The sequence below is a fragment of the Mirounga leonina genome, unplaced genomic scaffold (genome assembly GCF_011800145.1).
Source record: "Mirounga leonina isolate KUSES-001 unplaced genomic scaffold, KU_Mleo_1.0 Mir_126, whole genome shotgun sequence".
Classification (NCBI taxonomy): Eukaryota; Metazoa; Chordata; class Mammalia; order Carnivora; family Phocidae; genus Mirounga; species Mirounga leonina.
In genome coordinates this window covers 2,753,882-2,825,970 of record NW_023270314.1, presented here as the reverse complement: position 1 = coordinate 2,825,970, position 72,089 = coordinate 2,753,882, and the positions used below count along the sequence as shown (strand labels likewise).

The window sequence follows — 72,089 nt, the reverse complement described above, 5'->3', positions numbered from 1 at the left end:
CAGTTTCCTTATAGCTTTGTAATGAGGGTGGTATCACCTCTCCTCAACTTCAACATCTTGAATCATGGCCTCATTTTTTTTTTTCAGCTTTCTTTTCACTTCCAAACTTCCCTAAAATAGTTTATATTTGACACCTCTATTTCCCGCCTATTCATTCTTTATTTTCTTGTGATCTGAATTCAGTCCCATCACTTTCCTGAAGTTTTTTTTTTCATAGTCACCAGTGACCTTTTAGGAAACATATCTAAAGACTTTTTAAAACTGACTCATTTTTTTGGACTTTCCTATAACGTTTGCCTTGTTGATTGCCCTCACTGCCTTGAAATCCTTCCTCTCGTCTTTTAACATCTGTGAAAGTATATAAAGCAGTTTCTCAAAACTGGCAGATGCTCTCTATTTCTCTATTTTGTTCATGGATTCAAACCAGAAAGTTACATTGGATTCATCTCCATCCCTTTTCTACTCAGTCTTGTCTATTTCTCCTTTGTAATATTCTATCTCCTTTTTTCTTTCCAAGTCCCACTGTTACCACCCTTGTCCAAGTCCTATGTCATGGTTCTTCTCAACTGATCTCTTTGTGTTCAGTTTTTTCCTCATTCTAACTGTTACTAAGCTACTGCCAGATTTTTTCATCCAAACAATTTTTTTTTTTTAAACAAGTCACTCCATCATGCTCTCTGCTTGGAAGTGGCTGGATTTAAGCCAGGTGGGAATGTATCTGTTCTGAGGATATATTTCCCTTAAAACTAGACCAATACATCCAGTAAAGAGGTAGAGAAAACACATCAGTGGTTGTCTTGGATGTAGATGCTGAAGTAGAGCAATTTAGTTTGAAGCTTAGACTGGATCGCATGAGCTAGAGTTCAGGGCTGTGAAATCAAAGGCAATTTGAAGGGTAGGTAGTTGAAATGAAGCCAATGCAGAAATGGGTTAAAAACTATTAGGGACTCTAAACAAGAGAAAGACAGTCTGAGGACAGATGAAGGTAGACATTCTGACAGGTGATTGAAGGAAATAGCCAATCAATAGACTAGGGTAAGCAAATTTTGGTTGTTATACTACTAGAGATGTGGAGGTGGTGGAGGTTGGGGGAGTGGGGAGGTAGCCAAGCTGAGTTCTATGGTTTCTGCTGTGATTTTTGCCTAAGGAGTAAAGTTATCCTGAATGGGCTTAGGAATTGTCTAAAGAGAGAGGCTAAGGATTTCCTAGGCTGATTTGCTGAAGAGTGGTTTTTCTATGATTCCTTTGTCTCAAACTCTTGTTTTAACCAAATGAATCTAGTAATTGTTCCCAAGCCCATTCCAGCATCTCTGGCATATTCCCTATCAAACTGAGATATTTCTTCTCTGTTTTCATGAATTTTACTTTTCTTTGAAAACTCATGCATGTTTGATCCACTATCAATTAGTTCTTGGTTCAGAGCAATGAAAAGAAACACTGGCTAACTTAAGCCCTACCTAGCCCTCTGCCACAAAAAGCCTGAGGAGTCAGAATTTACTAGAAGGACTCACAGAATTCATAGGAGGCTAGAAGATAAGTTTGGGGTAGCTGGAACCAAGAAAACTCTAGAAGGTCAAGAAGCAGGAGACATATATAGCAAGCATCTCACAGAAAGAAGGACTCAGTTACTGCCATTGCAGCTGCCATGACTTTGACCGCCAAGTATCTCTTATCACTCACATCCCTCTCAGAATTCCAAGGCCTGGCATAGAGCATCCAGTTGGCCCAGACTAAGTTATATGTCCATTTGTTCGGTCCAGTTTGTGGAAGGGATCTCCATAGTGTGCAGAGAACAGTAACTCCAACCAAGAGTAGGTACACCATGGGCTTTCTCAAAAGGGAGAGTTCATTTTGTTAGGAAAAGGAGAGTCAGATGCCAGAGAGCCTCCAAATGACAAATTCCACTGTCCACCTCCTCCATGAATCATTCCTTTGTACCCCAGCTCAAAGTAACTGCTGTTGCTCCTTAAAACTTTTTTTCCTCAGCCATTACTTGGGGTGTAGTTCCCAATAGTTAATACTGTTTCTCTATGTCCTTTTTCCTTAAGAAGATGGAAGGACCTTGAGGGTCGAAAAAGAATTTTGCACATACCATGTACTAAATAATTTTTTTTAAGGATGACATTGACCAACTATTTCATTTCCAGTGAATGGTGTCCTATGAGAATCAGTTTCATGTTTTATTTCATTTAATATGGGATGAACCAGGAGAGGGTAACTGGCATTTTCCGCACACGTACTATGTGTTAGGTACCATGCAGAAGTTTCTCTTGTGATAATAATGATAACAATAACAAGTGGCATTTATTTAGCTTTATTATGTGCCGTGCATGAAATGAAGTGATTTACATAATTTCATTTCATCCTCGTAACAACCACGTGAGATAAGGCTCATTATTTTGGTCATTTTACAGATGATGGTATTGTTGGCTAGAGATGTTTAGTAAGTTTCCCAAAGTTTCACAGCAGATCTGTGTAAGCTGGACCTCGAAACTATTTCAGTTTGATTCCACAGACTTTTTAATATTTTGCATTGCTGAAATAGCAAAAATAAAGTTTGAACAAACATATAATTTTAATTAAGATTTCATCTCCTTCACCATTAACTTTACTCTGCTTTCTCGGTCTCACCTGGGAACTTGTTTGAAATGCCAATTCTTAGGCCTCACCACATACCTGCTGAGTCAGAAACTCCAGAGGTAGGGTCCCAAAATCTCTTAGCAAAAGACTATTTCCAATGTACGTTAAGGTTTGAGAACTGCTCACCTATATTCTTTCTCACTGTCTGTGTCTTTATGTGGATCTACACCTATACAAGTCATGCTGACCCCTTATAATCTACTTATTGTAATCTATTATATGTCATCATTTAAATGTTACTTACATTATCTCTTATATTTTCCAATTTCCAGTTTTAGTTGATTTATCTGGTGCGTTCTTATAGGCTGCTTTTGTTGAAAATTTAAAAATACAAAACTGTAGAGAGAGCATGCCTACGTGAATGCCAGTTACCATATTCCAGAATAGGCCTCAGTGTCCTGCGCATTTTTATCTATCAGGAGGAAAACAGAATGAGAAACAAAACTTAATCCATGCAGGCAAGATTCATCTCTGCTACTTGATACCCTTTGTCAGAGGAGCCAAAGTTTTAGCCAGTAATTTTACACTGCCTTCTCTTCCAACTTCTGTTGGAGTATCAATAAGGATGTCAAAAATCAATTACGACTCTACATCTCTCCAATTTGCCTTGGATTCATTGAAAATCTGCCCAGATGCTCCAGATTTACTATATACCAATTAAAGGTGATCCTCTCTTCTGTAGGACATAAAACTGTCTGTTGATCATTTCAGCCACAACACTCTTCAGGACCAGGTATGTATTCCAAGTGAACGAAGGTTTCCTGCCCTGCTCCTCTCACCTGCATATCAAGCAAATTGAATATTATGGAAGTGGTTTTGAAGATAATATTAGGATTTGTGAATGTTTTCTCCCACTTTTTTTTTTTTTAAAGATTTTATTTATTATTTGACAGAGAGAGAGAGAGCGAGAGCAGGAACACAAGCAGGGGGAGTGGGAGAGGGAGAAGCAGGCTTCCCGCTGAGCAGGGAGCCCGATGTGGGACTCGATCCCAGGACCCCAGGATCATGACCTGAGCTGAAGGCAGACGCTTAACGACTGAGCCACCCAGGCGCCCCATCCCACTTTCAACAGGGAAATGAGTCAGAAAGGAGGAGACGAATGGTTAATTTCCCCTCTCTTTATGCATCTCTCCTGTTGCATTTATATCAAAAATGTATTTCACTTGACTCTTAAAGTCAGTTCATTTATTTTGATCTTTGAGTTTAAAATACAAGTGAGGTAACTAAACCCATCTAAATTACCAAGATTAGGTTTTAGTTACTTCTTTTTCTTGTATCTAAGGAAACAATCCTAATGTTTATTACTAAGATCGTGCTTCTGTATTTAAAATTTGATAAAAAAGTTTTCCTTTCTTTATTTCTTCCTTCTTTCATATCAACCTCTTCTTCCTTTTTTTCTCCTCACCTTTCCCCCTCCATGCCCCTGGCTCCACTTTGATTACAAAGAAGAGAAAATAAAAGAAAAGAGAAGAGAAAAAAGAAAGAAAGAAAGAAGAAAGAAAGAAAGAAAGAAAGAAAGAAAGAAAGAAAGAAAGAAAAAGAAAGAAAGAGGAGAGAAGGGGAGGGGAAGGAAGGAAAGGAAAGGAAGAAAGAAAGGCCAACAAACATTGGTTGAGCACTTACTCTGTCTCAGAAACTGTACTGACTTCTTCCGATTTTTTTTTCAATCTATTCTCTTCTTGGTAATCCTTCCTGCATTCAACCATCTCTTTCCACTGAAACTTTCATCCTTTCCCTCTTCACAATTTCTCACTGAGTTCCATTGATTCGACTTCATAAACATCTTTTAAATCTATCCTTACCACTTTATCGTCCATGACTTACCCATCTTTCAGCTTAAGTATCTAAATGACCTCTGAACTGGTATCCCTGACCTTATTTTCTTCAGCCTCTAGTGCACATATATTTTTAAACTGTTAAAACAATCTTTCCACCATGCAAATCTAGTCAATGATTCATTCAACAAATATTCATTGAGTGTCTATTATTTTTTAGACATTTTGTGCTGTGAATACTTGTATGAATATGACAAGGTTTAAAACTTCAGGATGTCCCCTATTTAGCAGAGGAGACAGGTGTATAATTGGACAATAATTCTAGAATGTGATTTGTAAGAGGATAAAAATATACACACAGTATCAAGGAAGAATTAAGGAAAATTATAGGATTCTGGAGCAGAAGTTGGAGGAGGGACTCAGGAAGGACTTGCTGGGCAAAATATCTCCTGAAATGAACCTTGAAAGATGAATAGAAGGTAATTTAGGGAGAAAGATGAAAGTTTGGCTGGGCATCGGTGCTAGAGGAAAAGGACATTATGAACCCAGAGGTCATTTTAAGCAACAGCAACAGCAACAACCACCAAAAGAAATAGCTTGACGTTTCCTGAACTAAAGAAATTGTTTATTATTGTTTTAAGTGTCTAAGTTTTGGAATAATTTAATATGCAGTAATAGGTAACTAATGCAGCAACCGAAGGGCTATTTATAAAAATAGTACAAAGAGAATCTGAACTGGCTTAGTAACTATAGAGATGGAGAGGATGATACAAACTTAAAAAACTCATGGGAATTAAAATCTTTAAGATATGATGATTTTGATTGAATGGTAGTGAGGGTGAGTGGGGAAAGAAAATCAAGTTCCAAGTTGGGCATAGCATAGATATTACTCCCCCCTCCTTAAAACCCATTAATGGCTCTTCATTATCCTCCAGGATAATGATCAAATATCATCATAAACTGCTCTGACCCCTATAAGCTGGCTCTTTGCTACTTTGCTTACTGACTTTATTACCAGTTATCCTCCACCCCCACCCTCCTCCACCATGTTATTGATTTTGGAACATAATCTCGCTTGCTTTTTAAAAAAATTTTGCTTATGATGATTCCTCTTCTAGGAATGTCTTTGCTGTCCTTGCTGTCTTTGCTCTCCAGCCTCAATTACTCCTCACATATGCCTCAATCACACAAAGCCCTCTTTCAAGAATTCCATGTTCCTCCCACCGACCTACCCCAACTCAAAGTTAACTATTCTCTCTTCTGTGTTACAGCAGCATTTTCTACTTATCTATATTGTTACATTACATCATAATTATTTCTTTACATGTCTGCCTTTTCTTCTGGACTATGGACTCCTCAAAAAAAGGCTTGTTATCTTACTTATTTTGGTAAGTGCCTGTGCTAGCACCTGGTATATAGGAAGTATTTAATTACTGAATATATGAATGAAAGAGTGTCCTCTAAATCAATGAAGTACCATTACATCTTTCCTGAATTGTTAAATTCCTCATTTTGAGATTCATATTGGAGATGCTTACACATGGGATTTACTTGAAATTAATCTAGCTTCAAAGAATCTGTGACCACCTGTCATTGATCTCTCCACAGCCTAATCATTCCAATCAACTTTTCAGCAGGTTTATTATTTTTTCTTAATTTTTTTCCCCCAGGGTAAACTATTTTGCCTTTCTCTCATTTCTTCTATTTCCACTAGTCCAAGGAAGATAAGAGATACATGGTGCCGATGTGGACCCAACTTACAACTTGGACCTAAGCCTGATCAAGCCCAGATTAGATCAGCTAAACCCTAGACCAAGTACAGATGTCTAATCAAGAAAAAATACTGATTTTAGAGCCCCTGAATTTCAGCATTGCTTGTTAAATGGCATCGCTGAAGCAATAGCTGACTAATACAATCAGGATTTCATTTTTTTCTTTCCTTTCCATTCTCATTGCTACCATCCTCTTTCTTTCACTCTTCACCCGGACTGGTGCCATAGACCACCTAGAGAAGTCATCCAACCTTTAGTTTCTTTTCTTCTCAACTCATTTTATGTACCACATCAGATTACTCTTCCTGTTCTAGAACATTCAATGATTTCATATTATTCTCCAAATACAGTTAAGTAGTTTATCTCCATTTATTGAAATTCTATCTATCCTTTGATGTCCATCACAAATGCTACCTTCTTTAGAGACCTGCTATCTTCCTCCCAACAGATGAGCTCTCATTTTCCTATGGACTTTAATATCTCCCAGGCCCCCCCATGCCTCGGCCCCTGGTAACCACCATTCTACTTTCCATTTCTAGGAGTTTAGTTTTTTAATATTCTGCTTATATGCAAATATACAATATCTGTGTTTCTCTGTCTGGCTTATCTCACTAAGTGTAATGCCTGAAGGTCCATCCATATTGTCGAAACAGTGGCATTTCCTTCTTTCTCATGGCTGAACAATATTTCATTGTATATATAAACCACATCTTTATCCATTCATCTGTCAACATCTCCAACTTCTAAATATTGAAATTCTACAGGGTTTAGTCACTGAAAATATTCTCTTTATTTTTTGTATATTCTGCTTAAAAATTGTAGTCTTCTTGAATCTATGGATTGATACATTAGTTTTAGAAAATTATTAGTTATCGTCTCTTCAAATAATGTTCTGTCCCCTTGTTTTTGACAGTCCATTATATGTTGAACTTCACAGTGTACTCTAGCTCTCTTAACCATATGCTTTGATTTTTCTCTTCTGGATTATTTTTTTTCTGAGCTTTTCCAGTTCCCTATTTCTCTCTCCAGCCAGATATAATTTGTTTGTAAATCCTTCCATGACTTCTTAATTTTGGTAATTATATTTTTAGCTCTTTTCAAGTGTGTTATGATTTCTTTTTAGAGTTTTCAGTTGTCTGCTTTCCATGTATAAAGTAAGCATCCTTATCTTAAAATCTAATATTGGAAATTCCAAATATCTGGAGCCCCTGTGGATCTCTTTCTATTGTCTGCTGTTTTTGCCATATCTTCTTGTGTACCTTCTTGTGAGTGAAATCATTTGTCTTTCTCTGACTTATTTCGCTTAGCATAATACTCTCTAGTTCCATCCATGTCATTGCAAATGGCAAGATTTTATTCTTTTTGATGGCTGAGTAATATTCCATTGTATATATAGATACCACATCTTCTTTTTATCCATTCATCTGTCAATGGACATCTGGGCTCTTTCCCTAGTTTGGCTATTATCGACATTGCTACTATAAACATTGCGGTGCATGTGTCCCTTTGAATCACTATAGTTAAACATTTAGTTTTTAACAAAAGAATTGTTCTGAATTATTTTGTCTACTTTTTTGCTATTCTCACTCTCATGCAATCTTATAGAGCCTCATGGCTTTAAACATTCTCTCTCTATAGGCTGATGAAGCCTGAATTGTTTCTTTAGCCTGGACTTCTCTCTTGAATTCCGATCTTGTATGTCCCATGTCTATTCTATGTCTCATTTAGGATGTTTAATAACATTTTCCAATTAAATCTGCCTGAAAATAAACTTCTGCTTTTCCCCATCTTTTTCCCCCCCATCTTTGTTAATGGCAATTCTATCCTGGATACTTAGTCTAAAAATCCTAACATCTTCCTTCTTTTTTCTTTCTTTCACATTCTAAAACAGATCATTTGGTAAATCCTCTTAGCTTTAAATTTAAAATATATTGAGAGTCCAGTCACCTTTGTCACCATTATTCTGGTCCCAGACAGCATATTCTTTATCTGCATTAGTATAATAACCTCTTTTTTTTTTTTTTTTTTTTTAGTATATGTGCTGCCGAAGCAAGCACTAGTATAATAACCTCTTACCAGGTCTCCCAGCCACCGTCTTGTCCTCATACAATTTTTTCTCCACATAGAGGATAATATAATACCTTTTTGACCTCAGAGGTATACCTCATGATATATTGTTGACCTTCAGTGCTTAGTTTCCTCTGCTCCTTCCATCCTGGTTTCTCTGCTGGTTTCCAAATATTCAAGGAATGCCTCAAGTTTTTGGACTTGCTCTTCCATCTACCTGGAATGTATTTTCTCCAGACAGACAAATAAAGCTATTGGTCTTTGTTCAAAAGTTTTCTACGAGGGACGCCTTTTCTGACCACCCTGTTCACAATTGCTATCCTTGCCCTATTCCAACCCTTCCAGATATTTCATCATGCCTTGTGATTTTTCTCCTGTTTTATTTTTTAGATAACATTTATCCGCACCTGACATAGTATGTATTTTATTCATGTTTATTTCTCCTGTTTCTGTCTTTCCTCACATTCCACTAGAATGTAAGCTTTACATGGATAGGGATTTGATCTGTTTTGCTTACTATTTTACTCCCAATACCAGGAATATTGCTTGGCACATGAAAATGTTAAATCTATATTTGTTGACTGGATCACTGTTCTTACTCACAGGAATAAAGCACAAATTTTGGACAATTTCATATATGAAATCTTATTAATGCAAAAAGCTCTTTTTTTAGGACAATAAGCAGGATTGTTTAAAGTATAATCAGCAAGGCATATTTAATCTTTCAAATTTTATTCTGTTAAGTCAATTGTAGCTGTCCATTTTATAATGAAATGCCAGTGATTACAATAATTTCATGTTACAAAGAATTTCTAGGCAAAAAAGAAAAAAATATCACTCAATTGATATTTTATTAAAAATTCAATTACCATCTAGTTCTATACTCTTCTTGAAAAATCAATTATGAATACTTACTTTCATGTTTACACAATGAAAGACATTGGTATAGTGTTTCAAATAGATCACTGTCTGGACAGTACTTTGATGAACTTGTGAGAAATGGGATTGACCAAAATCTATTGCCAAATTAGATATTTGACCCTGGACACATCAGGATACTGATTTGGACATTTTAGCATTATCCTACTCAGTGCTCAGATCTTAATATGCTTTCAAAACACTAATTAATGCTGACCAAATTCTGAGAACTTATTTTTAATCCTGATTTTACAGATGAGGAAGCAAATAGAGAAGAAGTTAAATGGCTTATTTAAAGCGATATCACAAATTAACAGCAAGCTGGGACTCTATGTCAGGCACTCTTGTCTCATGTTTCTAAGTTTATTAATGTCATGATCTGATGCCAGGATAGTCATAGGAACCCAGGCCTGGGGAACTTGATTTATTTTCTGAGGCTGCTGCCATGATGACTGAAGACTTTTCCATTAAAATCTTGGGCAAGACCTGCTTCATGGTGATTAAAAAATGGAGCTCTAATCTGTATTTCTGTTCTTTGGGAAGAACTATCTTCTTGATGACTTTCAACCTTGCAGATCGAGGTGCTAATATAATAGGTTCAATGAAAAAAACAGGGTTCCACATGTTTTGATGTTAGTACAATGGAGTATTACAGTTTATAATTAAAATTAAAGTTGGAGTTTACTTCTTAAAGAGGATAGAATTAAGTTAGATACCACTTTTCTAGACAACCACATACTCACTTATACAGATGTGGAGTAACTTGTTATGAATAAAAATGTATGTGTTCCTTAAGGTATAGGGGATTCTTATTCAATCTTGCCCTTGGACAAGCACTTTCTTCCTCCCCCAACCCCTGTCTGTGTTCTTTTCCTTTCTTTTCTTTCCTTTCCTTCCTTTTCCTTTCCTTTCCTTCCCTTTCCTTTCCTTTCCTTTTCTTTTCTTTTCTTTTCTTTCTTTCTTTCTTTCTTTCTTTCTTTCTTTCTTTCTTTCTTTCATCTTTCTTTCTATTTTTCTTTCTTTCTTCTTTCTCTGTCTTCCTTTTTCAAAAGTATTGAAGTATAGTTAACATGCAACATTATATTAGTTTCAGGGAGGTCTCCTTTCTTTATGTTAGAAAGAAGGTCTTAGAAGTATAATTATACTCAGTTAAAACTGCCAAATGGTTGATAGGATTATTTTATTCTTTCATATTCTTAGTTTCCTCATCTGTAACATAGTGATAATCGTAGAACCTCTCTAATAAAGTTGTTGAAGAATTAAAAGGAAAAAGCTAAGTTGAATGTTTAGCACAAGGTAAGCACTACAAAATTGTTAGTGCTATTCTTTTCATCTTCCTCCTCCTTCTCTTTATTTCCATTATGCATGATGATGATTAAATGAAGATGAGAACATATGTTCTTTAGATGAATGGGAATGGGTGAGGAAATTTTTTTATCTTCTTTATTTCAAAGATAATGAGAGCTTTTGCTACCAGATGCAGGATAAGAATATCAACTACTTTAATAGTCATGATTCCAACACAGAAGGCCAACAGCTAAATTAGCATTTTCAGGCAATAAAAGCAAATGTCAAGAAAATATATAAAGTCATATTTTAGATTATAAAGTTGCAAGAAATGTAAAATTAATATTGAGTATTGACATATCGTTAACACCAAAATGTTTTCTGGGTGAATGAGCAAATGAATTGGTGGGTCAATTGTTGCTTCCTCGCCTAATCACAAGTCTCCAAAAATGTCCAGGTGGCAGATATGTAGATTGTCTTACCTATCATCTTTTCCACCTTCCTTTTAGTGTGTCCTTCAGTACTGTGGAGACTAGAAAGTTAAAAAAACCACATCTCCTAGCAAGAGTGCTAGATATGATTTAGGTCCAGTCAGTAAGATGAGCTCACCTGAGATTTAAATTATGCCCTGAAGGGAGGAAGGGCAAAAAGTACCCATTTTGCTGGTGCAGATTGCTGTAGAGGCAGATGGCCCTGGGACTGACCTTGGAAGTGGTCAGCTCCTTGAAGGTGGTAGGTGAGGCAGGGTCTAGGAAGCCCATTCCCACAGTGGGAACTTGGGAGTTATTCTTGGACACTCTGCCCAGAGTTTATTTAGTTCTTCCATTTATTCTGTACACCTTTGATTACCTGAGAATTAGAGCAATCCCTTTCAATTTAAAGAGGTTGGTATGGATTCTGTCCTCTGCAACTAAGACTTGACTAGCACTAGAAGTGGTTCCTTCTACCTCCATCTCATCCTTCATCTGTCCTATCCTTTTTTTTTTACCTTATCTTGGTCAAATGCGTCTTCCCTCATTAAATAGTCCATGATCTCTCCAACTAATGTGGTTTATTTGATTCCCTGAAAGGTTTTGTGTTTCTTTGATGATTTTTGTCAGATTCTGTCTTATGAGTTAGTCTTCTTACTCTGTTCAAATGCAAGTTCTTTGAGGGAGTGTAAAATTAAAATATATTTATAGGCCTTTTTGAATTTCCACAGTGTTTATCACAGTGCCATCGGTATAGTTGGTACTTCAAGAATATGAGAAGAATTTTAATAAAATCACATTAGGAAGGCTGCCTTTAGAAACACTATGCCTAGGGGTGGTGTGCTGATGGTGGAAACGATAATGTACTTGGTAAAGGCAACTCTATATTCAACGTAGACCTCTCTCTTGCACTTCAGATTTATTCTATCAGCCACTTCCCAGACATTATCATCTGATATTCCATTCACACCTTATTTATGTATTTTTTTGTTTCAAGTTTTTATTTAAATTCCAGTTAGTTAACATACAGCATAATATCAATTTCAGTAGAATTTAGTGATTCATCATTTACATATAATACCCAGTTCTCATCACAACAGGTGTCCTCCTTATTACCCTTCACCCATTTAACCCAACTTTAAACCGAACACTTCACAAACTGAATTCACTCTCTATACCCTCAAACCTGCCTTTCCTTCCCTGCCCCCTACATTAATGTATGTCAGGCATCTTCATTCTCTTAGCCTCATTCAAGCCAGGTCCCTGAGCAATAATCTCAAATATTTATCTTTTTTTTTTGTTACATCCATTCAGTAGCCAAGTCACCTCCACCTAAGTTCCATCACCTGTCCCCCTTTCTTCATTCCCTCTGCTACTGCCATTTCTGTGTTTTATCATTTCCCACGGGGACTGCAGCCCTGATCCCCTTCATACTACCGCATGCTGGTCTTGGTGTAGTAACTCTCACATTTTTTCAGTTGTTTTTCACTTTACCAACAATTTTCTGTATTTCAACTTCAGGGTCAGTTCAGCTGTATATGAGGTTCAGAGGTAAATTGCTGGTGTATATGGATCATTTTGAGTGACTGGACCTGGAGTTTAGTTTTAAGGTAGATTGATTTTGATGCCTGCTTTGTTTACTAGTTGTGCTCAGTTTTGTCAGAAGATGTGTTTTTGGACAGTTTTAGCATTATTAATTAAATAACCACATCAAATGTCATTTACTTTTATTAGTTATTATTTTGTTAAGAAGTAGAGCACAGGGATGAAAAGTGAGGACTCTGGAGTCAGACTCACTGGGTTGGGATCACCCAAGTTCTGCCACTAATGGCCTGGTGACCTTGGGCAAGTTCCTTAATCTCTCTGTGCTTCAGTTTCCTTATTTGTAAAATGTGGAAAATAATAGTATTTACCTCTGAATCTTGTAGGGATTGAATAAGTCAATATATGCAAAGTGCTTAGAATGGTGCCTAGCACTTAGTTAATATATGGTGCCAGCTGTTAACTTTACTATTTATTAAACATGAATTTGAGCTTTTAAAGTATCTAAATGGGGGCACCTGGGTGGCTCAGATGGTTAAGTGTCTGCCTTCGGCTCAGGTCATGATCCCAGGGTCCTGGGATTGAGTCCTGCATCGGGCTCCCTGCTCAGCGGGGGGCCTGCTTCTCCCTCTCTCTCTCTCTCTCTCTCTCTCTCTGTCTCTTATGAATAAATAAATAAAATCTTTTTTTTAAAAAAAATAAACTATCTAAATGATGTGAAATTCCAACTAATTAAGAGAGAAGAACTGGTATCTCTGGTAATATTTGTGGACTTCAGTGATTTTAATAATTGAGGGACTTCTCTTTACATTTATGAAATAAACATACCTAGAATAATTTTTTTAAAGTACACCTAACCTACCAAATTTATCTTCAGAAAAATAGTGTATGTACGAAGTTTGAATTGTCCTGATAATTGTTAATAAAAAGTAGCATGCTCCACAAGAATCATAAATAACCAGTGATTTTTCTGTAGCTCTTGCAGATGTTTATTAGAACTTGATGACCTTTTTATTCTGGTACCTTTTTTTTTTTTTTAAAAGGCAGGAGCAGGTAATTATACTCTGTCACATTTCCTGAGTTCTTAAATCGCATAAAGTAGGCTGGTGATTTCAAAAAAAAAAAAGGCAAGATATTTTTATTAGCTATATTAATAAAAGTAGGCTGTGGAATGATCTTTCTCTTTTCTTGTCTTTTAGATTAATTTGTGGAACTTAACATCAGTGGTATCTTATCTTTATTTTTCTCCTCTAATGGGAGGGTCATACTAATGACTCATTTTCTAAACCATCAAGTTATACCATCAGGAAGTAACAATGCTCAGGTATGGAGCTGTAGGATATCAGGCACTTATTTATTGGCACTCAGTGTTCAGGGGAGAAGAATATTGCCTCCAGGGAACTCGGGTGTGCTGAGCACCTACTGCCCAGCCCTTACAGTGCTCCTTTCTAGTAGGGCCTCAGTACCTATGCACTGATTAAGTGAAGAGGTGTTTTCTAATAACAGGCAGACTTGTTTCATCAGACCTTGCCATGCTCTTGATGAAATCCCCTTAAAGGATGTCAACCTCCTCTTGCTTTGCTTCCCAGTCTTTGGTTTTCTGAGACTCAGAGAATCAGCCGCCATTCAAGATTTCTCACATCAGTTCAAAAGAGATATAAAGTCAAGCATTTCAGGTGGCTCAAGTTCTACAGAGCCTCCAGAGTTAATTACTGGTAAATATATTTTTTCTGTATATGTTTGTAGTATAAAGAAGATTTTTATATTTTAAGGTCAGCAACACAATTCATCTTTGAATAAAAATAAACTTTTTAAGAAAGTACCCTAAAAGCCACTCTGAGAATGAAATGGGAAACTATCCCCCACACTCCCTCACTCTGTCCTCCCTCATTTTCAAGTGGGCTTGGTCAAGATAAGATAGATTGGGAGGGAGCTGTATTGTTTGCTTCCTATACTGAATGGGAGAACTTTTGAAAGAAGTTTTGAAAGAAGACTGAGAGAGAGGAGGCAATATTTATTCAAATATTAAAATGAAATCTGGAGAACTTGGGGCCACTCAAACAACTAGTGATTTCTATGGGATGGCGTGGGTGTGAGAGCTGGGAAAGACTACGCGGGATGAATTAACATAGTAGTATTCCATCTTGAAAGAATAATTTGGTAACAAAGGCCTATCTGACCTAATTGGGTCTAAACCTGGCATGAATTGACATAAGGCTATTTATAGTCTTTGTTTCCACATTTAGGGTGGATATTCATATATTTTGCAACAGAAATAGTAATGTATTCAATGATGGTACCCCACTATAGGGTGTTACATAATATAAAGCATGTGTACTCTTCTTAAAAATATATTTATTTATTTTTGAGAGAGAGAGAGAGAGTGCGCACAAGTGAGGGGAGGGGCAGAGGGAGAGGCAGACTCCCTGCTGAGCAGGGAGCCTGATGTGGGACTTGATGCCAGACTCCATCCTAGGACCCTGGGATCATGACCTGAGCCAAAGGCAGATGCTTAACCAGTTGAGCCACTCAGGCACCCCTAAAGTATATGTATTCTTATTAACTTTCTGAAGTCCAAAAAATTCAGAATTCCAAATTCTGCTGCCCTCTTGGGTTTCTAGGAAGGGGCCATGGACTTCAATTTGGATGGGAGGTGGGGTGGGGATGGGGAACACATGAATGGGAAAAACTTTTCTAGAATACCTCAAATGAAGGCCTAGAGGTCACTGCTTGAGTTGCCTCTGTTTAAAGTGATCTCTGGGGCGCCTGGGTGGCTCAGGTAGTTAAGTGACTGCCTTCGGCTCAGGTCATGATCCTGGAGTCCTGGGATCGAGTCCCGCATTGGGCTCCCTGCTCGGCAGGGAGTCTGCTTCTCCCTCTGACCTTCCCCCCTCTCATGTGCTCTCTCTCTCTCACTCTCTCAAATAAATGAATAAATAAAATCTTTAAAAAAATAAAAATAAAGTGATCTCTGCTGATAGATACACCCCTTTCCTCTCATTAATTGAACAAAGGCTCTTTCTTTCCTTCCCTTACCTGTGTTTCTTCCAATTCTTCTTTGTTTGTCCTCTACCTTCTGGAGTCCTGTAGGGTTGTGTAAAGTTCCCAATGTAAAATTCTAGCATTGTTGGATAGTAGGGAGAAACTCTTGAATACTAATTAAGGGATGTTGTTGATCAGACGTTCATCTCAGAGGTGGGTTTTTTTTGAACAGAAGAGATTTGATTCAGGTTGATCATATTTGATTATGTGTGTTGCTTGCTCTTGAAGGATAAAGAAGGCAGAACATAGGCAGTAAATACGTGCTCCAAGTAACACATCTCTCCTATTTTATTTAAAGCATAATGATTCTGATCTTATCGGAAAAGTAAGCTGCTTATGTAGTATGCTCTTAAGTTGTACTATCTACATTCTCTATCTAGAGATTCTTTCATGCTAAAAGAGTTAATGGCACTGTAAATAGGGTCAATTTACCCTCAGAGAATAATTTACCTGGCTGGAGAGAGGTATATATTTCTTCTGTATATTCAGTGGCATCCCAAATACTCTGACACTTTGTAAGTCTCTTAATATAATGTCTAATGAAAACAACGACAACAAAAATGAATATCAATAACTATAGAAGGGAGCTTGTTCTCCCTCAAATAGAAAGTCCAACATGACCAAAGTTCATTGTTTCTCATAAATCTCTCCAGAATATTTTTTTCTGTTTATCTTACTGAGCCAAACTTCTTTCAAGAATTATATCTCTCCTCTATGTGATATTCATTTTGAAAATGCTTCTCTTTCTCTGCAGCTTTGACAGAATAATGTGTTCCCTGCTGAACAGAATGTAGAGTAATTTCTTATCCAATAAAAATGAAAAAAGAAAGCTGTTCAAAAGAAACTTCCAAATTGCCCTACAAAGAAAACTCCGGAGAGATACCCAGCAAGCTGGGAGATCAAAGGGTAACATTGAAGACTCATCTCTTTGCATTTATCATTCATCTGAGCAGCTAGTGATGTGCCAGTCACTGGCTTTTTGCTGTTTCTAAGGCAGCAAACAAATACAATAATTACTGGAGAAAAGACCTGCAGCTTTGTGATAGATGGAAGAAAACTCAAAGTGGGTCTTAAGTTCACAGACATCCATTGGCATTGGTTTTCACTTAAGGGCCATGGAGAGCAGTTGTTATTCACCTTGGTTGAGTCGTGGATCGTCACTTAAGAGTAAGGACCCTTTCCTCAGAAAGATGAATGCACATACAACAATTGTGTATAATTTAGGAAAGTGTATGGGTTCTCTGAAGCTCATATCTGTAACCTGGATAAGTCTAAAAAGAGAAAGATACAAACATAGATGCCCTTTATTTTTTTTTTAACTTTTAAAATCTGTTTCTGAAAATCGTGTTTTGTTTTATATTTGCATTTTAAAGAAATTACAGAGAAAAAGAAGACAAAAAATGTTCAGTTATTTAATTCTGGAATTGTGTGTGGCTGAAATAATAGATTATAGGACTCAGGATAAGATAAATTTCAAAATCCTAGCAAGACAGAGTAGGCCAAAACAAACTATCTTGAGATGTCTTTAAGGTCCAAAATATCAGTTTATCTGAAGACATTAAAAGAAAAATTTGATCTAAAAAAAAAAATCTGTGGAAATAGAGCCAATTTATTTGTACCTAAAGTAGTAATGCTGTTGCAGAGCATGGACTTGGACCTTTAAACATTTGCTGTTCCCTTTAGGTGGACTTCCTGTGGAAGGTAGATGCTCCAGAATGGAGGGAAGGATGGGGATGAGACGTGGAGGAAACGGTTAACCAATTACTAATATCACTGTGAATGGATCTCCAACTTATATGACATTTAAAAATTAATACTAACCTAAAGAGCATCATGAATTATGTGCCTTATAGAATATAAAAGTATCTAAACATTAACTTTCTATTACCTTGAAATTCACTTTGTAGGCACTTTTCACAGATATTTTTACGACCATGCATGGTAATTGTCATTACCGTTCTTATTTTTTTGATGGAGGAAATTAAAGTCAGAGAGGTCAAATAACTTGCCCTTCCAATCCCAGTTGTGGTAGATCTGGGACTTCAATCCAAGTTTCCGATTTCCCTTCTTTTTGCTCAGTCAAGAACAAGACATTCCATGTCAGAGTCACCTGGCCCTGCAGCCTCTTGGCCTGTCGGTGAGAATTTGTGTAATTTGTGAAATTAGACTAATTTCTTATAGGACCAGAAAGGATCACGGTCATGTGAGTATGTCAGGTTCCTTGTCAGAGAGAAGCAATGAAAGGTGGGGTGTGGTGAGGAGCAGTGGCTCTTGGGAGTTGGGATTTTGGTAGCAAAGAACGAAGAAAACAGATTTCCTTATGGCTCAGCTGTGTCAGAGCCCAGTCCTACAGAGCACAGTTTGATGATGACATGAAAGAGGGCTTTAGGAATGAGAAGGAAAAAAAAAAAAAAAAAAAAAGCAGAGACCCAGTCAGCTTTGTGCTTTATTCTTTGTTAAGGAAGATGCTAAGAAGATTTTCCCTCCCAAATTCCAGCTTGAAGCTGAGAGGTCAGAGGTACTAGAACAAATAGTGACAGAGGCACAGTATGTTCTAAACCTAATGACAAAGTAGATGCAAATAAATAACTGGGACTGGAGGGCACTCGTCCAAGAGTAGAGCAGGGTTCCTCTGAAGGAACTCAAGAGTAAAACAGTCTGTGGGTCTAAGGCAATTTATAGTCACAGATGACCTTTGAGTGTTTCTAGAATTTGAGAATAGGTAACAAATCCAATCCCCTATTACAAAAATCCAAAGTTTGTCATTAATTTGTTTTTTCTTCTATTTTAAAAAAACTAATTCATAAATGTTCATTGAGTAGTGTAAGGCATTATGAAATAATTATGTTTTTGACTTTTCAAATTGTTTTTATTAGATTTCCAGAAAGCTCATTGAAGACTCAGACATCTCCATAAAAATACTTATAGACCTAGCAGCGTGTCTATTCAAGGACTTTTATTATAAGTTAACACCACTACTTTAGGGAAATAAAATCACAGTCTAATACCCAAAACCTAAAACACAGTTGACAAACAACACTGTTTAGGAAAATTAGTCTATACTTAAAGCAAAAAAGCAGAAACATGCCCCAGGTTCCTAGCATAATTGAACCTACAACAAAAGGCTCTCAATAGGCTCAGATGGGGCTTTCAGAAAGCAGGTAAAGTAGTTTCTAACACTTATCCTCCAAATTAGTCTAGTTTTTTCTTTCAGGTAATTTAAGAGATGATGTTGTATTGACTTATCCCAAATAGGAGTCAATAGTTTTTGAACGAGGATTACAGGAAAGTTTATGTTTATTTCTTTTCTGTCCTGCTAAGCTTGAAATTGTTCCCTAGAATTTCTATAGAAGGATAGAATGGCCTCGAATTGAAACTTCCAAGTGCACAGACATAAGTTCTTTTATTTCATACTTTTCAGTCAACCTGCAAAACTACCAGAATCAGAAAAGAATTTTGAGATAGGTATTAACAATAGAGACATTACCTCAAAGAAAAGCAGTATATAGGTGAAAAGGCATTTTTTTTTTTTTTGCTGATAGTTGTAAAAACGCAACAATCAAGGCAATGTATTTTTGCAACTTAAGAAATTTCAAATGTCTTTTTTTTTTTTCTTCTCTTTAAATAACACCGACTTGTAAAGGAAAGCTGGATTTCTGCTCCCTGCTTTACCTTTCCATGGCACTTGAACACCAGGGGAATACAGAGGACCCGTAGAGAAGAAGAGGGAAGAAAAGAGGTACATTTGGATCGTTTTAGTATTAGTTGAATTAGGCACCCCTAACTGTTGCTGGGACCAGGGTAACAACAGACATAAAAGGCTTTCTCCATCTCTCTCTCTTTTTTAAAAATTTTATTTATTTATTTGAGAGACAGAGTGAGAGAGAGTGCGCGAGACGGGGGAGGGTCAGAGGGAGAAGCAGACTCCCCGCAGAGCAGAGAGCTTGATGTGGGGCTAGATCCTGGGACTCCAGGATCATTACTTGAATGGAAGGCAGATGCTTAACCGACTAAGCCATCCAGGTGCCCCATGGCTTTCTATATATCTGTATATCTTTTAACTTTAGGACCACATGGTATGACTGACTGTTCATTTTAGAAAACTCCATGTAATGGTGGGTTGTGTTAGTAATAAGGTTCTGTTCTATTTTATCTTTTTTATTATCAGTATTATCTAGCTCCAGAAGTAAGTTTTCCTATTTTTTCTCTCAGCTCCTTTTCTTATTGGTATTCTTTCTTTCCCCCTTTTTATCATAAAGGGAGGGAAGTCAGACCTAAATGGATTAGAGGAGGGCTTGTTTGACCTTCCCAAATCTTATTCAGAGACTTGCATTTTATAGGCAGTAAATAGATAAGGTTTTTCTTGTATATATCCATAAACTATTGCTGGTTTTTGACTGCAAAATTAATATGCTCCTCAGCAGTTGCCACTACTTACCTGGCAATTTTTCTCACATGAAATAAAAAGTTGACATTACGTCTAAATGTAGCACAAATATGGAGTTTTTGAATATGCTATTAATTAGAACTCTTATCAAAATTATGAAGTTATTTTTTCCTGCTGCCTGAAATGTTGATTGAACTGAATAGTGTTGAGTTCAATAGTGTTCTGACTTTAGGCTTTCATTCGTATTTGTATCTCTGGGCTCTACCTAGGAAATGCTCAATAAAGAAATATCTTGAGCATCTACTAAGTTCCAGGACATCTCGATGTTTAAGAGGATAGGCTCTAGGTATAGAATTGGGTTGGCATTGTGGTTCCACTGCCAACTAGGTCTGCATGTTCTTAACCCCTTTGTATCTCAGTTTCTTTATTTGTAAAAGATAATAATAGTGCCTTCCTTGTAGGGTGTTAAGAGTCAAAGGAACATATATCAGGCTGCTTTGGGATTGTTTGTGTTCAGGTCCATTCCTTGCCCTTCCCCAGCTCTACCTTGTATCACAGAAGGGCTGACTCCTCCAGGCCCTTGTGTCACCAGGCTTCTGGCTGGTGGAAGATTGAGGTGTGGAAAGAAAAGACAAGCCAAGGCATCTTTCTCCTTTCCTCTCTGCTTGGGGATATCCTTGGGCAGCAGCTGCATCTCTTTCATAATAGTCGCTCCTGCTGGACAGTCACCTTGCTTCCTGCTTCCTTCAGGTGTCTTCAACCCCTGGGCTCCTGTAACATTGCCTCCTCCTTTGTCTCTCCATCCTAAGGGTGACAATGACTTCCTGCTCTTGCTGCTGTCTGGCTTACCTCATTCTTCCTTTTTTGGCTCTCAGTTCCTTTAGCCATTTGTGTGACCAAATTCCCCAAATTGGTTTCTCTGTTGTAAATTCTACTTATTTATTTATTTGAGAGAGAGAGAGAGAGACAGAGAGCATGAGCAGGGCAGAGGGAGGGGGAGAAGCAGGTTCCCCATTGAGGAGGGAGCCCGATTTGGGGCTCGATCCCAGGACTCTGAGATCATGACCTGAGCTGAAGGCAGACCCTCAACCGACTGAGCCACCCAGGCGCCCCCTCTGTTGTAAATTCTTGAAATGGTTTCTGTTTTCCCAGTAGGCTCCTTATTGATGCACATGTATGAAATATTTAGTATAGTACCTGGTCAATTATAAATTCTCCTTGTATATGGGTATAAACAAATACAAACCAAGTAGAAATCAGTAAATCTTGAAGCATTTTAAGTTTGAGAAAAACTCCAACCCCACAAACCCTTATCCACAATTCTAAAATCTGTAAAGCTCTGAAAACTTGAGTTTTTAAAAAATAAGTTTGTGGCAAACTCATTTAATTGCAAGTTCTGACTTGAATTGACACAATGCTACCCAGAGTATTTATTTATCCCATTCAGTATGCTTTTATTTATGTTTTAATGCATAAAAATTGATGTGTTTGATCTCAAGAGACTGATCAGGCTCTACTGGAATGTTACATAACAAATGGAAGGTGCACTCTTCGTATAAACTCCAAAAGATTCCGTGTTCAGAAATCCATTGGACCCAAGCATGTAGAACAGGGGAGCATGTGTCTGCATAAAATTTAAGAAAAGGAAAACATTATCTTCGAAATGGGCCCTGTTGAATTGGTAGATAAGGGAATATTGAGTAAAAAAAAAGTTTTGGAACAAAGTATGGAAAAAGGGAAAAATGAGGAGAATGTGGAAAATGGTAAGTAGGAGTAGGAGGAAGTGAAGAGAGAGTAAGTTGGATACAAATCATAAAAAAATCTTAAGATGTTGGAATTTTTTGGTTAAGATATGGAGAACCCTTGAATTTTGCGCAGAAGAGTAACTTAAATAACATTGTGCTTGAAGGAACATTAAACTAGATAGGCTTGCATAAAGACAAAAACTTTTATAGGTGCAGATACATTCAATAGGTGCTTTGATAGGGTGAGCAAATGCAATTGAAGGGAGGTACAGTAAGCCCCCCCCCTTATCTGCAGTGTCAGTTACCCACAGTCAACAGCGGTCTGGAAGCAGATGAGTCTCCTTCTGGTGAATCATAGGAAGGTCAACAGTAGCCCAGCACGATGTCACAATGCCCACGTCACTCACCTCGATTTGTCTCATCACGTAGGCATTTTATCCTCTCACATCATCATCAGTAGAAGGGTGAGTACAATACAATGAGGTGTTTTGAGACACCACATTCACATAACTTTTATTACACTATATTGTTATAATTATTCTATTTTATTGTGATTGTTGTGAATCTCTTACTGTGCCTAATTTATAAATTCAACTTTATCATAGTTATGTATGTAGAGGAACAAACAGAGTATATATAGGATTAGGTCCTATTCCCAGGGTCAGGCATCCAGTATGGTTTTGGAACGTATCCCCAGGGAAAACGGGGCATGCAGTGCAGTGGCATGCAAAGCAAAGTACAAATATAGAATCTGTAGGCCTTGACCGGTATGGAAGAAGAGGAAAGTGTGATGGTTAATTTTATGTGTCAACTTAACTGGGCTCTGGGATGCCTAGATAGCTGGTAAAACATTATTTCTGGGTGTGTCTGTTTCTGGAAGAGATTTGCATTTGAATCAATAGATGGAGTATGGAAGATCTCCCTCACCATTGTGGGTGGGCACCATCCAATCAATCCACTGAGGGCTTGAATAGAACAAAAAAGCTGAGGAAGCGCAAATTTGCCCTCTGCTTGAGCTGGAATATCCATCTTCTCCTGCCCTTGCACGCTGGCGCTCCCGGTCCTCAGGCCTTCAGCCTTGGACTAGGGCTTACCTGCTCCCTTGGGTCTCAGAACTTCGGACTGGAACTACAAGATGGGCTGTCCTGGATCACCACAGACGGCTGATTGTGGGACTTCTCCGCCTCTGCAATTGTGTGAATTCATCCCTTATAATGTCTCTTTCTATGTATCAATATATATCCTGTTGGCTTGGTTTCCATGGTGATCCCTGACTAATACAGAAGCGAATCTAGAATAATTAAGTTCTTGCCTGGGCAATTAAAAGAACAGTGCTATCATTAGCAGAAATACGCGAGACAGGAGGAGGAGCTAGTTTGGGGGGAAGATGGTATGTTTAAGTCACGACATATTGCCAGATTCAAATATTAAAGCCATGTGGAAATGATGGAATGTTTGTGAAGATAGCAAGTAACTATCAACTTTGCTATAGTCTTTTATGGATTCATGAGATTGTGAGAAAAGTAATTTCAAGTCTGTTCATTTGAAATTTACATATAGAAATCTGACTTCAGAACTGATGGATTTGCTTTGGTAAAGCTCTTCAGAACAAAAGACTTGCCAATGCTTGAATTTAAATAAATATCCTTTTAAAACCAGAAATTCTTATGTTCATATTAATAATTCACTTTCCCAGCACATGTGCTACAGTTCCAGAATTACAAATTCAATGAGTACACAATTACAAAAAGGAAATTCTAAGTGATTTTTAGGGTTTTGACTTATGGTGAATTTAGAATTACCACTCTAAGGTGATATGAAAATTCCTATTCTGCAAAAAATAGTTTATTAAATAGACATTTATCCCCTTCCTTTTTAAATTGTCAATCACAAAATCACAGTTGTATTTTTATCACTGCTTTAAGTACCACTGAAACTACAGTGTCATAGAAACAGATGCATTTCTCTAATGATAAAGCATCCTGCTTAAAGGCAAACACAGTGTTCAAATTTACAACCAGTTCCTTTTTTTTATTATGTTATGTTAATCACCATACATTACATCATTAGTTTTTGATGTAGTGTTCCATGATTCATTGTTTGCGTACCCAGTTCCTTTTTTATTTATTTTTTATTTATTTTATTTATTTTTTTTATTTATTTGTGAGAGAGAGAATGAGAGAGAGCACGAAAGGGAGGAGGGTCAGAGGGAGAAGCAGACTCCCCGCCGAGCAGGGAGCCCGATGCGGGACTCGATCCTGGGACTCCAGGATCATGACCTGAGCCGAAGGCAGTCGCCCAACCAACTGAGCCACCCAGGCACCCCCCCAGTTCCTTTTTATTAAGGGGGTCTCCTTATGACTAGAGTGGGATTTGTTGTGGTCAGTGTACACAAAGACACCTGTATTCATTTGCCAGAGCTGCCAATTTGTGACAAAATGTCACAAACTGAGGGGCTTAAACAACAGAAATGTAAACAACAGTTTTGCAGGCTAGAAGTCCAAAATCAAGGTCAGCAGGGTTGGTTCCTTGTGAAGTCTGTGAGGGAAGGATTTGTTCCAGGCCTGTCTCCTTGCCTTGAGGATGACTGTCTCCCCATGTCTCTTCACATTGTCTTCCCTCTATGTATGTCTGCCTCTGTGTCCAAATTTCCCCTTTTATAAGGATATCTATCATATTGGAGTAGAGCCCATCCTTATGATCTCATTTTAACTTGATTACCTCTTAAAGATCCTATCTTCAAATAATGTCAAATTCTGGGGTCTGGGATCTAGGAATCTAATGTAACTTTTTGGGGGGGAATGTGATTTAACACCTCATCATAAGTGTGTCCCTGAGACTCATGCATCCGCAGGCCCCATTACAACACAAGGAAAGGTTGTAGGATGTCTTGAGAACTGGACTAAGAGTTAGTTGCTGTGCAGATGGATGGACCTCCTGGGTGATAGGCTGCCATAGATACCTCTTTCAAAGAGGAAAATTGATGATCAATTGAGAAATGATAATTTTTCACTGAGTCCTCTTTACTTCTGAAATATATTCTTTTTTAAAATTTTAATTAATATTTATTTATTTATATTATGTTCGGTTAGCCAACATGTAGTACATCATAGTTTTTGTTGTAGTGTTCAACAATTCATTAGTTGTGTATAACACCCAGTGCTCATCCCAACATGTGCCCTCCTTAATACCCATCACCTGGTTACCCCAACCCCCCACCCCATTCCCTTTTATAACCCTCAGTTTGGTTCCCGGAGTCCAGAGTCTTTCATGGTTTGTCTCTCTCTCTGATTTTTTCCCATTCAGTTTTCCCTCCCTTCCCCTGTGGTCCTCCACACTATTCCTTATGTTCCACATATGAGTGAAACCATATGATAATTGTCTTTCTCTGCTTGACTTATTTCACTTAGCATAATCCCCTTCAGTTCCACCTATGGTCGATGCAAACGGTAGGTATTCATCCTTTCTGATGGCTGAGTAATATTCCATTGTATATATGGACAACATCTTTTTTTTTTAAAGATTTTATTTGTTTGTTTGACAGAGAGAGACACAGTGAGAGAGGGCACACAAGCAGGGGGAGTGGGAGAGAGAGAAGCAGGCTTCCCGCGCAGCAGGAAACCCGATGTGGGGCTCCATCCCAGGACCCTGGGATCATGACCTGAGCCAAAGGCAGACCCTTAACGACTGAGCCACCCAGGAGCCCCATGGACAACATCTTCTTTATCCATTCGTCTGTTGAAAGGCATCTTGGTTCCACAGTTTGGCTATTGTGGACATTGCTGCTATGAACATTGGGTGCATGTGTCCCTTCTTAAAATAAAGATACTCTTTCCAAAAAATTAGAGCCTGAATACATCCTAATTGCCTCCCTATGAGTAAAAGCTATACTTTCATTATGAAAAAATTTTTAAGAAAGTTACTTTTATTTTAGTTAAATATTTGTTCTAGTTAATTTTTATTTACTTAACTATATGTTTATGACGACAGGACTTTGTCTTATGTTCAACATATAGTAAGTTTGTCAAATGAATGAATAAACTAATGAACAAATGACATTCTATTCTACATCATTGCATTATAATTTGGGGAGAAGAAAAAGAAGAGGAAAAGATGGAATGATAGAATCCCCTATAAAAATTGACATAAAATCATAAAACGTTATAACTTAGAGACTTTGGAGACCCTTGTAAAAGAAGTTTAGTGTTGTTGTTGTTGTCTTTTAAACAATAGAGAATGAGTTTCAAGAGATCAATGTTTCTGAGAGCATAGGATGAAGTTAATATCCGGCCTAAGAATAGTGTGGTATAGTAGAAAAGTGGGCATTTTGAAATCAGAGTTTTTGTTGTTGTTGCTTTTTTTTTTTTTTTTTTTAACAGTAATCATGTATTCTGAAGATCTGCAAGTTAGCTGAGGATTGGCTGCTCTCGCCTGATTTGGCAGATGTCTCTTTTGGGATTATTTGGGCTTACTCATGGGTCTGAAAGTCAGCTGATCTAGGCTGGGCTTGCTTTGATTTGAATTTGCTCTCTGTGTCTCTCATTCTACTTCTGGTACCACTGGGCCAACTTGGGTATGTTCTCAGAGGAGCAAGTGGGCAAGCCCAATTGTGCAAGCTCTTTCCAAGATTTTGGTTATGTCACGTTGCTAATATTCCACTGGTAAAGTCAAAGGGCTGAATCCAAGGTGCAGAATCAGGGTATATTCCCCCTCTCTAATGAAAGGAACTGTGAAGTTATATGGCAAAGACTGTGGATGTGGGGTGGGAGCAGGGTTATGAAGGACTGGGGCTATTAATTTACCACAAATAATGAATGCTGGGGAGTGAGACTAGAGGGTGGGAGTTTGTGACTTTTTTTCATGGCAAGAATATGATACATTAATCTTGGCTTTATAGCATAGTGTTGAGTAAATGGGCTGTCCTCAGTTTCTTTATCTATGAGTAGAGATTAAGAGTATCTCTATTACTGAATAATTGGGAAGAATAAAGAGATAACACTTATAAAACATTTGTCATATGGTATATTTTGAATTTATGTTACATTTCTTTCCTCTTCTCCTTCAGAGTACTATTTCAGGGTGTATATACCTAAAAAACAAGAAAACTATTATAAAGCAAATAAACACATAAAAATACAAAGTACAATAAAAGCAAACAGATACATAATGATAGTGTGCACTAATACAGAGAAGGAATATAAGGGAAAAAATTCTTGGCCTGAAGAGGATATTCAATGAAGATTAATGGAGAGGACTAGAGAGGGTATTCCAAGGCTAGAGGGGGATTAGAAAAATGTGGAGACAATGTCAAAATGAATACATTTAGGTCATCCCCAAATAGTGCCTTCCCCCTTTGTGGGAGACTAGGGAAAGAGACCTGGATGCTTAAAAAATGTGAAAATTATCTCTTCTCTCACTTCCATTTGGTATCTTGTCTTCTAGGATTCTTTATAGATTTGTAAAAATGGAAAGAGAACCCAAGGAGACTGAGCTTAGATGTGCTTTGCTTTCCTCCCGTCTTCTGATCTTTTTTTCACTGTTTATTCCAGTCCTTGCTGAGAACGGATATGCCATTATGTTTTTATTCATTAAGCATTTGCTGAAGGCTGAGCATGTGCAAAACATTATATCTGATGCTGAGAAGAGGTGATGAGGTAGTGGTGGTGGGATGTGTGTACAGAGATGTATGACAAAGGGTTTCTGCCATCAGGAAGCTGGATATCCTCCATTTCCCTCCACCCCCACTAATCACTGTTTTCCCCTGTGTTGTGTCTCAGACTGGCCTCTATGAACATCAACTGAGTTCTATTGCCTTCTGGATTCCATTAGAATTCAGTCAATGGGACCCCTCAGCAGGTCCTTAGAGGCTAGGAAGTGAGGGTTAGGATGAGCCTTAACGATGGGCAGTGGCCACATTCTTGAAGTCACAGCTCCTATCTGGTAGCCCTTTCCTAGAGCTACAACTACAGCTTGCCCTGAGTTCTGGTAACTGCTCCCTCTCTTGGCCTAGAGCTGCTAATAGCTCCCCAGTGTTGCTAGTCCTGGTGTGTTTCCTCAATACTTGTTCAGTTCCCTTAATCCACCATATCTTGGTAGATAGCCCCTTCCCTAAAACTTCTTCAATTACCCCTTTGGATTATGCCATCTGTGTTCCATCAAGATCCCGATACAACTTCCTAGTGTAGAGTCAATATATAAATTGAGAAACTGGTGGTGCTAATATGCTTTCTTTTCAAATGCAAGCTTTGCTGGATTAGTGATATCCTATTTTTTAATATATATTTTCATACATTTACCGTTTTGTTTGGAAAATGATTTTATCTGGGTTATAGTTGCTTTTTTCTTCCTTCATCTCCCTTCCTCCCTTTCTCCCTTCCTTCCTCCCTCCCCCTTTCTTTCTTTCTTTTTTCTTTTCCTTCCTTCTTCCCATCCCCTCCCTTTTTCATTTCTTTCTTTTTCTTTCTTTCTTTCTTTCTTTCTTTCTTTCTTTCTTTCTTTCTTTCTTTCTTTCTTTCTTTCTTTTCTCTCTTTCTCTCTTTCTTTCTCTCTTCCTTCCTTCCTTCCTTCCTTCCTTCCTTCCTTCCTTCCTTCCTTCTCCCCCTCCCTCCTCCCTCCCTCCCTTCCTTCCTTCTCTCCCTCCCTCCTCTCTTCCTTCCTTCCTTCCTTCCTTCCTTCCTTCCTTCCTTCCTTCCTTCCTTCCTTCCTTCCTTCCTTCCTTCTTCTTTATGTTTACTTGCTATGTGCAGTAAGACAAGAAAGACATTTGAAATCTAAGCAACCCTTGGACAAAACTATAGAACAGGTGTTTTGAGGAAAGAGATTACCACTAAAGCCAGAAAATTTGGTGCCCATTTTATATTAGAAAAATGTAAAATCCTGGTGTTTCTATTTATCTATTATACTTTCTCACAACTTATACTTCTAATCTAAATACCACACTCACAATAACTTCCCTGTCCCCTTGTAGTCTGTTACCAAATCTTATATATTCTACTTTCCCAATATCTCAATCCTATTCCATCGTATATTTGAAATAGACAATAGTTCCTAAACTTGTATGTATAATGGCTTAATTTAATTTTTTCTCCCTAGCCAAACTCAACTTAGCCCATGAATCCTATTTACAATTTTGGCAGAAACTCATTCTTGTTAACTCAAGGTTAACTCAGTTATGCCATTCCTGGATGTAATATCAAACAAGAGCCTCACCCAGGGTCTGGATTCTGCTTACTTTGTTTCCTATCTAGTTCTGTGATATTCCGTTGCTGTTCACATGAAGCCATGCTAAACCATCTGCAGTTCCCCAAACAATGTGCTTGATGCTTTTCCCGCCTCTGTTTTCAGACATGTAATTCTTTTTTTTTCTGTTGTTTTTTTTTTAAAGATTTTATTTATTTATTTGAGAGAGAGAATGAGATAGAGAGCATGAGAAGGGGGAGGGTCAGAGAGAGAGGCAGACTCCCTGCTGAGCAGGGAGCCTGACGTGGGACTCGATCCCGGGACTCCAGGATCATGACCTGAGCCGAAGGCAGTTGCTTAACCAACTGAGCCACCCAGGCGCCCCAGACATGTAATTCTTTTAGCTGGGTAAACCACAGTCCCCATTCTCTCTCTTCACCTTATCCACTTCATAGGAATAAATAAGTATCTCTTTATTTGACTACTCTTTCCAAACATTTGATAAGCCCCCAGCTTTCAAAACTCCTGTGGTAGTGAGATCATTCCCACTCCAAAGGTAAGGAAACTGATGCTCAGAGATATACCCAGCATTAAAAAATTGATAAATATATCAGTTGTGGAGATAGAATTGAAATTTCTCTTTCTGACTCTAAATTTTTTGTCTTACTCTCTATTTACCATAGCCTAACTATTCATTCATACAGGAGATATTTGTGGAATTCCTAACATGTAGTAATCCCTGGAATACAGGGATAGTTTAAAAGTTCTCACAGTTCACTGGGAAGGGTTGTAAGTGGAGAGATAAATATGACACCAATTAGAGAAGAGTTAAATGGCAGTAGAGTAGGGGCAGAGAGAAGTGCCACCCTCTGGGAAGGCAGGAGAATTTTCCTTAGAGAAATAATATTCAAGTTAGTTTTTGAATGTAAGTAAGGCTTCCCTAAGCAGAATGAAATTCAGGAAGGATAACTGATACTGTCTTTATTTAAAATTTTGATTTTTGTTTATTATTAATTTTTTGATTTAGATTTTAAAAGTATTGCATTAAAATATTTGTCTTGATTCCCGAGCTTTTTTGTGCCCCCTTTAAACTTGGTGCTTGAAGCAAGCATCTTGCTCTTCTCATTCTAGTCCCTTTCCTGTAAGTCATCGAGTGGGAAAGGTCTAACTTTTCCAGTAAAAAGTGACAATCCAGCCTTGGTAGAGTGAAGGGTGTGAGCTGGGGACAGTGGTGGTGGTGGAGACTCTCCAAAGACAGGGCCACTGCTGGACTGTGAAATGGCTAGGTCACAGCCTAGAAATCTTGGTTTTGATTTTTTGAAAGAGTCATTAGGAATCTTTTTGAAAAAAATCAAAAATGGTAAAATCAGATTTGATTTTGAGAGATCTCTTTATAGAGGACTGAGTGGAGGAGGCAAGACTTAAACACGGCAATAAACTATGAGTTGGTTTCATCAAACAAGAAAAGGAATATTGGAAACCTAAATAAAATCAGTAAAGCTAGATAGCGTGTGAGGGATAATTTGATCTCATATTTAATTTTTCAATAAAAGTTTCCCTTGCTAAGTATAGAATTAATTTTTTTCTTCAAGGAAGGCTCACTTAGATGATTTTTTAAAAATCATCATCTTATCTTCTACTTTTTAATATTTGACCTGTCTCTAGTTAAGCTATAAAGTGATAGTGAAGTACAACTTTACACCTCCACCACATAGTACCTTATCTGACCGACATTGCTTTTCTTGTTCTACAAAAAATCAATAGCAGGAAACTGTGGAGTTGATTTTGTTTCGCATGTCACCACCTAGTAAAAAAAAAAAAAAAAAAGCAAAATAAGTGCAAGATGCCTGAGCAATTGCAAGTATCTCCCAGTCACTCGAGAATTGCCTCTCATAATACTTTACAAACTGTTTCAACCATAATAAGGAGAAAGCTCCTCCACTACATAAATGTTCAACTCATTCTACTGTAGTTTTTTCATTTGTTGACTAGCAATAACCTTTGACTCTGAGAGTTTTTATTTATTAATTTTTTAAATTATAGCCTATCAGATGGAAACATTGATTTACCTAATGAAGTAAAGCATCCTTGGAAGATGATTTGTCCAAATATAGGGCAACCAGAGTCATGTCATGTTTCATAAATTAAATTGTGCTAATTTTTGGAGAGCGTCTCAGAGTAACTATACTGGGGAATTAAGATATGAAAATGATAAAGATCAACTGTGAATAGCATTTAATGTTCCTGATCAGGTTGCACCATGTCATCAACAAGAGTTATAGCTATAGAAGTATGAAGTTAAAAAGAATGGAGCAAAGGCTATAGTAAGTTTGTTCTGGAAAAATATGAGGCAATAAGTAACTTTATTTTGGCAATGACTCCTGGCAGACTTGGAGAGTATCATTTAATAGATTTTCCTGAGTATGTTCCTAGTAGGACATCCTTGTCATGAAACTCAATGCCAAGTGCCTTATCTTGGAAGTTCCTATCACTTCTTTCAGTGGACAGAGAGTTTTTGAGAAACCCCTCTTCAGTTTGATGAATAGAACCTTCTCTAAGCAATTAGGAAAATGAAAACACATTTGTAGCAGATGTTAATTAGGATACTGTCATCATCATCCTTCCCTATACTTCCCTTCCTTCCTTTGTTGTCTTTTACAATTTTATAGTTTTACATTTTACATTTAGGTCTGTGATCCATTCTGAGTTATTCTTTTGTATGAAGAGTGAAGTATAGGTTAAGGTCAATTTTTTTTTTTCTTTTTTGGCCTATGGATAGCCAATTGTTTTATGCCATTTGTTGAAAAGAAACCCTATCTCCACTGAATTGTTTCCACGCTATTGCCAAAAACGAACTGACAATATTTGTGTCTATTTTTTTTTTAGATTCTCTGTTCTGTTCCATTGATCATTGTCCTTTCACTAATACCATCCTGTTTTGATCACTGTAAATTTATATAAGTCTAAAAAATCAGATACTGTGGGTCCTCCAACTTTGATCTTCCTTTGGCTTTGAATTCTTTGGTTGTTCTCATTCTTTTACTTTTCCATTTAAACTTTAGAAGTAGCTTTTTATATCTTCTGGGAAGAATTATACTTCTGGGATTTTTATTGGGATTTCATTAAATCTACAGGTCAATTAGGGAAGAATTGACATCTTGACAATAATCTGTCTTTCAATTTGGATTGAAATTGGATCTGTATGTCTTTCCACTTTTTAAATGTCTTCTTCAGTTTATTTAATCAGTGTTTTGAAGTTTTCAGCATACATACATGCATACATGCATACATACCATGCATGCATACATACATACATACATACCGTGCATGTATTTTTGTCAGATTTACACCTCAGTATTAAACCTTTTTTGGAGTTCTAAGTAGTATTTTTCAAAATTTCAGTTTTCACTTGTACATTCATAATATATGGAAACACAGATGAATTTTTATATTGATGACCCTGTTAAATTTACTTATTAATTCCAGCAATTTTTTGAATATATTTTGGAATTCTTCTACATAGAAAATTATGTCACCTGTGTATAGAGATAGTTTTACTTCTTCCTTTTCAAACTGAAAGCATGCCTTTCCTTTTTATTCTCTTGCTTTATTGCTATGGTCAGAATCTTCAGGCATATTGAAAAGAAATGTGAGAGCAGACATCCTTGCCTTGTTCCTTATCTTAAAGGGAGCATATTCAGTTTTTCGGCATTATTATCTTATTTGTTGGTATTTTATAAATTCCCTTTACTGGGTTAAAGAATTTTCCTTTTATTTTAACTTTTTAAAGTTTTTTTAATCATGAAAAAATAGTGAATTTTGTCAAAGCCTTTTCTGCATTTCCTCATATGATCATGTGGTCTTTCTTTAGCATGTTAATATGATGCATTATATTGATTTTTGAGTGTTGATCCAGCATTGCATTCCCACGATAAACCTCACTCAGTCATGATACATTATCTTTTTGAAACATTGCTGAATTCAATTTGTTAATGTTTGCTTGGAAATCTTTGTGTCTAAATTTATGACAATATTGTTCTGTAGTTTTATTTTCTTGTAATTTTTTTGGTATCAGAGTAATGCTGGCCTACTAAAATTAGTTTGAAAGTGTTATCTTCACTTCTATTTTTCTGGAAAAGATAGTGTAGAATTGGTATTGTTTATTCCTCAAAAGTTTAGTAGAATTTGCTAGTGAAACCATTTGGGCTTGGAATTTGCTTTGTTGAAATATTTTTGAATTTGATTTCTTTAATAGGTGTATGACTATCTAGATTATCACTTTCTCTTGAATGAGTTTTAGTAGATTGTCTATTACAATATAAGATAAAATGTAATGACTTTATAGTTTGTGTCTTTTGTGTTATATATAAGAAATCTTTGCAAAAACCAAGGTGATGAAGATCTTCTATATTTTCTTCTAGAAATTTTAGCTCTTAATTTAAGGTCTATGATCCATTTCAAGTTAATTTTTGTTTATGTCATGAGGTAAAGGGTAAGGTGCATTTCTTAATTATGTGGCTACCCAGTTGTTCCAACACCATTTGTTAAGAAGATTATAATATCCCCACTGAACTGCCTTGGCACCTTTGTTGAAAACTAATTGACCATATATGTACTGGTCTGTGTCTGTACTTGCTATTTCATTTTGCTGATCTCATTGTCTATCTTTATAATGATATCAAACTGTGTTTAGTTATTGTAACTTTTTAATTTTTGGAATAATGGTAAATCCCTCAGCTTCATTTCATCTTTATCAAAGTTATTTTGTTGATTATATATATAATCCACAAATATATATATTATGATATGATTATATGTAATATATATATTATGATTATAAAACTTTTATTGATCTCCTATCTTATTAAATTACTACCAAAACATACACATAACTTTATAAGGTTCTTGTGGATTGATATTAGTTATTATTAATATACTATTATTTATTTATTTATAAAATATTCCCCTCTTTAACACCTTTTTTTAAAGTCTTTATTTTAATTCCAGTTAGCTAACATACAGTGCTGTATTAGTTTCAATTGTACAATATGGTAATCCAACACTTCTATACATCACCATGTGCTCATCATGACAAGTGTACTCCTTAATTCCCATTACCTATTTAAGCCATCCTCCCCCTCTCCCCTCTGGTAACCATCAGTTTGTTCTCTATAATTAAGAGACTGTTTCTTGATTTGTCTCTCTTTCTCCTATTTTTCCCTTTGCTTGTTTGTTTTGTTTCTTAAATTCCACATATGACTAAAATCATATGGTATTTGTCTTTCTCTGACTTATTTTGCTTAGCATTATACTCTCTAGCTCTATCCATGTTGTTGCAAATGGCAAAATTTCATTCTTTTTTATGACTGAATTATATAAATATGTCTATCAATATAATCTCTGTATATGAGATATATATAATTTATACATAATATATAAATTATATATAATTATATTTATTTATATTCAAATTATATTTATGTATATAATTATATATAGTATGTATATTATATATAATTTATGTATATAATTATATAATTTATATATTATAGATATCTAGATAGATATCTAGATAGATAGATATCTAGGAAGATATCTAGGAAGATATCTAGATAGATAGATATCTAGGAAGATATCTAGATAGATAGATATCTAGGTAGATATCTAGGTAGATATCTAGATAGATAGATAGACAGATATCACATCTTCTTTATCCATTCATCAATCGATGGACACTTTGGCTGTTTCCATATCTTGGCTATTGTAAATAATGCTGCTATAAACATTGGGGTGCATGTATCCCTTTGAATTAGTGTTCTTGTATTCTTTGGCTGATTATCTGTCCTTTGAATTTTTACAAAAAATTGCTTATTGAGATTTTATTTGGATTGCATTTAATCTATAGATCAATTTGGGGGAAAATGACATCTAAACAATGTTGGTCACCTGATCCATGAATATGGCATATGTCTCTATTTGCTTAGGTCTTTAATTTTTTTTGCAGCAATGTTTTGAAGTTTTTAGTGTATAGGTCTTATACATATTATATATCATCCTTTTGAGTTTGTTTTTATGCTTTGTGAGGATGAAGCATAGCAAGGTTTAGTCTAGGGTTATTTTGCTCCACTACTGAGGTAATACCCTTCTGAATACTTTACCTAGTGCCCTATGAATTACAAAATTTTCCACTGTGTCTTATGGGAACATGAACAATTCCTAGCCCTATGTGAATTTTGGAGATTGTTTCCTTAGTTCCTTTCTGGTGTTTTTGTTTGTTTGTGTTTTTGTTTTGCCAGCATCAGGTAGTTTATATGTACATGCATGTACTAATGAATACTTAATATTTAAGGGGGACTTTCTACAGATCTCTGGAGCTTTCTCTTGCAGCTCTCCACTCTTCAGTATTGTGCCTTGCCAACTATGGCTGCCTTGGCCTCTCCCATCTCTCTGCCCTGTCGCCTCAACTCATGGGGATTACCAGACTTGGTCTGGGGTTTGCCCCTCCACAAGAGGAGTAACCTGGGGCACCTGAAATGCTCACCACACTATTATTCCTCCTCTCTCAGTGATCACTGTTCAGTGTTGCCTGATGCCCAATGTCGGAAAGCCATGGCTTCATACATTTTGCACAGGTGTTTAATTGTTGCACAGGTTTTAGTTGTTTCAGTTCATAAATTAAATCTGGTTTCTGTTTACTCCAACTTTGCTGGGAGCAGAGATAATATTACTTTTTAAACCTTCCATCTCTTTTTATCTTCTTGCATGTGTACATTTGTATTTTGAAAGTTACTTCTCTCTACCTAGTGTGGAAATGATGACTCTTTTTATTTTAACTATTACTTTTGAGGTAGGAGTTGCAGATAAGACTCAATTCCATAGAGAATGGAAATACAATATAGAAACTGTTGTGGGTGTGAAAAGGTTTATTAGTCACACAATGAGGCTTTCTAAGGAGAGCAAGGCAGGCTTCCAAGCAGGTCTGGAAATAGCTTGTGAGAGCAAGGAAAAGGAGACTGGCTTGGTTTTTATTGTGATTATGATGGGGCCGGGGTAAAGTACCATCTCACTGGGGCAGCCTTACATGGTGTGAACTTCCTACTGGAGCTAAAGGACAGAGCTTTCTTACCAGCTTAACCACATGTGGGACATAAGGGGAAGTGGGAGAGGTAAGGCTTGAAACTGTCAGCTAACGTTAAAAATGGAGTCAGACTCTTAATTACAACTCACCCCTGATATTTGACTGACTGAAATGGGCCATGTTTCATTTAATTGAATTTGAGCTTGCTTAAGTAAGTCCCTACGGCACTCTATGAGACCTGTAGCCTGAGGCCAGTAAGGGAGGTGAAAGCGTCATTAAATGTCTTTTTCAAGAGCTAAGCATTGTGTATTCCGTGAAGTGAAATGTATGTCTTGCTCACTTTTAGTAATGTATGGAACTTGGAAGGATATAGGGAGTGTCCAGTGTTGACCCTTGGTTCCCATCCATGATTTGTAGCATCCTAGTTAAACCAACAGTTCTCCAGTGAGTATCCATCATGTGTTGGTGGTGCTGTTACCCATGAAGTATACAAACTCCCTTTGCTTTTCACTCAGTTGTTCCCAATGGGCTCCCCAGTCAGGCAAAGGGTCAGTGAGAGGGGTGAATTCTTCCAGAACTGAGGCATCTGACAAGGGACTGAAGACAGGGGAGACCGCCCCATCCTGCAGGTGGGTTATGCCAGAAGGTGGAGGTTTGGTTTTATCCTGTGGGTACTACTTCTGTCTTAACAAGGAGGCTTAGTAACCTTGCTGAGCTTTGTGGGGTGTTACTTTTATAATCCAAGTTATTATGAACAGCTGTGTATGGACAGTCACAGTCAAGGCCTGTGAGAGCCTTTGTTCTTTTTTTTTTTTTTTTAAAGATTTTATTTATTTATTTGACAGAGAGATAGAACAGGTAGGCAGAGAGGCAGGCAGAGGGAGAGGGAGAGGCAGGCTCCCCGCCGAGCAGGGAGCCCGATGCGGGGCTCGATCCCGGGGACCCTGGGATCATGACCTGAGCTGAAGGCAGCCGCTTAACCGACTGAGCCACCCAGGCGCCCCGAGAGCCTTTGTTCTTGTGATGACCCAATAGGCAGTCAGCAATTGCCCCTCCAATGGCATATAGTATACAGCTGAGGAGATGAACTTTTTATACCTGAAAACCAAGGGCAACCTGTGGCCATCATGGGGGGCGGTGGTTCATAGACTCCAACAGGTGTTAGAGGAGGTTGCTAAAGCCTCTACAATAATGAAGTATCTTCTCTGGTGGAATGCTAAGGAGAGTGTGATTGTATTGCATGTTGGACAGATTCTAGAGCATTTTGTTGTGGGTAGTCTCATTCAAGGTGGGTCAATTTGTGAGAAATGGCATAAATAGACTTAAGAAAACTTTTAAAATGAGGAATATGTTGCCTTCAGAACACAAAAAGGCCTAAAAGATGTTGAGCTTGTTTTAATGCCATGGGTGCTTAGAGAATCATCGGTAGCTGTTTTATGACAATGTTAGGGATAGAGTGGCCTTTAGTTTACTCCTGATTTTCAGTTTAACCAAGGTATCGTATACAAAGTATGGCTCAATGAGCCATCTCTTTTTGTGAGTGAACTCCTTTGTGAGTATTTGTATGTCCTGAATGAGTGTATCAAATGAATCTCCTTAGAGGAGGAAGTCATCAATATGTCATGGCTATGGGGAATTTAAGCAAGGCAGTTTTTCTGATGGCTAAAGTGAGACATATGGATTTGTCCTCTATTTTATGTTCAGTAACTCTCCTGAGAGCATAGGGGGCAACTTGTTCAAATTTAGTGCTATCCCAAAGTATAATTTGAGTACCAATATTGATTAAGGTCATGAAAGTTTGCAAATTGGTACATTTCAACAGATGTTAAAGGTAATTTAGATCCTCAGTTGTAGAGACACAAAAGCTGATCAGCACCCTTTTATCTTTCTATTGTATAAATTCTTTTAGTTTTGCATTTTGGATTTCTAATTAGGTCAAATTACAGATCTCTGTTGCAGTTTTTTACTTCCTCTCCCTCTACATCCAAAGTTTTTTTTTTTTTTTTTTCTTTCTTGTGGTAATTGCATATACTTCAGTGGGAATAGGGAATTCTCTTCATTTTTCTACCTTGTTCGTATTTTAAGTTTCTTCCTTCAGAGAATCTCCAATCAGTGTCATCAGGATTAGCCCCCCACCTGCATGGCAATGGCTACTTTATAGGATTTAAGGTCTCCAAGTTTAAGTCAAGTTTGAATTAATACCTTGGTTGTGCCCTGGGGGTGTCGTGGGTGTTTTTTGTATAGCTCTGAAGTTCAGGATTTTTTGGCAAGGAACGCACAGCCTATAGCATCAGCAACGGCAATTTCTAGTGAACCATCTGCTTTTAGGAATGTGACAGCAGCTTGCTGCGTGGTGACATAAGTGACCAACCATGAGTGGTCTGTATAAGACGGAAGTGGGCCTGTATATTTCACAGGATATCTTCCTTTATCCTGAGCTCTCTATGAAATTAGAACCAATTCCTGGTTGAGAAATACAACCAGTGGTCACAGGGTAAGAATCCTTCTCCTGAGCTTAGCATCAGCCACAGCTTATTCTAGAACTGGAAACACGATTCAGTTTGAGATACACAGGCAGGTCTGGTCTAAGATACATGACCCGAGAGCCACTTTAAGTAGGGCCTCCATCCCATACTTCTGTCCCTAAATGTTAGTTATCAAAACTTCCTACTTAGGTTGGTTCAATCTCTGACAGAGGTTCAGTAGGACTCAGCAAGTGCAGCACAAAGCAGCACAGTTCAAAGTGCAAGCTTGCCAGCAGGCAGCAACATCACTCAAAGAACCTGCTAGACAGCAGGCAGCAGAAGCAGTTAGCCAAGACTTTAATCGAACAAATTCCCTTTATACCGTTTTACATTACCATAGGAAAAGAAAGGTTAAATGGTACCTGGTTATAGTAAACCAAGGAGCTCTTAATTAACTATGAGTTCAGCTAGAAAAATAAATAATTGTATTACAGTGTGATTGGCCAACAGAGAGGTAGGTTAAAGGCACAAAAGAGTGAAATCATTTTTTCTAAGGTAGAGAAGGAGGGAGAAGAGCAGAATTCAAAGAAAAGGAAACATCGAACTGATTTGGAAGGAAGATTACTCCAGGAAGAATGGGGTGCAGATGGCTGGATTGGTATTATAAGCTGAAAGAACTGCATGTGCAGAGATGGGCAATGCTGCATTCAAATAATTATAAGAATCTCAAGATGATCAAAGCAGAAGGTTCACATCAGCAGGTAGGCTGAGGCAGAAAATGGAGATCCTTGCACCCCACTAAAGGTAAATCATGATAAAGTCTGCATTTGGAAAGATCACTATTGCAGCATACGTGAATGACTTGGAGGGAATGTCTAGAAGCAGGGAGACCCAAGTCTACTGTTAACCCATATGGAACTTTTATGCAAAGTTGAAAAGGGCACTGTTTCTCAAGGTACTTTATTTATTTCTTGGAAAATAGTCACATCACTGGTTATAATAGATGTTTCACTGTAAAGTGAGAAATTTTTTGTAGAAAAAAACAAATCTATAATGCCCATGATGTGAATGATGCCTTCATTAATAATCTCAAGTGTGGTGACTGTGTAGACCACAAACTACAAACATGTCTATCTGTGTGTCTGTCTACCTATCTATCCATCCATCCATCTATTAGCAAACAGCAGTAATTCAGGATGGTACAATCCAAGGCCTTGGTGGTCTATGATTACTCAGACTCCAAATTCTGGATATAAGATTTGAAGAAGTAATAGGACTCTGAAGTCCTACACTCTTAAGGTGACTTTTTTTTTGGTCTTGGGAAACTGGGCGGGTAATTACATCATCTGCTAAAACAGGTAATCAAAAAGGACACAGGGGGTGCCTGGGTGGCTCAGTTGGTTAAGCGACTGCCTTCAGCTCAGGTCATGATCCTGGAGTCCCTGGATCGAGTCCCGCATTGGGCTCCCTGCTCGGCAGGGAGTCTGCTTTGCCCTCTGACCCTATCCCCTCTCATGTGTTCTCTCTCATTCTCTCTCTCTCAAATAAATAAATAAAATCTTTTAAAAAGAAAAGAAAAGGACACAGGACTTTAAAGAATGGAGTAGTGGGCCTTTTCTTAAACCTGCTAATTCATACTCTATGCGTGGAAGAACCAGAGCTTTCTGGTTGAAGACACTGGCTCTGGAAGCCAATGTCCCTTCAACGTGAGAAAGTGGCATCCTACAACGAACATGGAACATGGAGAGAAGAACCAGGAGAATCAATTTCTTTATCTGTAAAATGGGATACTAATGGAATGACCTCATAAGGTTCTTTTACTAGTCGTAGGATTAAATGAAATGACGTGCATAAAGCTTTTAGTTGAATGCCTTGCACATAACTTTTCAGTACATGTCAGTGATAATGCATTTTACTTAGGGAATCTATGTGTTTGCTACAGAAGGATGTCTTTAGAGTCTGTGGAGAAAAACAATGCACATATTAATAAATTGATGCTTATTCCAATTTATCTCAAAAGGATCAGAGGTGGCCACACCATAAGATACAAATATAGAGTATAATGAAGGGACAGATAAGTTGAGTCATACAAAGCCAACAGGACCCAGAAACATAGGCCATAATGTTCAACACGTATATCCATACGTGGGCCACGTATTCAGGTGAATAAAACAAAGACTGGAGTATATATTTTGGGCAATTTCTTCTTTCCAAGATAGTCCTGGAGGCCATTCCATTCCTGTATTTCCACCCTGCACTGCTTGTGTTTTGGCAACATGATACTGTTAACTAAGGAAGGAAAAACATTTTCAGAAAGTTCTTTTCTCCTGTATTTCCAGCTCTGGAGAAACTTTCTACCATATGCCCAACTCCCAGATGTAAAACTTTGGGCTTTTCTTGGTTATCTACTCCGCTGAAGACATTTTTTCCTCCTTTGCAATTCCTCTTCCAGCAGTTCTCGCCTTTCCATTCCTGCCACCATGCCTCTGGTTTAGACCTTTGTCCCTTCCTGGATATTCCTTGTATTATTTTCCTATCTGTTTTTCTCCCTGCCTCTTGGTCTCACCCTATTCAGGCTCTCCAGTACACCCCTATCACGTGTATCCTCCCCAAACAGTGTTCTAATCATATTACTCACTTGCTGAAAAGTTTTGAGTGGCTCCCCATTGCATTCTAAATCAAAGTTAAACGCTTAATATTGAAAGGACCCTCACAATCTAAACTCATTCTTTATTTCCAGATTTATCCTTCACCACTTCCCAACTCTTAGCTATGTTCTGCTGCCCCAGTGCTTTCCTCTTTCGTGATTCCTGCATATTTAAATTCTTGCATGCCTTATTCATCTCTGTATTCCACACAACACCGTGTGCAGTGCCTCGCTGAAGGTAGAGTTCAGTTAAAATCTGAAGTTTTGTTTCCTGTGAATTCAAAACCCATGGAGTGCTGCCCTCTTTTGGTTAAAGTGGCCCAGAGTCCAAACGACCAAATAGGGAATGACGCTGAATGACTCATCTTTTCCTTTTGGTTAGAACCCTCAGGGAAACAAACAGGCAGGATGAAATAATTCCATCCTCTTTTCTCATTTCATCTAGCTTCAAAGATTGTTTGGGGAGATAGAAAGAAGATAAAATTCTGTATAGAAAACTTGGATCTCTACTGATTCAAATCATGTATTGTGCGTACACTCAGAGCTGAAGTAAAGCCAATAGTTACTTTGAATGCTTCCAGAGCTGTGAAAATCTTCAGGCCTCCACACCAGACTTTTGTGTAAAATTCAGGGGACAAAGAACGAACATTCCCTAAAAGCCCTGTAAGGTGAAAGGCAGCTTCTTGATGTAAGGATACTGAGGCAAGGGTCAAGATCATTTTATCACACTGATAACTTGGTATTCGGTCAGGTAAGAAATAATGGGGGCCTGGCCTGGAAGGTCAAGTGTACTTCCATAGATCTTGCTGGATCCCAGTCTGTGACTCTGGCTGAGCTAGTCTTGAAGATCCAGCAGAAGTAGAGAGGAAGGATGACTCAGAGCCCAGAAAGAGTACTGGTCACATGGTTTTTAAGCAAAGATGACAGGATGAGAGATGCACAGGAAAAAGATCCCAAGAGAGTGAGGTTTCTTGATTATGAAATGGATGTCTAGGATTGTTAATTTGAGAGCTTTATAATCATGTCATTGTTATGAATCACATTGAACCGCACTAGGTATAAAGACAATGAATAGTAAATAGGCAAGCACTATAAATAACAGGAAGGCTCAATTAAGACAGACGGTGAGCTTGATCTCAAATGTCAATAAAACCAAGCTTCCTTGGATCTGAAAGGGAAAGGCATTCTAAAACCGAAACTCAGCGGGTGACAGGATGCTCCACACCTCTTGCAGGAGGATGGAAAGGTTTGTGGGCTGGTGTCTGATGCAATCTTGGCACCATCTTTGATTAGGAGCTAATGTTAGCAGAAAGATCAGGTGTCAGTCATGACGAGAGTTGTTCTCTACTATCTTGAGAAGGTCACCGGATTGCTGCCCCTTCTTTTTTGAAACCTGATCTGAGGACCACAAACAGCCACAATGAGTTGGATCACTGCCATATGCTCTAAATTGGGCTGACAAGGCTGACTCAGTGCCAGGAGCTGACACAGGATGCATCTTGAAATATTCAGATGGAGAGAGGGTTGAGTTTTCTTTTTCATTTTCAAGAATGCTATTTGAGGAGATAGGATTGTATGTGAACATCAAAGAGTGAATTAAATGAGGTTTGTCGTGCATTTGGGTAGAGGAGATCCACAAAAGTCTGCAACTTCCCTGTGTTAAATTTGAGGCTCTGGCTTACTTCGTTATATCAGGAGGTTGCTCTTCCTTTTCAGTGTGGTGGGCGGCCTCCTTAACTTTGTAAATGTAACATTTGTTTAAAGGTCCATAAGAAACAATGGAAAATCCCTCCTGTGAGTGAAGCTATGTAAACTTCCATAAATACGGGATCTTTCATTTGTGTGTGAATTTGCAACCAGCACCTCACTAGAGCTGAACTTTTGCTATATAAATAAAACCATCTGGTGTATCCAAAGAATTTCAGTCTCTAGAGAACAGGATCATAAACAATCGATCCTCCACAGACCTTTCAGTATTTTAGTTTGAGTAGAGCTTTCCCACAGCACTGCTTTGATTATTTTATCTGTTTTTAATCTTCTAAGGATTTTATGATTTGATCTCTAATCTAATGTCTTTATGGGAGTCTGTAAGGAAAAGTCTACCCCACCACTTTTGGCATCCTTTAAGTTATTTTGATGAATGGATCACAGATAGATACTCAGATTAATAGAGAGTTTGGAAGAAGGAAGTACGGTATATTATTCCATTTTTTCTGATGGGAAAATGAGAGATAGAGGGTAAGTTCAAAGTCCCACGTCCCACAGCTATTAACTGCTAAACATGAGCCAGATTTTGTGAATCCCAGTTGACTAATCTTTTTACCCAACACTGTCTTTAACTTAATGTTTATTTTCTTTGAAGCATGCTTCTTAGTAAAACAAAGAAAATCCAATCTTTGACCAATTGACCAAACAAGACCCAGCAGCTGGGAAATTGGTTAAGTCTCATAAGAATGCAACTGGCTTTCTTCTGCTTTTCTTTTTTCTTTAACCTCTCCTGCCTCCTTTAGCAAAAATCATTTAGCGTTAATTCATTTCTTGGAAGAAGAAAATGTCTAGGCGGCTTCTGAAACTGGAATATGTTTATCTGGAAGACCAAAAGGGATTGATCCCAAAAGTCATGTCATAGAACATTGGCCAAGGTGTCTCCATCCACAAGCTGTATTAGAATCACTTGGGGGAGCTTAAAAACAAAGTACTAATGTCTGGGTCCCATACCTAGATAGTAGCATCTCACTGGTCTGGGTGGGGTTCTCTAAGATAATTCTAAAATGTACAGGCTGGGTTTGAGAATCACTCTATGATGCATCTGGACTACATTATTCCAAAGGGAAAGCAAGCCTATGGATTCTCATCTTTCTCCTAGGGTGGTGGTCTTTTTTGTTTAGAAATAATTTTAAGTGAAGCTAAGAAGTCAGATAGCAATATGGGAGGAGTCTTAGGAGGGATCGAAAACAGTTGTAATGGGAGGACTCACCCAAAACTGGCTTCTACTTTTTCCTGAGGTTTAAGTAGACCTCCAATGTAGCTTAGGTGATTGGAAGTAGGGGTCATAGGTTGGCAGGGTCTCCTGATCTTGGCTCCTACCAGAGTTGGCCATAGCTTCTCTGGTACCATTTTATTTTAAAGATTTTATTTATTTATTTGTCAGAGAGAGCGAGCGAGAGAGAGAGCACAAGCAGGGGGAGCAGAAGGCAGAGGGAGAAGCAGGCTCCCCGCTGAACAGGGAGCCCAATGTGGGGCTCGATCCCAGGACCCCAGGATCACGACCTGAGCCAAAGGCAGATGCTTAACCAATTGAGCCACCCAGGTGTCCCCCCATTTTTTTAATAGCAGGTTGAAATATCTTAGATTCTGCATTTTTAACTTGGGTATATAACAATGCTGTTGTTTCTATGATTTATTTTTGGCACATAAGGGCATTAATAGCAAGTATCTTCACTGCAGTTTTATTTGGATGTGACTTTTCAGGTTGTCCTATGCACGCACTGATATTTGCCGAGCTCTTTGGGAACAGGATGTGCCCTGGATCTTAAGTGACCCACAAAAGAGCCTCCCCAGTCCAGTAAAATACACACTTCAATGAGGACAATTTTTAAATAATTTAATGCTTAGAAGAAAAAAAGAAATTCAGAGAAGCATAAAAAATAATTAAAGCTGATGTCTACTTTTTCTTTTGGGAAGAATCTATTCATGAGTTAAAGTTGCCAAAACCATGGGCAAAGTGAACGCTTATAGCTGAGCTTGAGAATTAATCCGAGTTTTGTTTAGTGCTAGTATTCTTAGTGGTTCCTTTTTAAAAATAGTTCTTCCTTTACTTTGTAGTTCATGCTTTTCCCAGGCTGGTGAGGAGGAGCCTTGGTAAGGTTGCAGCAAAGAAGGCCATCTGTCCAGCTCCGGCAGGGCTGGTTCTCAGATGCGGCTGGCTTTCTGTGAGCATGGGGCAGTGGGCTGGGAGGACTCTGGGTGGTTCCATCTGCGAGCCTGAGGCCTCTATCTCTACCCTCGAGAATAGGTCCATGCTGGCTCTGAAGACACCCCTTAAGTATGTTTTACAATGTGACTTTAACACAATTGGATATTGCCCAGATACTATTTTGAAACAAGGCAGGGAAGAACTAAGTGAATTTTTAAAAACCATTTAATGTGTTTCTTAACATTTTCAAGGTTAATCTAAAGAACCAAATATTGTAACAATTTATAAAGTTTTAGTTTGTTTCTTCTTCAAAATAAGAATGCCATATCCAAACAGTTGCCCTCTTCCCGAGCAAGGATATTAAGACTTTATTTAGACAACTGGTTCCATAAAGGTTTTGGTGTTAAAGTACTTTAAAATGATTACATTGTAATAGAAAGAGTGATGGCTGTGTGTCAGCCAGTGTGAATGAGTTCTGGTCCCAGTTCTGCTACTCACTGGCTCTGTGACAATGAGCAAGTTATCCTCAACTCTGTTTGCATGGCAAGAGAGGGCATAGAGACCACTTATAGGAACTTTAAATATTATGGTCCACTTAAACAAGATCGACCTTTCAGTGAAGGAATTCTAAAAGGAAATTTCATCCAGATTTGCTTTGGAGAAACCCATCTCTGTGTGCAAATTATTACATTACCCATGACTTAGAAGGACCACCATTTATTCTCAAGAATATGTAGCAAATTGTGAACAAAGTATCAAGACTAATTCTCTACCACCCCTGCTCTTTCCTTCTATGGAAAAAATCTACTTCCCTGGCCTATATATCTTGGAAATTCTGATACATTGTTTTGTCTCTCGTGGATACCCTCAGGACATATGGTAAACTTTTTGATGAGACCAGTATGGCAAGTCAGACCCCAGAGCAAAATTTTCTTGGCAATTGTTTCTGTTCTCACAGAACTTGGTGTATAGTTGTTGGTTTTTTTTTTTTTTTTTTTTTTTTTGCTTGTTTTGTTTTTAACCTCCAACACAATTGGTTCAGTAACGTGAGGGCTCTGTTCTGCTTATCAGGCTATGGTTGGCTACACTGTCCTGACTGAGATGGCTGCAGTCCAAGATAAGCCAGTCTCTCCCCACTCCTCCACCCCAGAATTCTCTCCCAGATTCTTATTCCTGGTCCGTTCTTCTTTGCTTCACTATATGACCTTACTTTCTCAGAGTCTTATGGGAAAATAGATGCTATGGGTGTGCTCCTTTTAAGTGTGAATATCCACGCTGGAAACCTTGCTTTCACTAAAATAAGGTCCTGGATTTCACATAAAAAGGAAGTTTCACATAAAAAGGAAGATATTTGTGAGGCATTACCAACTGAAACTCTTGTTACTAAACATAAAAATGGCATGTTCTCTTAACAGGCAGGTCTTTTTGAAGGAAAATGCTGTGTAATTCCAAGTGAAAAAGGTATATTTTTGTCCAGTGTATTACTTTAAATTAGGGAGAGTATCTGTCAAATGAAAAATAAGAGCTTCTGATAATTGATGAAAATTATTAAAAAACTAGTAAATGGTTGTTAGGAATCATACTAATTTTTTTTTTAAGCCATGAAGCTCCCAAAAGTAAGCAAGCACATTAAATTCTTAATATGTATCCATATATTTCATGAATAAAGAGAAAGTTATTACTTCAACAATCAGTTGAAATTGGGAGATAAGGGATGTCTTCCTCACTGATACGCAGTATGGGTTTATTTCAAATGTTTTTTAAAATTGTTGGTAGAATTATCACAGCAAGATTTAGATGATTAGACATCTCTAAAGGACCCTCCAATTCCCTTAATCTGGAAAATACAAAATGTCCTCTAGATGGAGCACCAAGCCTTTTCTTTGTAAGTCTTACTTTCGTGAGAGGAACTTTAGAACTTCATTTTGACTAGAAAATAATTTAAAGAACCTTACTCTTAACTTTGGGATGTTTTACCCTGAACATCTACTCTTTAGTGAAGCAAGTGTTGTATTTCAGACAATGTAACTTATCTTCATATATGCTGGAGTAAAATATGTTTGATTTTCAAGTTTTCCAAGTGAGATCCACTGAGTTCTGGAGGCTTGTTCTGGCATGTGCAAGAGCCAGAAAAGCTACAGATGTCTTCTGACTTAAATGGATCCGAGAGGGAGGGATGGTGAGGTCTGAGAACACAAGGGTCAGGAAAGATCCCTTCGTCTAGATGGAAGCATTTCCAAGGTAGCTGCAATGTCTGCCCAATTAGTCATCATAAATGTGAAATGCAGGAAGTTTGAAGTCTTCTAATGCATTCTTCTCATTTTACAAAAGAAGAAATTGAGACCCAGATAAGTAGCTGTCTTTCTCTTGTATTGATGGAGTTTTATGGCACAAAATTGAATCAGCAGTGTAGTAAAGCTTTGTTGTTCTATTTATTTTTATTTTTATTTTTTTAGCTGTCTAGCATCCATTCCCTCTTTCTCATGACACTAATTTTCTTTTGGGAATTACATACCCCCAATTGTATGGAATCTTGGAAAACTAGTAATGGAAGTTGAGGTGTCCCATGAAATTCTTTCTGTATAACCAAGGGTTAGGCATATGACCCAATCTGTCACTTGAGGGACCTCAGATCTTAAGCGGAGTTTTTGTAAGGAAATACAAACAGTTGGAATTCATTTATCTTTTTTTAATTATGTTATGTTAGTCACCATACATTACATCATTAGTTTTTGATGTAGTGTTCCATGATTCATTGTTTGCGTGTAACACCCAGTGCTCCATTCAGTAAGTGCCCTCTTTAATACCCATCACCAGGCTAACCCATCCCCCCACCCCCCTCCCCTCTGGAACCCTCAGTTTGTTTCTCAGAGTCTATAGTCTCTCATGGTTCGTCTCCCCCTCCAATCTCCCCCCCTTCATTCTTCCCTTCCTACTATCTTCTTTTTTTTAACATATAATGTATTATTTGTTTCAGAGGTACAGGTCTGTGATTCATCAGTCTTACACAATTCATAGCGCTCACCATAGCACATACCCTCCCTAATGTCTATCACCCAGCCACCCCATCTCTCCCACCCCCCACCACTCCAGCAATCCTCAGTTTGTTTCCTGAGATTCAGAATTCCTCATTTATCTTAAGTGATAAACTAATATTCATTTCACTAAGCATGATTCCTCCCCCCGCAAACTTTATTTTTGAGAAATAAGTGACTTATTATGTAAGGTTAAGGAGTAAGACAATGATTTGATATATGTACACATTGCAAATCTAAGCATGATTCTTTAATCTTCCTATTAGTTCTGTGAGATCTCCATAACCTTCTGATAATTCCCCTTTTGCTTAAGTTGGCCAGAGTTAGTTTCTGATACTCGCAACTACAGAAACTTAAGTGATTCCAGTAACTATCATCCACTCAATAATCAGGCAAGACCTTCTTATTAGAAATTTAAATCACCTGGGACACCTGGGTGGCTCAGTTGGTTAAGTGTCTGCCTTCAGCTCAAGTCAAGATCCCAGGGTCCCGGATCCGGTCCTGGGATCGAATTCCTCATTGGGCTACCTGCTCCACGGGAAGCCTACTTCTCCCTCTCTCTCTGCCCCTCCTCCCTGCTCATGCTCTCTCTCTCAAATAAATAAATAAATTAAATTAAATAAAAAAGAAATGTAAATCACCCAACAGAGTCACCTTAAGTCATCAGGAGTAACTTAAAACTGATTCATATAGGAAAAATGAAAACACCCTTTTTTAATTACCTTGACTGGAAACATAATCAGAGTGTTACATTCTAGATCTTTTGAACTATTACAAATTTTGAATTCTAGGAAGAATAATGCAACAACACTATTATGATAAATATTTGTTGTCTGAGTAAAAACAGTTTTCCCTTACATAATGTTATACCAGAGAGGACTCTAAAATTATATTTTAATATAGTATTCACATTTATTTTTTCTGCCCAGGTTTTTTTTAATCTTAAAAGTTATTTAAATGAATAATAAACTATTGTTTGTTTTCCTATTAGAAGCGAGGAAAAAAATCCTCTACATTGGTAAAGTACAAGCAACAAGGCACAGAAATATGCGAGTCAGACTAAAATAACAGTGAAATAATAAGGCCTTTAAAATTATTTTCCCTGTTCAAATTCCTTCTCAAAAGCATCTGACTTAACCCTGATGTTTAGAAAATGTGTTACAAAGACCTCATTTTTCTTCATAATGTAATTCCATTTAATGTACCCGGCAAGTAGACACTTACCCCCCTTTCTTTATCTCAGAATATAATTTTTAAGAAGGAGTTTGATGTTTATAAAAATTTCTTTAGGCTATTATAACTAATCTTGGAATAATGCAGTATGATATGATTTATAAGCTGACAAGTCTCATGTTTTAACAATGAAATCTCCTAGAAACAGTTAGGCCATTCTTATCTTAATGACATTTTTAAGGCAGAATTTGCAGTCTAGCTCAGCTTGGCAAAGCAGGGAAAAGGAATGCTCTAAAGCCTGAAAGCGTGCACACTGGCTTTCAAAAGCGAGCCAGCAGAGGGCTTTTCCATCATTGCTGCGAGTGTCTTGTTAATGGGAAATTCGTAGAGCAATGGAAGAAAAATTACCTTATTCAATATAAACTCAGGCTAAAGGGAAATCAATTTCCTGGATATAAGCTAGCTTAAATAAAAAGAAAATAGAAAGACTGGTTAGTAGAATGAAATTTATGTGATTTCATTCAACCTAGTATTTGACTTGTTAATGTAACGTTTTTTTGAAGTTCACAAGGTGTGTTAATCAGGTAGAAGGGCAGGTAGAAACTCACCAGTTTTTGGGTCCACTTGAATGAGAGTTTGGCATAGACAATGCCCTATTATGGCTCTTCACTGGGTCGTAGTGCGATGGTATTACCAGGGGAGCTGATGGTATGCTGGGGCCAGCTCTTATTGGCTCATGAAAGCCAATTACTACACTTGCAGAAATGTTATGATTTCCTGTTGAAATCATATTGAGCTGCAGCCCCTCTCTCCTTACTTCTTGCTTACTTTCTCCCTTCCGGTCTCTCACAGCATGTAGCAAATGCACTTGTCCCCGGCATTGCCTCAGTTCTCTCTTTTAGGATGTTAGAGCTTTTTAGCGTCACACCTTAAGGAGCATCTCTCATTGTTGATGTAATCCTATTATGGTTTTTTTTTTTTAAGATTTTATTTATTTATTTGAGAGAGCGAAGAGCAGGGGGAGCAGGAGAGGGAGAAGGAGGCTCCCCGCTGATCAGGGAGCCTGATAGGGGGCTTGATCCCAGGACCCCGGGATCATGACCTGAGCCCAAGGCAGAGACACTTAACCAACTGAGCCACCCAGGTGCCCCTATTGTTTTTTTATAAATGTGGTGGGGCCTCCTGTTTACTAACACTACACTCATATATGCAACGGACAATTAGGTTCTTTATTTTCTTTTCTGTAGCTGACCTTATGACCACCATCCACTGCTCTATTTGGATGACCTAGGTAGATGTCCTTCAGAATGCCAGTGCCTTCCCCCACTGGCATCTAGGTGTGTCCTTGTCTGTCTTTGGGAGACTGGCTCTTAGGTCCGTGTAGTGTTCTCTGGAGGAGTGCCGGTCTGGGCAGAGAGTGGCTGGTCTGGGCTTCTCCTGCGGCTGGCCACTCCCGCTGTGCACAGGGTCTTACCCCTGGTGTCCTGCTGATATTTGCAACTGCTGATGGTAACTGCTGTAACTTCCGCTTTATTCTTCTGGTTACTTTCCCTGATGATTCCAACTTCAGCTCTCAGTGGCTTTAGGGGACCCCCTGAAGTCTGCCTATGAATCCCAGGCCACAAAGTCCAACTTGCAGACTTCTGCTACCAAGGTGCTTCTTTGTTAAGAGAGCAGCCCTCTTGCTAACTCTCAAGTCAGACTCTCACCAGCCTTCCACAGCATTCTCGTGGAGGCACGTGGTCGCATCTGTCAAGTGGCATCTGAGGGCTGCCCAGGAGGGCTGAACTCAGGTCTTCCCTTTGCTTCTCCATAATCGCTTCTACCTTCAGCATGCCCTTTGTGGAGCCTACAAATCAGCCTTTCCTATAACTGATTCTTTTCCTTCTACATTCCGTCTGGCTATGGGTGATGAGCTTTAACTCCTTTGTCCTCTTACCTTACTGGGAACACGTAAAACTCCAAGATCCAGTCCCTCAGTCTTGCCTCTTAATATATAAGAGAAGGAATGAATAGTCTAGAAAATCTCCTTACTTCTTGGAAAAGCCTGGCTTTTAAATTTATTGCCTTTCTGAAGACAAAAAAAATCCCATTTTTGTATGTTTGAAGCTGAATATTATATTTTCCTTTTCTCCTCTTTGTTTCCTGGATGAACTAGTTGGAATCCCCAAGGCAGATGCATGCCTCATTCTAACTTCGGAGAAGGTTGTACTCATGAAATTGCAAAAGAGAAAAACATGTTAATTATACTTGCAACATTATCCCCATTACATGTACTTAATTTCTCTGGCCCTCTGAGTTGTTAGCTTCTTGAGAGAAGGCTTTCCTACTGGTCAAGAGCTGGTCTATTTTGAGCAGCCTCTTATGTCTGTATCTTCAGTAACTACTTCTCTGTGGTATCCTTCCTATCAGCTTTTAGATCTCTGGATCTCTGGATCTCTGTAAATAAAGGAACAAAACAGTTCTCCACGGACTTCACATCCATTCAAACCTGCTCTTTCTCCAGGGTTTCCTATCTCAGTAAGTGACATCACCAACCCCTCAATTAATCATGCCAGATGACATCATCCTTTACATCTAGTTTCTTCTCATGCGCCATGTTTGGTGAACTAGGAGATTCTGTGACTCTATTTCCAAATATTTCTTGAATTAGTTTCTTTTCACAACTCCCACATTTTCCATCCTAGTCTAAATTACTATTGTCTCTTAACCGTGGTCTCTCTGGCTGTTTTTCTGCATTTACTTTTAATCTCCTTGGATAGAGAGTAATCTTAAAATAAACAAATAGGTGAATATACATGATCTGTAATATGCATGTCTATATATGTAAAAGTACATATGTGTGTATATATTAATATATATTTACATATGTGTGCATGTATATATAATATGTATAGACACACATATATAAAATCCTGTTTATCCTACTCCTTTGCTTCAAACTTTCCACTAGCTTTTATATTTCTTGGGGTAAAGTCCAAAATTCTGACAATGGTCCAAAGCATTTGAATGACCTCCTTTTGCTGCTCCCGCCTCCCAGCCTTGCCCCTTTCCCTCCCTAGCTCACTCTGTTCCAGCTGTACTAAACCTTTATTTCTTCAAACCTACCAAGCTCCTTCCTTCTTAAGGCATCTGAATAAGCTGTTTTCTCTGTTTGGTAAAATCTTGGTTCTCTCCTGCTAGTTCCAGTTCTCAGTTTCAAAGTAAGCCTCTCTTAGAAGTTCCTCCTGACCCTCCTCTTTCCTGCAAGACTCTCTCAGGGCATCTTGTACTCTCCTTAAGGACACACACCACAGTTATAATTAAATACTTAATTTAGTAATTATTTTTAATGTTGTTGACCTCACTGGCTTATAATCTTTGAGGAAGGAGGCTATCATATACATTTCTCTATTCCCTCTGCCTAGACTTAGAGTGCCCACTAAATTAGCTTAAGAGATTATTTGTATATGTTTTATCTTTATATTTTAATCTTCATACCATCTAATACAGTGTTTTACCCTTAGTGTCTTAAAACTTATATGAATAACTATTTATAATTTTTACTCTTATTTTTTCCCTTCTGTCTGCTTTAAAGGGTTTCCGTCTTATCATCTATATGAAAAGTAGAGTTTTTTTCATGAGATATTTGTGTGAAGATGAAAGCAATTAAATTCAAAGAAGTAAGCCAGCTAGTGGATTCTGAAATGTTGAATTCAACTTTGTGGAGCATACTGCTGTCAAACAGCTTTTTAAAAAAATGGCCACTGGACTTTCTAACAGATCTCCTTTGCCTCCAGGAGCAAGTCCATTGTCTTTAGCATAGAATAGAAGGCTTTCCATGATCTGGACTTTGCCTCCCTTTCTAGCTTTATTTCCCATCCCACACCATCCCACCCTCCAATCCTGCCCACCAAGCTCTATGAACATATCAGGAGAGGGAGATCATCATAAACATCACTATTGTTGTCACCACTAATGAAATTTATTAAGCATTAGTTTATATCAAACACTGCATGGGGGCCTGTGGGGACATACAAAGGTGTATAAGTCAGGCTTACAGCTCTCAATCACCTATTAATCTAGTAGAAGTGATAGGCATACTCACAAAAGATAAATAGCAATATAAATTAGTTAAATAATAAATGCCAAATAGTAGTTGAGAGCAGGAGTGCAATTTCCTGAGAGACAAACTAGTGCTCTGTTTAGGTTTATGTTTCCACAAATAAATGTAGCTCTTGGGAAACAAGGAAAGGTAGGGAGGAGATATTTAATGGTTTGCTTTTCTCCATGAAAATAAGTCCCGTGATTTATCCATTGCTCTGTATAGTCTCCCTTCTTCCTCATCTTCAAAACTGTTGTAATTGTGATCTTAATTCAGAATTCAAAGGAACAGATATTTGTCAATGACTGAGAGTCCTCATCCAAGTGTCCTTCAACCCTCAGTTCACTAACTTTATAAACTCAAATATGTTAGCTTGACCTGTGGAAGCATTGCATGGATTTATCTGCCTGGAGGAGTTAATCTGGTCCACTGGTTGAAGCTGTGCATTAAAATAGCAAAAAAGAAGAGGCTATGAAAACTCTACTCCCACAAGGGTCTTATAGCAGAGAAACACATTAATTTCTTCAACTAATGAATATTTTTTGACAATGAGAAAAGGAAGAGATTAAGATGAGTCCCATGCCCTCAAAAATCCATGGCAGGTGAGACAGACCATAAAGAAATAACATGTAATACACTGTGCTGAGAGCAATGATGAAGAGGAAGCCACAGATGGGGCTCAATCCCATGACCCCAGGATCATGACCTGAGCTGGAGGCAGACGATTAACCAACTGAGCCACCCAGGCACCTCTGCTTCCTGACTCTCCTAAACAAGCCAGATTGATGCTACAATAACGTTTCATATAACTTACAACACCAAATCTCAATGGCATAACACACATTCATTTCTAGCCATGGGACCCAGCTCTTTGAGGGGAGGTATTAGGTTGTAATCCATGTTTCCTCATTGTCCTTGGACTAGCAGCTACCCAGGACATATTCTTCTTCTGGTAGATAGCAGAAGTGCAAGAGAACAATCCAAAACTCTGATGCACATTTAAAATTGTTGCTTAAGTTGTGTCTGCTAACATTACTTTGGCCAGAGAAAGTCACGTGACCATTTAAACATTAATAGGGAGGAAAAATATACTTTTTCTACTTCAGAGGGAGGTATTGCAAAAGCACATTGAAAATGGGAAAACATGTAATTCTATAACAAGGAGAATATGAATAAGAAACTGGGACCTCTAATCTAACCTATCCAACAGTGTTCCTGCCTGCTATCGTCCACATACTACCATAGAATTCTTAGATGAAAGTCTTCATCCCTAAGACCCTCAGTGCCAAAAAATGTCTCCTAAATTTCCAATCTTGTCACAACTTCCCGGTCATTGAAGTCTCCCTGAATCCCATCAGTGGAATACTATAATAGAAGTCTAATTTACACGTTCTCCTCGATCTGGCTCTTGGACAGCAGAAGAGTGAGCAAACTCACTCACAGAAGAGTGACTCAACAAAATGCTTGGTAGTAATAGGACTATTTCCACAATGCCTCATTTCTGTTTCTCTTGGGGTTCTCACTCACAACTTTCATATCCCCTCTTATCTAATACCTTTCAAGAAGGTTTCCCTGGGAAAATTTAACTTTATAATTATATATATATTTAGATATATCTAAATATATCTAAATATATCACAGTTCTCCAGTTTTTCTTAGGTCTAAGTAGATTATTTGGGGACCTTGGAATAGTAAATGCCATCTGATTTATAGTATCCCTTAGGAGAAAGCCATTGTCCCAAGATCTGCAGTCAGCAAGCTAGAGACCCAGGAGAACCTGTAGTATGGTTCTTGTCTGAATCTGAGTCTGAGTCTGAAGGCAGGAGAAGACCGATGTCCCAGCTCCAAGACGGTCAGGCAGAGACAGGGAATTCTTCCTTACCCACTTTTTTTTTTTTTTTTAAAGATTTTTATTTATTTGACAGAGAGAGACACAGCGAGAGAGGGAACACAAGCAGAGGGAGAGGGAGAAGCAGGCCTCCCGCGAAGCAGGGAGCCCGATGTGGGGCTCGATCCCAGGACCCTGGGATCATGACCTGAGCCGAAGGCAGACGCTTAACGACTGAGCCACCCAGGCGCCCCCCTTACCCACTTTTTTTGTTCTTTTCTGTCCTTCAGTGGATTGGTGAGACCTACCAACATTGGGAAGGGCAATCCGCTTCACTCAATCTACCAATTCAAATGTTAACTTCATTCAGGAACACTATCACCAACACACTCAGAATAATATTAACCAACTATCCGGGCACCTTGTGGCCCTGTCAAGTTGACACATAAAATCAACCATCACAGTTATCCTCCTTTTTCTCAGTCCCTCTATATCAGTCATGGATCCCTGCATGTCAGGGAATGAAATTGTAACCAAATTAACTCAATCAAAAAGGAAGTTATTGGATAGATGTAGTCATAGAAACCCAAATGTGGTAAAGCATCTTCTCCATCACATATTTCTTTGCTTCCCTCTAAACACCTGCTCTGTTCTCCTACTGCTCTTTCCTACTTCCTTTCTCCTACTTCTCCTACTTCTCAAAACTTTCTTTGCCTATTTAACAGTATGCACATGACTGAAAAAGAGCTGCCCTCTAATTCTTGTGACCACAAAACTCCAAGGCCCACAACCTTATGACTACATGGGACTTTTATGTCTCTGATTTATATTTCAATACCTAAGAAAGAGAATTGGATCAATTGTAGGACAGCTATACATTATTTTGCTTAATGTCAGGTGCCTATCCCTGGTGGCAAGAGAATGTGTGTTAGGTTCCTATTGTTGCTTTAACAAATTACCACAAATTTAGTGGCTTAAAACAGAAATTTATTGTTTTTTAATTCTGGAGATCAAAAGTCTGAAATGAGTTTCACTGGGTTAAAACCAAGATGTTGGCAGGACTGAATTTTTCCTGCAGGCTCTGGGGAAAATCCATTCCATTGCATCTTTGAGCTTCTGGAAGCTCCCTGAAATCTTTGGTTGTGGCTGTTCTTCCATCTTTGAATCTCTCTTTCACTCTGATCCTTTTGACTCTCTTTCACTGGTAAGGATTCTTGTGATTACATTGAACCCATGAGGATTTAAGTTAAAGGAATCATTAACTTAATTGTATCTATAAGTCTCTTTTGCCATATAAAGCAAAATTTACAGGTTCTGGGAATTAGGACATGGATGTCTTTGGGGAGCCATTTATCCCAACTATCATGGTGAGAATCAAGATGTGTTGCCTTTGGGACGAGGTTTTTTTTTTTTTTTTTTTTTTTGCATAAGGAGTGTGGAAAGAGTAGGCAAATTATATAACATACCTACTTTATTTTCCCAAACAAACCTACTTTATTTTCACTAGAGGGTAGTGAGGCTGGCCTCCAACCTCCACTTAATTTTTCTATTCTCTACATATTTCCCCTCCAATGGGATCTGTCAGTACTCCCATATTTGTAATTCACTTGCATTTCTTTCTCCCACTACAGTGAACTAGTCTGGTATTTAATTTCCCTGAAGCGAGATTCTCTATTACAATACAGATGTCTAATCCACTTAGACTCATGGATCAGAAAACTTACGGGATGCAGTGGAGGTGGGTTTGGAAATCTGTGCTTCTAATGTACTCCCTAGGTGATTTTTGCACCCACCAAAGTTTGAGAACCATCACTGTATGCTAAGGTAAAGTTGATAAACTTACCTTGTTAGAAGAGAAGGCTAAAGAAAACCTTCCAAGGGAACGAGTTTGTTTTTACTGCAGCTTTTGGGAGATAATGATAACAATTTTGCATGTAACTCAGTAAGATTCTAATTCAGGCTGGGAGCCAGGGAAGAAGGCATGTCAAAATAAAGGGGGAAACATTTCTTTCTGAGATTTTTCCAAACTTTCTGTGGCTCTCAAATCACAGTCAAGGGCTTGGTTTCTTCGAAGGTATGTTTTCATACTGATCTGTGCTCTGCTGAAAACCACAGTGATGCTATGTCTCCAAAGGCAGTTTTTCTGTACCAAACTTGCCACTTTAGGGAGGGTGGCAGACGATAAGCTGATGTTTGACTCTCCAGGAGCTGTTGCAGTGGCTGTTATCACAAATCAGGTTGTCAGGAGTTCAAGCTGGAATCTTGATGTAAAAACCCATGACGTTTAGATATGTGATGGGTTTTCTTTTATATTTTAAATAATTTGATCCAAATATGACATGCTTTGACATACTTTCTTTATAAATTTATATTTGTGTTTGGAGTAACTTGCTTAAAATTAGTAGAGTTAAATTAGATAAGTATTTACCTATGAATTGTAGATGGCTCCATATTACATGTTTGTAGTTCAGCTGGAAAAGTAAGTTGCAAATATATAAATTAGTAACTTAGAAAATAAGATCATATGGTTTTTGATAGTTGGTGGTTCTGTTTTTGGCAATATGGCAGATTAAATGATTTAAACATTTGCCAGCTATGAAATACTTAAATATGCTGAATAAAATAAAAGAAACATCCATTTAAGTGGTTGGATAAGTTCACAAGAATGTAAGGGATATCACCAGAGGCCAAAAACAAAGCAGAAACTAGACTTTGGCCTTCCATTACTCTGGGTTTGGGATTTGAATTTATATTTTGTAGTCTGGGAATCCTCAAACTGAGCTCAACTGAAATTTCTTGGAGCAACTGACAGAGGCAATCTTTCCTAGTGGGGCATATTCTCAGCCCTGGAGTAAAAGATCCCCACAGAAAACACCCTACAGATGTCGACATAAAATTCAAAATCACAAAACCCATGAGGTAATTCACCCTAAATGTGAGAAGAAAACACAATAAACAACAGGATTATATCCCTCCTCCTCCTGAGAAATTCAAATAATATTATCCCTCAGCAACTTTAAAATAAGAACATCTAAAATGATTGAAGATGTAAAATGAAATTGAAAACATGGGAGACAAATTTAATTTATATTATTATATAGAGAGCATTATATATTACACTATGAAGTATAAATGCATAGTGCTACAGTAGTTTAGAGAATGAAGAGAACTGCAGGAAATACTGGTATTATATCTTAAAATGATATTAAAATGTTGACAAGAAGAAATATTAGTTGTAGGAACATTACTTCTTTCAAGATATCAGTTAGTATTGCAAATCAATGGTACCATAGCAACTTGAAAAATGAATGTCCCTATAAAATATAACACATTAACTTCTGGGAGTGGGCTTTAGATTGAAATCATGACCAACATAGATATCCCTTATGACACATAATCATGTCTTTTATCCAGAAAAGCTAAGATAAATGCCATTTGTAAATTAAATGATATGAAACATCCCACAAATTGCCAAGCAACATACCTCCTGAAAGCATAAATAGAATATTGCAAAACTGTCTCATAATAAGGCAGTTAAATTCAGAGTGGTTAGAATCATGTCAAAGATATAGGATTCTTTTTGTTAGCTCAATGATAACAAATTCCGGACAACATCACGGAATCTGAAATGTGCTAGTTTTGGTAAAACACGTGAAGAATAATTGCATTTCACTAGTAGAATGTGATATGGTGGGAATCGAATGTTATCTCCTTTAGATTTGGTCTCAATGAACGAAAAATGAGTGCTATATAAATCACCAAAGACATTCATTTTGACCAAAGATAATGAACTTCATTAAAAATACACCCCCATTTTTTTTAAATTAATGTAGAAGGCCAATGTTTTCCCATTTTTGCCAGTTGCTTTTAATGTGGCACGTTGAGGCCAATAGGCTGTCAGGTGTCAACTTTCTAAAGATCATATTCCATGTGGGGAAATTGCAGTGATCGTGTAGCAGAAAGGGAACTGTTTATTCCATGCATTAGGTAGTCACCTCAGACTTCTTAAGAACATAATATCTCTTCACAAGCTGATAGCTGACTCACTTTTTGCCAAAGTTCCTTTGTCACAGTAGAATGAAATATAAAAGCTGTCAACTAAATTTTGACAGTAATAACGACATGTAGCAACAGTCATAAATTCCTTTGTTGTGGTTCTGGGTCTAATCTTTTATCTAAACTCTCGGTTCTATTGTAGCTATTCATGGAAGTCTATTTTGCCTATTTTCATGGTACCTACAATTTAGTGTAATGAGTTCATAATGTAGTTAGTTGAAAAAGACATGGGATTTGTCATTGTTTTCTTTGTTGCTGTTCCCTGTCCTTTTCTAATCTCCTACCGACTGTAAGCCCGGAAGGAGGAGAAAGAGAAAAAAAGCCTGCACTAAACCTCTATCTATAGAACAATGGTCACCCTGAAAATTTCTGTTATAATTTCTATTATTTTCTTCAGCAGAAAAAACAATTTATAGTTTTTAAATGCAAATAGTTCAAAACAGAAAAAAAAAGTAGTAAAAATGCCAGACAGTAGAGCCTTGGAATTTCCAACTTAAACTAGCGAAAATAGCTGTGATGTTTTGAATCAAGAGTTTAAAGATACTATATGAATTTTGAGATGAGAAGCTCAGAGTTAGTACATTTGAATTAAGTACAGAGAATATCAAAGTTCACATTAGAAATAAATACTTTTTACATGGCTTTATATTTCTGTTTACTAACCTTTTCTCATCAAGTTCTGGTAATGTTTAGAAAAAACTATGAGTATTATAGGAATGTTTATTTTTTTTTGAATCATGAAATTTAACTTTGGTTTCCATTTGGGATTTTCCCACATGTGTGTCACTTGTGAAAAATTTTAAGTTCAAAGAAAAAAGTCAAACAGTTAAATGGACTGGGGAAAAAATCCTAAAGTACAATTTATGATTTATAGATTCTTCATATTTTAGACTGACTTATACAGGAAACAATGAAGCCGAGAAAAACTACTGTAAATTGAAGAGGGTACTGAATAATGTATATGTGTTTTGGACAATTTCTACCCTTTCCAGAAAGAGTCAATAAGCATTCTGCATAAGCAAAATTGCTCTCTTAATTTAGAAATTTCTTTGGAGGAAAAAAGTAAAAATTTCTTTGGAGGAAAATTATTGGTCTCTAAACAAATTTCAAACTTAACTCTTTAATTTATTCTGTATTCACATCTTATGTATCTAGAATATTTTATAGTTTTTATTGTCGTTGAGTAGATACATATTTTTGGACCAGTATTTAGGGTGTAACCATAAATAACTAAGCCTATCTGTTTAGAATTATATTAATTCACTGTCTAATTAGTTTAAGAGTAATGAATAAACTTCCAATAAATATTTATTAAACATATGCTATACTTCAATTATTTAAACCTATCCATCAAATTTTAAAATGAGATGTGCAAGTGTGTGTATGTGTCTGTATAGATAGGTGCATACATAGCTACTTACAATTTTAATGAATTATAATGTGTTTTCATGCTAAAAACATGAACTTATAGGCAAACATCTTCTTTTCGCTCATGAAATTAGCAATCATGTAGGCAGTGGAAATGAGTTAAGATCATTTAGAACAAGAGTGAAAGATCATTGAATTTGGGACACAGGCAAGGGACTGTTTATGTAATAGATACTAGGCAAGCAGTATAATAGGATATCAAGGCTACTTCACAGGAGAATGAAAATTCTTTGCAGAAGAGGTGTCTGAGTACAATAAGATATTAAGAACTAACTGCTGTGCTTTTCTGTCTCAAAGGTATTTCTCGTGTATTAGACATTCTTTACTACTGTGTCCCCATCCGGTAAACGAGCGCTATAATAGTGCAGGTAATGGATTGAATCCGCTATAGGGAATGTGCTCCCCTTGTATAAGCATGACTTTCACTCATTTATGGGGCTCAGATCATCTCTGTAAGGTTCATTATGAAATATTAGAGCTGTTCTGTGATTCCCATCTAGGTAGTCAGTCCATCACTTCCAGAGAAGAGTATGCTTCCTGCTGGAATAAGAAGTCTTCCTTTGTTGTCTCATTAGGTACCCATCATAGTAGATGGAAAAATGGGGTGTGAAGGGAGGGTCTTCAGGGCTGTGTGAGTTACTTTAATTTCTTTGTAAAGTCAGATATTAGAATATTGTCTTCTTGTGTTATTTTCTACTTGTGTGCCAGAATGTTTAACAGGACGATGTGTGGGCACAGGAATATGTCAATTTAAACTACATTGCAATGGGACTTGAGTTGAAAATATGTGCACATAATTTTAGTTTACTTTTAATTTCTAAAGAAAAAGTTACGAGAACACCTAGACATTCGAAAAATGATTGATAGGATTTTATTTCACCTTTTTTTCAAAGGACAGGTAATTATTTTAAAATAAAACACAGATAATAGACCAACAATTAGGAATAAAGGTTATCCTCTGAGACATCAGGAGATAACAACAGGCTTTTTGTATTTTTGGTGCTGCTGTCTCTAGAAGTTGTAAAGGGCTAATATAGCCTAAAAAGGTGTGTGATGTGCAGGAGTGGGGTAGGGTGTAACTAATACGGGCTTAGGTAAGCAGCGGCCATGCATCACTAATGAGACACTCAGCCAAAGGCTTGCCAGCAAGCTCTGAAGCTTCAGATGCTGTATGTAGTTAGAAAGACTGGAATTTCTTTTTGAATTACTTTATTACAAAGTTATATTTATAAGAATTTGAGCACTCTACACATACGCATACTTCTAAGATGCCATCATAGTAAAGACCAACAATTTGGTTGCATTTCAGGAGAAAGCCTCCACTGAAATGAACATTGTGAGGAAACTCAATTTAATGATACCTCGGAGTCTATTCTTGCTTCATATACTGTTTTCATTACAAGGTAAGAACTTATATGAAATTTTTACCTTATTTTATTGTGCTTTAGTCTCTCCTGCAACTGATAGGAACAGCACTTTGGAGTCATTAGAATGGATATATACCAAATGACACCCAGACCACCTTTTTGAAAATTCTTAGTAATGTAGATAATTTGGGACTTTGGTTTTAATTTTTTGAGTCTTTTCTTCAAATATTAAAATTAGGCTTTTATTATGATAGGCAACTATACTGGAGGAAATTCTGATTCTAATTTTTTCTTTTCTAAAAGATGATTTAAAATAGTTTTCTGTATAACTTAAACATTTGAATTTTATAATAAATTGAGTACTTAAACTTTCTTCATGTCATCAACCCAAAGAATGGTAAAAAGTTGTTTGTAAGAAGGACTTTATCATTTAGGGCCACGAATTATTTTCAATTATTTTTATGGCAATTCTATTTCTAAGTTAATGTTTATAAAATATTCTCATGAGGAAAGCATTTACTTACATTTACTTGGTAGATTTTAATCCCTGAAAAGAGCTGTATATTTTGGAGCTTGTAGAGGAAGTGGGAGAAATTACTGAAATGTAAGACCAGCAAGGTCATGGACCCTATCTTCCAATCCTTGTAGTGATTGAAATTCCAAGGAGAAAATGCTCTCAATGCGGGAGGGGACTTTCAAGATGCACTTGTCCAATACCATCATTTTTTTTGATGTGTTTGCTAGCTTGCTTAAGCTTGGCATTTACTAAGTGGTAGGACCAAGACTAAAACTTGGATCTCTGACTCTAATCCTTCCACTGTATTATGTCTCTATGAATCTAGGTACGCTGTTCCTTCTATCCAGATTAACAGTCCCACTAATGTCTCACAGGGAATTGGCTGTTCAAAATCCACTAGAAAATGCAAACTAACTCACAGCAAAACTCAGTCTAAGTTTTAGAATTTAGGTTAAAATGATCTGTTTAATAACCAGAACATGGGACCAAGATATTTGGATAATTTTTTTCCCATTCTTATCTGTGTATATTTATCTCTGGCAGGATATATTTGTGCATCATCCATCTTGACGAAAGTATCAAAGTGAGTATTTCTTGTTCTTTCTGTCCTCTAAAACATAAGGTTAATGGGAATGAGCATAGCTCAGCAGATAAATGTATCTGCTTTTGAAAAAAATAAATTAGATATTTTACAAAGTAAGGGCATGAGATGTGTTCTTTAAAAACAGTTCCACAAATTAAAAATTATCAGCCATTCATTTCCCTATTTATGAAGAAAATTCTTTCTTTTCATTTTAATTATGAGTTCTTAGAGGTGTCCAATGACTATAGATACTAAGGAAATATTACTTTCACTTCAGTGATTTATAAAGAGGTTATGTTGGGTAATTTCCCCTTTTATGCTGTTATTATTAACATACATTGTTGATTTTAAATGTGCTATCTCTTAACATAGAATAAAGCAATATTTAATGATAAAACAATAAAATTGTTCTAGCACTAATTAATGAAAATCATTTTCGGACTAAACTGATCTGCTTAATGAAAAGCAGAATTCTATTCATCATTTGATTTTGATAGGTCACAATTTGATGTGCTTATTCACATTAACATTAATCTGTGCTTTATGACACGGAAAGGGAGAGAAGTATTATGTTTGGAAAAAGTGAATGTGCTCTTGGCGAATACTTACCTCACCAGTTTTATGAAGTCATGTGGAGAAAATATTGTGTGTGTCGCTGCCACAATATTACATGATTTTGTTTATTTCTCGATCTTGCAATTCCTTCCTAAAATTCAGTTCACATCAGAGATTGGAGAGATCCGGGGACACTCTTGAACTTTGTAAAATGAGACAGCACCACCACCCAAATCTAACCCCTCCAAGAGGGGAGGGGGACCTTTTAAATGTTAAACCAAGAAAGACCTCTTTGATAAAGGGATGGAAATCAGGAGGAAAACATCAGCTCTCTCCTGGGAAAGGCTTGTTCAGGTTGCCTAGGTGGCCTTTGACTATACAAGTTCTTTTTGTTTTCTTCCAGAAACAGGTTTAATGAAAATCGACAGAAAAGAGCTCTTTTAGCAGCACAGGTAGGTTATGCATCCGATGGAGAGAGGCAGAGAAATAATCCACTCTGCTTTGGGACTCTGCTGTCACTTCAACAATGAGACCTTTGTGAAGGGGAATAAAATGCTAAAAACAAGACAGGACAGAGAAGAGGCAGAGTAACTTCTCTACTGCTTTTCTGCAACCCTCAAATTCATGCTTAGTTCACATTGACCTGTTCGCTCAAGTGTTTTTTTGCTGTTCACCTCAGTTACCTACCGATAGGCTCACAGCATGTGTGGGAGATATAATCTCATCTACTTGCCAGAAATTTTTAATTGGTTTAAAAATGAAGCGTGCGATCAGAGCAATGACAGTCGAACAAACACAAGTAAGCAGGGGCAAAGAAAGGTATACATGTTGCAAAAGGGCATCAGAGGTGACCTGGTGTCCTGACAGACAGCTTCATAGTGTCTGACAAATCGCAATGACAGACACTTCTGGAGAGGTAACCTTTATTTTTGGAGAGATGTGTAGCACTGAATCTGAGAAGGCCCTTTTGCCCAGGTCCCCTTTATATAAGGGATGTTGGATAACATAATTGCAATATTTTTTAAACTCTGATTGGAATGTCCAAAGAGGTGGGTTAAAAAAATATTTCTCTGTAAAAGATAGTTGGGAAAATAGAGCATCCTAACTTAAAGGCATGTATGGGAAAGTAATGTGATTTGGGTATTTATATAGCAAACGGCTTATGTATACAAGGAGACCTTTGTCAAATCCTGAATTGCAATCAATTCTGCTAGTATTTTCTGGTAAATGCCTGAATTTTTATATTTTTTTGGTGTTAAAGAGAACTGAAGATGGATTTGACAATTTAGAGGACAGAACTAATTTATTCATATTCAAAATAGAAAACTTTTTTTTTTGGTACTTAAACGGACAAAAGATTGGAATGGAAACACTTTTTTTTTTTCTTAAAAAGAGTGTTTTGTGGGCGCCTGGGTGGCTCAGTTGGTTAAGCGACTGCCTTCGGCTCAGGTCATGATCCTGGAGTCCCTGGATCGAGTCCCGCATCGGGCTCTCTGCTCAGCGGGGAGCCTGCTTCTCCCTCTGACCCTCTCCCCTCTCATGTGCTCTCTCTCATTCTCTCTGTCTCAAATAAATAAATAAAATCTTTAAAAAAAAAAAAAAAAAAAAAGAGTGTTTTGTGTACTTAAGTACTTACGTATCATGTGAAGTGGTTAAAATGGCTTTTCTCTGAGAAATTTAACTACGTTTGTCAGTTGACCATGTTAACCACAAAAAGACATCAGCATGATTCATTAGAAAATCCAATTTTGAAAAAACTGCATTTTGATGAACCCACCAGTGTCAAAAATCTGTGAAATACACCCCGAAGTTGTCACATAAAGTGACCTCTGGATGGGGTTATACTGTTGTCCATTTAGATATTTCTAGAGTGTGTCTAATTTACCCCAAAGGAGTTACCTTTGGTTAGTAAGTGAGGAACACACTTACCTTGTCCTGACTTCACTTTTAGAGAGAATGAAGAGCAGCCATCTATACCTGCTCTTCTATGTCCTGCAGCGAGAGAACATGCATCGACATTATGTAACATCTGAACAGGTTTTAAAAGAAGAAATGCTGAGGGCACCTGGGTGGCTCAGTAGTTTAAGCGACTGCCTTCGGCTTAGGTCATGATCCTGGAGTCCTGGTATCGAGTCCCGCATCGGGCTCCCTGCTCAGCGGGGACTCTGCTTCTCCCTCTGACTCTCCCGCCTCTCATGCTGTTTCTCTATCATTATCTCTCTCAATAAATAAATAAAAATCTTAAAAAAAAAAAGAAGTAACCCATTAAAAAAAAAGAAGAAGAAGTAGAAACGCTGAAAAAGAAGGACAGTGAGGTCATAATCACGCGTTGCACTGTTTAGGATTGAAATTTCATCTGTTGTAAGGCATTTCTTGTCCACTGACTCACAACTGATGCTCTAGGAATATGGAGCATTGATGGGTAGATTATCTATGCAAGCAAGGATTCAGAAATATGTTGGCAATGAGATGAACAATGAGCCAGGAGGGGGGGAGACACGGACTCCTGTCAGTGGTGTATTTGTGTGCCACAGTGATTTCTCATCTAAAGACGGTTTCTCTGTGCTTCTCACCATCCTGTGGAGATGTTATTATCAAGGAGGAAGAATTGGCTGTCATCTTTTATTGGTTATGTGAATGTATGCACCCGCTGCCTGGAATTCTTTTGCATTTGTGTTACATTTCAAAATTTGTCTCCTGAAAGCAGGTGCTGAGACAGACTTAGGTGCAGCCAATTTATTTGGGGGAAGTGCACAAGGGGGGAAGAGAGAAAAGTGAGATCAGGAGGGGAGTGAATCTTATAGAGTATGTTAAGGAAGGGCTTCTGGGGCTCAGGCTTGGTGGGGGCCCCCTGAGGAGTCATGTAGAATGAGTTGTAGAACTGTTTCTCCAAGGGATGGGGGGAAGTTGGGGTACTTATCTACTGATTCCTGTCTCTCATTGGTTGAGGGTCACCTCTGGGGGGCCTTCTAGTCCCACGAAGTCATTTTCTGTGGTTTCTCCTGCTTGGATTCTGCACTGAGGCAGAGACAGAAAGAAGCCAGTACGTGAAGTTGAAGGGTCTTGATGTGCACAGAAACCCAGATGCAGGTGGGCTGAGAGGATGTAGAGGGAGATTCAACAGAATCTTTTATAGTCATGTTCTAAACAGGCTTGGCAGGCAGATCATTCCTATTTGAATAATGCGTAAATTCAGTTCAGTTGGTATTTGTTGGTGACATTCAAGAGACCATGCTAGAGACGTAAAATGAATAGTGGTGCTTATTGTCTAGATACTTAATGCCTCATGAAGGTAGGCAGGTAAAGAAGTCATTTCTGTGTAACTTGTTCATTGAATCTAAGACGCCATCAATTATTTGCCATTATTTATAGGACTCAAGAATAAAAGTGCTCCCAATTATAAATGTAAGATGCTGTTCTGAGTTCAGGTTGGTTAAAAAAGTAAAAGCTATGTATGGGCCTTGTCTTAGCATTGGTGAAATGTGGAATGATGCACGGAACATGTGGTCATTAGGATGCTGAGTTAACTAGGATGCTTCTGTGGCCAGAAGGCTGGTGTGTTGAGCACTTGTCATTTCCGTGGAGGTGTAGCCTGAGTTGAGTGAGAGGATATGGAGCTAAAAAATTTATATATTCTAGCCTTGGTCTATTCTTGTCTGATGTATTCAGTTTTTGCCCAATAATAAAAATAGGTAACATATTTACAACCCTTGTGCCTGGCTCTACTCTTGGGGCTTTACTTACCCCATTTCACTGAATACAATTCTACTTTTATTCCATTTTATAGACTGGGAAACTGAGGTTATGCAGGTTAAATAATTTGTTCAAGGTTATAAGCCTGTATGAAGCAGAGTTGAAGCCTCTATACAATTTTAATGAGCATCACAGATAATTCGCTGGAGCTGAAGTCAGATTTTGGTGCCCAGGAATATTGGTGGCTGTGCTAGAGGTAGGCAGTTGGAAATAAGATGGCTACAGACAGGATAAGATTTGCTGTTTTGGGGGAATCAAAGTCAGAGGCCGTTGTGAGTTTAACTTACTTTGAAGACAGAGGCGGAGGCAGAAAGGGGAGATTGAGCAGTGAGGATGAAACCTGGGAGGAATGAGAACAGGAAACAGTGAATCTGGAGGCATAGTGTTGAGCAAGGAGTTTAGAAAGGAGTGTTGAAGTTGAGAGAGAGTGTGGGAGTCCTCTTCTGTGACATGGGGCACCTTTGGCTATTAAAAAAAAAAGTACTTCACTGGAAAATGCCAAAATAAAACTCTGTGTGTGGGAAGGAGACCAGGATCCATTGAGGTAGGACTTTGTACCTGAAGTCACATTCCCTATCACCCCTTTCTTCTTGTCCTTCACCCTTTCCAGTTTTTCTAACAACACCTGGTACTCAATTTGCAATTATGTGGCAGATTTTGGGAGTGTGTGTTCTTCTGACAAACATAGAAATGCTATTTGAAAGGACATTGCTTCAGACCATACCCTAAATAGTCACTGAGTTTGAATCAAAATCCTTAATTGATTAGGTTTAGTAATCCACAATTATTTGCTACTAAGCTATATTGACCTCCAGAAATCTTAAGGTTTATCAGGGTTGCTTAGATTAATATAAATCTCTTTATTGCTAATTCTTATGTGTGAGGCACTATGCTGGAATTTTTACATACATCATTTTAATTTATTTTCATAACTGCACGATTAAGTAGATACCATCATTCCCATTTTACAGACAAGAGAAAGAAGGCACTAAGGTTAGGAAATTTTGTTGTTATTGTTTAAGAGGTTAGGAAACAAAAAAAAAAAAAAAAGAGAGAGGTTAGGAAACTTGCCTAAGAGTATGGACTGGAAGAATCAGGACTCTCATCCAGGTCTGTCCGATTCCATAATTCATACTCTTAACCATTACCCTAAAGATGTGGGGAGTCTATAAAAAGATATATTTGAATGTTCTATGAACTTCAAAGTGTCAGTTCTTTGGAGGCTGAAGGGGACACACTCACACTGCGGCAGCAGAAGCTTCCGTGGATGATATCCTCACAGATGCCTCCACAGGCAGTGTGGACGTCCCTGTCTGTTGGTCCATCAGCCCCATGCATTTTCTCCAGACCCGTCTGCACTTGGAAATACCAGAGTAGAGCTTCTTCTGTAGGCAAAGTAGTCAGTTAATGCAAAGATTAGACCCCACCCGATTAACATAAGAATAAAAAAAAAAAGAACAATATGAAAAAAAAAGATTAGACCCCACCCACGTTCTTTTTCAAGGAGGACAGAAAGGCAGGAGGAGAATGAGCTCAGAGAGGATAAAGACTCATCAAAGTCAGGTAAGAGGCAAAACCAAACCTTGAGGTCAAGTCCTCTAACCACAAAGGGCTCCTCTGGGAGCCACATTGAGATTGCCTCCAGAAGCCAATGAATTAGAGTCAGCACTTTATAATTTCTGTATCTGTAACAATTTCCCAGACTTCCTGATTTGCATGTAGGGCTTGAATTAAATAATTTAACTGTCTTGAATTCTTATTTCTGTCTTTCAAAGTTGGAAGCAACATCTCCAAGATATTTCTTCCATGAAGCTATTAACTGGGGTGAGAGCAAAATAAAAGGTCAGTGTCACACCTTCGCTTTTGTATTGGCTTTCTTAAAAGTCCCCTTTGAGGGATATATTGAATTAACTATTGCCATTTAATGCAAGGAGGAAACTGAGCCAGGGTGGTAATAATAGTAATAGTTAAGTTCACTTCATGTACTTGAAGTGCCTGGGTGGCTCAGTTGGTTAAGCAACTGCCTTCAGCTCAGGTCATGATCCTGGAGTCCTGGGATCAAGTCCCACATTGGGCTCCCCGCTCGGCGGGGGGTCTGCTTCTCCCTCTGACCTGCTTCCCTCTTGTGCTCTCTGTATCTCATTCTCTCTCTCAAATAAATAAATAAAATATTAAAAAAAAAGTTCACTTCATGTAGAAATTTGAATTACGTTTGGAAATAAGCAGCGTTGAACAATTAGATTAGGCTGATAACTACGTGATCAGGAAGAACTATCACTGGGTATCAGACAAGTTTTTTCTGAGTCATTAACTGGCTCCTTGATTCCTCAGCATCCTTATTTTTGCTTAACCATTTCCCATTTTCATTAAGCAGAATGCTGATGAGAGATTAAACTTTAATTCAAATTTTTCTTTTTACTTAAAATAACAGCAATTCTTGGCTAGTTTTGGCTTGATACTTGTTTTCAGGAGAATAAACAGGGCTATAAATAAATTTTTGAAGGAGACACATGTGTTTGTCTAGGTGTTTAGACATTTATTTATTTATTAGATATTTATTTATTATAAAAATGTAAGATTGTGATCTAAGATAAGATTTAAAGGGGAAAAAACTGCATTTAAATTTGTGAAAAATGTAAGTTTTTACCTGTATTGATAATCAAAATTGAAACAGCTCATTTTTCCTCAGTTAAGATGTACTTAGAGAGCTGTAGGTCTTTAAATGTAGAGAGGTATTTTAGCTCAATGGATCTTAAAGGACAATAGGGTTTTCTAATTCTCGACTTGGGCAGAATTGTGGTTAAATCATCGCAGTTAGTTAACTACCTCCTAGGACTTTAACATATTCCAGAGAGGTACTACTTTATGGTGACTCAGAGATGTGTTCTTATTCTCTTGATGTGTTACTTAAATTCTTCCTGCTTGAAATTTGCCAAGTGCTCCTTGTCCTCTCTCCTTATTAGAGGAAAAATTTTCACTGGGATTCATTTGCATTTTCAAAACTCACTCAGGAGCTCATAGTTTCTTGCTTCCTCTTTTCAACAGAATCTTTTGGGACAATGTTTCTTTCCACAAAAAAGAATATTTTTGGTGATGGCCAGCCATGACTTTGGTTTAGACCCCATTAAAATTAAGTATGGGTCAGAAAGAATGTATTATTTGTAACTGAGCCTGAAGATTAATTAATACACATAGTTTGAATGAAATGTTTAATTCTTCTCTTCAAAAATGAGAGTTTCCTTTTGGGTTTTTGTATACTTTGGCTGATTCCTCGAGCTAATGATGGACACTATTCTTTAATACAACACTCATTCCTGGAGTTGGAACCCTCTGGACGTGCAGCTGTGGCCAAACTCCATCAATGGAATCTTCTGCAGCTTGTGCATTTCTGGTTCTCATCATCTGGGACAGGGATTCCTTACATGGGAACTTGACCTTTCAATTGCTTGAAGGAAGCTAACCTTTGCTCTCAGGGTAGTTTGAGATGTGAAAGCCTGTCTTTCTTGTTTCACAGCACACATAATGAAATAAACTAGATAGAGACTTGACAGGCTTAATTCTTTAGCTCATCAAGGCAAGAAGCCCTGGGTTCTATTTGAATTAATAATGGTTACAGTTAGTCCAAGCTAAATCTTGACATATTATGTTTACAAGAACTGATGCACGCCAGAAGATAACTTATCTTTTTTGTCCTTCAGGTTCTTGTCCTCATGAATGCCTTAACGGAGCTTTCTGTTCTAAGACCGGTACATGTGACTGTCAAATATTTCAGGCACTTGGGACACGGTGCCAGATTGGTAAGTTTCAGGGATACTTGAGAGAAATTATAAGTCAAGGAGAACTTTAAGGTGTAATTGGCTATATCAGTGTTCATGCACTGGGAGTTGGGGCAATCATATTGTGTATTAACTCGAGTGTCCGTAATTCATTCCTACGATTTAGAAACAATGTAAAAGAAAATGTAAATGTCCACTTTCCCTTCTCACTGATCTCACTGAACCTTGCCAGAAACAGGGCATAATTTCTTTGATTGTACTAAATCTTATCCTATTTCTTTTCAGTGCCAAACATGGGCCATGGCAGAGATGGGATTTGCAAAACATGGGGACAGTACCACTTTGAAACTTTTGATGGCATTTACTATTATTTCCCAGGAAACTGTTCTTACATTTTTGCAAAGGACTGTGGTAATTTGGAGCCTTGGTACACTGTATGGGTAGGTGATCCTAGGGCATAATTAACGTAAAGATTTTTTTTTTCTCCTGGCAAAGTCTGTATTTTTAAAGGACTGGATAAATGATGGAAAATATATAATAATCATAGCACGAATACTTGGGGCTCTGACTAGGGAAGAAGGATTGGTTCTTAATGGGATGGACCCAATTTGTAGCTAAATTGAGTCTATTCTATTGAGATGGAGCTTTGGACTGGGAGAAGAAGGATTTGGATCCATGTGGGAGAGAGTTACAGACAATGCAGAATGTCTGTATCACAGATGTCATAATATCAACTCCAGTTGATATCCCCATTCTTCAGATTTTATTTGAACATTTTGAAGAGGGAGCGGGTTTGGGTGCTAACCAAATTGCACATACACATTTCCTTCCTGACACTACCGTTGTGATGTACCCCCAGATTAATTTTTTTTGAAGGCACCCCTTAGTGTGAATCAGAGGCTGGCATTCAGGAAATGGATCACAGAAGCAAGGCCTGAGGACATAGAGACAGGCAGCTACTTACTAGGTTGGTTCATACTATATAATTGAGCTCAGACAGTTAG

General features: G+C 37.7%; 1 protein-coding gene and 1 long non-coding RNA gene across 3 annotated transcripts in view; one reads left to right on the top strand and one right to left on the bottom strand.

Annotated features, from left to right (window-relative positions):
• Nucleotides 1-26,652: 26,652 nt before the first annotated feature.
• LOC118008401 lies at nucleotides 26,653-49,808 on the bottom strand. Its single transcript, XR_004678691.1, has 3 exons — nucleotides 49,747-49,808; nucleotides 30,543-30,628; nucleotides 26,653-26,734 (listed from the first exon to the last, which is right to left on the bottom strand). It is a non-coding gene; the product is annotated as an uncharacterized LOC118008401 (long non-coding RNA).
• A 12,080-nt stretch (nucleotides 49,809-61,888) lies between these two features.
• The window catches only part of OTOGL (otogelin like), a 131,483-nt gene continuing 121,282 nt past the window's right edge, over nucleotides 61,889-72,089 (top strand). For both annotated transcript variants that reach the window (XM_035002072.1, XM_035002071.1), the window contains exons 1-6: nucleotides 61,889-61,937; nucleotides 62,962-63,001; nucleotides 63,960-64,008; nucleotides 69,085-69,151; nucleotides 71,008-71,106; nucleotides 71,371-71,525. In XM_035002072.1, coding sequence (XP_034857963.1) covers nucleotides 61,889-61,937; nucleotides 62,962-63,001; nucleotides 63,960-64,008; nucleotides 69,085-69,151; nucleotides 71,008-71,106; nucleotides 71,371-71,525 — 459 coding nt within the window. The remainder of the gene's footprint in view (nucleotides 61,938-62,961; nucleotides 63,002-63,959; nucleotides 64,009-69,084; nucleotides 69,152-71,007; nucleotides 71,107-71,370; nucleotides 71,526-72,089) is intronic.